This window comes from Nerophis lumbriciformis, linkage group LG09, assembly GCF_033978685.3.
Source record: "Nerophis lumbriciformis linkage group LG09, RoL_Nlum_v2.1, whole genome shotgun sequence".
Taxonomy (NCBI): domain Eukaryota; kingdom Metazoa; phylum Chordata; class Actinopteri; order Syngnathiformes; family Syngnathidae; genus Nerophis; species Nerophis lumbriciformis.
The window spans coordinates 30,187,975-30,260,063 of record NC_084556.2 but is presented as its reverse complement, the minus strand read 5'-3'; the positions used below and the strand labels follow the sequence as shown (position 1 = coordinate 30,260,063).

The following is a 72,089-nucleotide window of genomic DNA, read 5'->3' as shown; positions in this document are numbered from 1 at the left end:
AAAAAGCACAGGTTTGGCATATTTTATCAGCCTTGGTTCAATATAAGAGTCATTCTATTTATCAAGAGCGTATTCTATTTAGTAAGTGTTTGAACATACTGTAATTTTACTATCTGCGTTTCCCTCCCTTTGCACACAGGTTTTGGCTAATTACAAATAAATGACTCAAAGGAGCTTTCCTTTTTTGCTCTAAACACAGTAGCTGTGATAACCGAACACTGAGATGTCTTTTTCATTCTATCTATCTTTGCGTTTTGTTTAGGAAATCCCCTCTATGACTTCTTTATTGGACGGGAGCTCAACCCACGTATTGGTCATTTTGACCTGAAGTTTTTCTGTGAGCTCAGACCAGGACTGATTGGCTGGGTGAGTTGACCAAGTTGTCATTGTTTTTCTATCAGAAGAAGTAGTACACTACAAGAAAGAGCTGACAAAATATAAGATAAAAAGACCAGAATTAAGGAAACAAATACTAAAAACTAGTGAAATTATCTGTCCATGCAGCTAGTTAATTTTACTTGATAAGACATCCTAAATTAAAATTTGTACATCTAGAAATTAGCAGGACTTAAAAGATAGACACACATATTTTATTCCGAAAACAAGCATTATTCAACTTTCAATTCTTAAATTTAAGCATCCTCGAGATGTTGCAGGATTTTTAAACAAGATTTTATATGTGGGGAAAACCAAAATATCTTATTTGAATAGTTACTTTCTCTGCTTTAACATTTTTAAACTAGGATAGACAAAATATAAAATATTTATGCTAAAATTTGGTTTATGATGTAAACTAGGAACATTAAAATATTGCCAAGTGGCAAATAATTTGCAGTGTATAATAATCTTGTGAGGTGTGGAGATGATAACCCAATACTTCCAGAAGGTGGCAATATTATCCTACTAAGACATTACAGTATTTTATTTCTTTGACCTTTGAGTCAGAAAATGTTTTCCCGTTGAACTGACTTAAGCTATTTAATAAAGGACATACCTGTAGCTACAATTTATCATCTGTGTGTGTGTTTTTGAGACTCATTACAGTGTTTAAAGGTACAGATTTCACACTGAGTTACAAAAAGTCCGGTAATAAATCAGCATACGGTATGTATTGGTTTGAACACAAAACAGTTGTTGTGTAACTCCAAACAAAATTAATCTGTTATCAGGTGAACATCAATCTTCATCATCATCTTACAGCAAAAACATCTGATAGTTTTAAAGCCAAGTGTGGAGGCGAGGACACAAAAACCTCCCACTAACTGTGTGTGGGAGATTGTGGTTGCATTTTTGACAGCATCTCCGAATTGCTTGAATATCTGACTATGTTTTACAGACTATATAATATACTCACCTCAAAACTATCTGCAGCATATACAGTTTGTGAGTAATCATCCAATGTTGTCATAATGTAAACTTTCTAACAAATAACGCTTAAATATGTGGCTCCTCATCTTGGAACTCTGATCTAAAGTTAATTTTCAATGCAGGAAGGATTTATTTTTAAGTGCAGTCACACGGTTGAGTCCTCTGTCGAAGTCTGTTTGGCATGTGACGCAAACAAAAGCGTGACATGGAACAGATGGAACATCAATATATGATATTGTTTTGTCCAGGATGCAGTTCATGTAAGAATCACTGGGTGGGTAAACTCAGTTCAATGTAGATCAGTGTTATGATTAAGCTGATGAGGAAGATCAACAATAATGATACTTTATACCAAATCAATGCAATGACTGTCCCACTTTAATGAACGCTTAGTCCTTTTTTCCATCTCGTCTCGAAAGGAATCAAGGACATAAAGAAGAGATGCAACATTCTCATGAGGTCTTTCTTGGTTCTCATGCCATCAGTATATTCAAGCTGAACATGAGCAATGTAGAAGGATGTAAAATAACAGATTTTAATTCAGAATATGGATGAATAAATGATAAAGCATACACTTTTTGTCTTCATGCAACTTAACCAGTCTTTCTGTGGCCCAAAATGATTTCACTCTTTATATAACTTGCAGTAAATCATCAAAAATAATGCTTTGACAGTAATCAATAGACTGAGATAAGTATTCTGAAGCAAGTACCTAAACACTGCTATACTAGAACAACCATATACAGTCAAGTTATTTTTGTGTTAGCTAACAGCATTTAGTGCATCGTAAGTAATGTGTAACTTTGTTCTGTTGGCAAATTATTTTGCTTATTTTAAGAAGTGCAGTAAAATAATAGATATCTATTTTTTTAAATTTACAAACTTTCATAAAATGGCCAAAAAAAACCCCAACTAATACGTGTATGAAATTTCATGTGTTGAGCTATTGAATTTGTTTATTTGGTTTGTTGTATTACAGTAAGTTCATAAATAGAATTTACAATGAGGATTAAAAAAATAAGTGCAACTGTATACTTCAGAATTTAGTACATACAGTATAATCTAAAGAAGATCTGTGTTGATTATAATTTCCATTTTACACACTCCCTTTCGATCTAGATCAGTGATTGTCAAACTTCCTTCACCAAGCACCACCTCAGAAAACACATAGCTCTCCAAGTGCGACCATGATGACCAACATTAAAATACAGTAGCGTAGTAGGCCTAAGTATTCATTAAAAACAAAGCAGAGGTTTTAACTAACAAACATATTTAATATTTTTCGCCACTGTAACATTAAACACACTTTGAACAGTAAGACTGTGTTTGAATATAGGAAAATAAAACCTTGTACTTTAATCAAGTGATTATTTGGCCTACCACTAGATGGAGCTTGCGTACAACTAGTAGTACACGTACCACAATTTAAGAATCACTGTTGTAGAGTGGATATGCTTTGATGTAAATATTGCTCTACAGGGACATTGTTGACCACCTTAATGACTAAACAGTTTGTTTTGGATGCAATGGAACCCCTCCACGCCCCGCCCCTTTCAACTTACTGACTTTGCTTCTCTTCCTTGTGGTTCTTCAACACGACCAAAGAGTAATGTCAGAATGGTGTCGTCCTTCAACAGCAGTTCAGAGGCTAATCCAACTTCGTACTTGCCCATGTTGACACAAAATAATATGTAAAATATTGTTGACAAATAAACACGGAAGTGTTTTTTGTTGAGCGAGAACAAGCAATTCTCTCTATTTCTGCTTGATACTTTCATTTTATGAAAGTAAAACACTAACTTTTAGGTGAGTAAAAAAAAAAACGATTTTCAGATTAATCGCGATTGTTATTTGTAGCGATTCTTAATCGATTAAAAAAAAAAAAATAGCTGAGATAGGCTCCAGCGACCCCAAAGGGAATAAGCGGTAGAAAATAGATGGATGGAAATAGTTTAAAAAAAAAAAAAAAATTTTTTTAATTTTTTTATTTTTTAAATCTGTCCTGTCCATCCACTCAAACAAATCATGCCCATATCTGCTGTACAGATTTACTTTAGAAAAGAGAAGTGTTGGATACTTCTCTTGTTAAATTCTTATTAAATGTGTGTGAAGAATTTTATTAAACAAAACCAGTATAGTTTTAAGTTATACAGAAATTGATCATACCTGTTTATCTATTTTATGGAAGAATGTAGTTACGGTAATCATAGAACTGCCGTCCAATGTTATTAAAAAAAGTATAGATTTTGAATCAAGAATTGTTTCTGAATCAAATCGTTAATCCCATGAATCAAATCTAATCAAATCGTTTGGTGCTCAATTTAAGATTCACAGCTCTACTAACTCTAACTTCCCCTCACACCCGAACAACTATTTTTCTGGAGCCATTGAACGCGCTACTACTGAAGTAGCAAACAGCAGAGCAACGTACAGCTTGAAGCAGAGAGGAAGATGGGGCTGGTCGAGGGCTTGCATTCCCATATAAGTACGTACATTGACTCAGTGTGATGCTGTAGTAAAAAAAAAAAAAAGGAAATCACAGATTTCAGAGGCATCCAAAACTTCTTGCAGGCTCACATCCAAATGTTTGAACCTTATTTGTTGTTTACCATGTATCCGATATTGTAACAACATTTATAAGTCAGAAAAGTGGAAAATTGTATTAGGTACCCTTTAAACACATTGCTAGGATTGGTAAGAAAAAAATATTATTGCTCAATACTGGTTTTCGTAACGATATCCAATATGCTGATACTGTCCAGCACTTAAATTTCAATATCGATATAAACCGAAATTGATATATGCAACAGCTCTCCCCTTAAGCTAACACCAGGTCTTATATCGCGTAATGAATGAACTGCAATATTGCAACTGCAATACACTAAACACCGTTTCTGCAAAATAGGACCATTACTGCAGTCTAAGTTACCGTACAGAAAAAGTGCCATATTTTGGTCATTAAATACAGTAGTAATTCAAAACATTATAAGCAATAGAAAACTAAAATACCATGTTCTCCTAATATCAACAAGTAAAATAGATTAGTCTTTGGAATAAATCCGATTTAAATAAACCTGACAACAACTATGAAATTTTAAGTTGTCAATTTTTATGTGGCACAAACAACCTTATCAAAACAAAGTAAAATGCAAAGTAAGAAACTCTGGAGTAACACAGTCTGTCAAATTACAAACTGGTAGGTACCACCGTTCCCTTCTTAATATTTTGCTGCATAAATGCTGTGTGTGGCTCAAAGTGGTTCTTCCTGGGACCTGATATTCGATTAGAGTGCTAAGAAAGGTGCCATGGCGAGACATGCTTGAGCTTGCTGCATGACCCCGGGATGCAGAGACAGAAGTCATTGTGCAGGTACAAATATTTAGTGATGAAAAATCAGGTTGCACCAGCTTGGACAAAGCAGTGGCCCACGGGTGAGTCACAATGCCAACTTGGCAAACATGTAAATCAGTAACCAGAGCATAGGCAAAAACTTACTGGCATGTAGCAGTGTGGAGCAAAGCATATGCAGGGTGTAAAAACAGTGCTCTCTAACCGACGACGCTGGCTTATGAACACACCTGATTGCCAATCAGGACCAGGTGAGGAACCAGCGCTCTGAGCAAAGATACAGTAAAGATGCAGCCTGATATGACAAACAGAAAGAGGAACTTCATAAAATAAGAGCGCTGCAAAGGAAATGGAAACCAAAACACAAGTCCACCTGTCATGTGGAACATCAAAAAAGGAGATGCCTTACTTCCCTACTGCATAACCAAATCTTACAGTCAGTGTAAATTGCAAATTACAATCCGATGACAAAACTTAGAAGTATTTCACACCGAGGACATACTGAGCTTGCAAGCTTGTTGCTCTGTAGATAACAGCACATTTTGATGGGGTTATCACTCACGCACCAACATTCATGCAATATCTTGTCCGATATCATTATCGCAGAAAAATTAATACTGATATGATACCCGGTATCTAATTTTTATGCCGATAACATTCTAATTGTTAGTAAAAATTAATACTTTTGAACTTGATTTTATAGATTGTATCTGGCTTCGCTTTCAGTTTTGTGCAGTACCTATATTTTAAATAGGGTATCAAATTGCTAATTTGTGCAATTGTGGTGCCTCATTTATGGCTGGCCTCAAATGGCTATGGTAGTGTTCACACAAAAACAATTAGAATGATGATCACATAATGAAAAAGCACAAAGAGATGGATCTGTCAGTCAAAGGCAGGCAGGCAGGTCCACCAAGCTATTCCAATAAAGTCGGTGATCTGAAACGGAAATGTTTTATTTGTTACAAGCGAGACGACGTTAGAAGATTAGAGTTTTGATGATAAAATGTGTTTTTTTTAGTTCTTATTATTAGGGATGGGTATCATTGACGTTTCAACGGATACTAGTGTAAAATCGATACTTAAAAACAGTTTTGTTGCTTAAACGGTACATGAAAAATTTAAAACATGCTAATTTTTGTAAAGAAAAAATATATATACGGTGTATATATATATTTTTAGAACATTTTGTGACATTCAAGTTAAACACAGTATCCATCCATCCATCCATCTTCTTCCGCTTATCTGAGGTCGGATCAGGTCAGTAGTAATTTAAAAACTTCAATTATATAAGTTAAACCAGGTAATTAATTCAAAAATAAGAAATAAAATCTGCAACAAATTGCCATAATCATTGCAGCAATACAGTACATGCATGGAGAATGGGACTTCCTTGAGTTGTAATGTTTGATGCTCATAATTCTAGGTGTTCCTGAATGCAACTTCATTTGCAGGAAACGTCATTGGTGCATATACAAATCAAACCAAACTTTATTTGTATCGCACTTTTCATACATATTAAATGTAGCCCAAAATGTGTTACATTTATAAACATTTTAGAAACAGTGCCTCCCGCCCTTCATTATGAAGAAGTGCTGTGTTGTTTTTGTGGCTACCGGCTATCGCTGCGGCGCTAACGGTGTCATGAGGTCTACTGTTGGTGTGTTAAAGTCAACAATGAAGTTTAAAGAGAGCGTCAGACTGTGTGCTTCTGTTGGGTTTCTCACAAGACGTTACTTGTACATTAGTGCCGCTTGTTGCAGGTGGCTGAGTCTACATTTCTTTTGCACTGACATGAGGCACAGATAGCGTCTTCTTTTTTTGGTCTGGTTGCTATGGTTTAAGTTGGTAGCAGTGCTTTTATGGAATCGGGTTTCAGTGGCAATCCTAGACTTATATGACACAATGTCTCCTTAAAACTGAAAAAAGTTTGACCTTTCTCTGTCAAGTGACGGTAAAAAGATGAAAAGGGTGATTGACAGTATTCAGTCTTCACTTCTGTTGCATTCTCTCAGGTGGTCATAAACCTCGGCATGCTGATGAAAGAAGTGGAACTTCAGGGTTCCCCCTCGCTTGCCATGATTCTCGTCAATAGTTTTCAGCTGCTGTATGTGGCTGACGCTCTGTGGAATGAGGTAAGACGTCCGTAAAGATGACTTGCAGCTTCAGCCCGTTTTCAGCATTATGAGTTGTGATTGTTCACAGGAAGCTGTTCTGACTACGATGGACATTGTGCATGACGGTTTCGGCTTCATGCTGGTCTTTGGTGACCTGGCCTGGGTACCCTTCACATACGGCTTGCAGGCGGCCTTTTTGGTCCTACATCCTCAGGTTTTAAGTCCCCTAGGAGCAGCAGCAATAATAACGCTGAATGGTAACCACACACTGTAAATTGTCCTATTAAATGTTAGTTTCCATAGTTAAAAATACAATTAATCTCCTTGTTTTTTAGGTATTGGATATTATATATTCAGGAAATCCAACTCACAGAAGAATCAGTTTAGAAGAAATCCTGCACATCCAAGTGTTGCGAGTTAGTCATCACATTTTTCTTGAGATGATAATTAGTTGAAGTGATTGCAAGATTCTTCTCTGTTATCCACGGCTCCTCGTAGGGCTGGAGACCATCGCCACAGCAACCGGGAAGCGTTTGCTGGTGTCTGGCTGGTGGGGGCTTGTTCGCCATCCTAATTACTTGGGTGATCTCCTCATGGCCTTGGCATGGTCTCTGCCTTGTGGTAAGAGCACACAATGCTACATGCTTACATTTTATACAATCCTTAAGTTATTCAGTGAGATGATGAAGCCCTTTAAAATAATTGGGTCCATTATGCAACAATTTAACGATGTAAGATTGTATGTACCGGACTGGATTGCATTGATAGTATGTACTGTATGTATTGTATTGATAGTAAGTGTATGAAACCTCCAAAGTTAAACACACTTTTACACTTTGGAATTTATGAAATAATACAAACCATATATTTCCTGGCTGAAAAGTACAATATGGCAAAAATTACAGTATGTTGTAATGTACACAGGGAAATGGTGCCGAGATAAACCCCACCTCTTCATCAAAGGATACTATTAACAGTGTTAACTTATTTTTCTCTATTTATTCCACTACAATATTACAACGTGTTACTTGTCAGTTTCAATAATTTCCTTTGGGGGAAAAAAATAATTCTCAATCCAAACAAATCGTTTGTCCCCCTGATAAAGGCCGGATGTCTGATACGCATTGGGGCTGATTTAAAGGTCCATTTATAAATTATAAAGTCATTTTAACTGAAGAAGAAAGTGCCTTGTTTTTTTGTTTTTTTTGCAGTTTTGTTGAATTTATGTCCCAAAGAGCACCTCTTTTTTGATGACCTTTCAATTGTTTAAGGACCCAGCAGCTTCAACCTTTTTTGACATCGTACTGTAAGTCCAGGAAGTTGACCTGAGAGGTTCCATGTTGTTCGCCCACCTAGCTGTGTTAAACTTTCTTACCTTCACCAGGAGGTTATGTATTCGCCATGTCTGCTTGTTTGTTATTTTGTGTGTATATTTTTTTGTTATTTAGCCAGATAAGTCAAAAATGTATTGATTTTGATGAAACTTTTAGGAAATGACCCGCAACATTTGTACTAGTACTTCTTTGTGTGTGTAGGCTAGTGGGCCCGCCTACACCCACAAAGACAAATACAACGGATGACCAACAAGAGGGTTCACTCTGATTATTTCCTTCTGCTATAAAACAAACGCACCCGAGTGCTGAGACCGATACAAAGAGTGGACCCTCTTGCAGCATGTTGGGAAGCGAGACATGAAGAAAACAAACACGCACAGACTTATACATTTGGATTAAAGAGGCTGTTTGCAACCTTTACGCAGATGCCGAGAGGGCGCTAACTTTCCAATATATTTCAAGCATTATATCCAACCCACTCACAGCTTTTAGGACGTGTCATTTTTATTCAGTATAATAACTTTGAAAATGTGAAAAATATAACATTTAAAAATATATATATGTTCTGTTAAACCGCTAATGGTAACACAAGCTAGCCAGTGGTGCTCTTGTTATATTTATTGGTTTAAAACAATTAACCGGAGCAAGTTGCAGGCAGCCCCTTTAATTACTCCTGCCAGGAGGTTTTGTATTCGTTGGGGTTTGTTTGTATGTTTGTTAGTTAGCAACATAGCTCAAAAGTTTAGGTAGAATTTTGATGACATTTTCAGGACATGTCAAAAGTGAAAATTAAAAAAAGTGGATACAGGATTTTTTTAAGGGATTATTTACTAATAGATATAGGGCTTTGCTGAGTGTTTTTGTAATTTAGGATTTTTTTATACCAAGAGTTTTTAAGAAGCAATTTATCGTAATTTTGGAACTATAGAGGGCACTTGTATACTGGCCGCACCCACTTAATTTTTGGACAAATTTGATAATGCACATACTGTATATTGCTTGCACATGTCTATTAACGGAACATTGAATTATGAAATACCACACTTCCTTGTGGTGTACATTACATATAATGGTGGTTCTTTGGTCATAGATTGCATAGATTTTTTTTTTTTATAGACCATCTTCAAGCTGCTTTCTAACTGTCTCTTCAGAATGCAACGTTTTGTGGGCGGTCTTATTTACCTTCTCAAAATCCTCCTCCTGGCATCTGCACCCCGTTAGCCATGTTGTATTTTATATCAAGTCTACTGACAAATATAAGTAAGAACTATATGCTACATTGTATTAGAAATAGCAACAGTGGAAGATGCATGTCCATGTATGAGTTAGTCTGTCCCACAACAAGAGGATAAAGAGAAATTTATAACTTGACTACAACTGTATTAAAATGGCGGACTAAACCTAAACCTCTACCATGTATGGAGATGTCTGCTTCCGCAACTAAAGCAACATCGACACTAAGGTCTAAAATTTCAAACGGCTCGTTTGGAGCATGTTTGGAAGAAGGAAATTATGTTTTAGAAAATTATGGGGATCCCAGATACACCAAAATAGGCACCAACAGGTAAGAAAAGTTAGTTTAGCATAATAGGGCCCTTTTAACACATAACACAACCTCGTTGATATGAACCTTAGATGGAACAATACAAAATATTGGACAATTGTTGATAATACTTCATACCCATTATTGATAACTAAAGTGTTGCATTTCGATTATCACAAAAACCAAAATCTACATTAAGAACACCTACTCCAAGTTTTAGTGATGGATTATTTTTTTAAAGAAATCATTTGCAAACCACAGCCGCTGCCATTCTTTCATTATTCGATAACGCGTTTGTCTGCGCGACGCAGCGACGGTCTGGTCTCATTGTTCCTGTCTAGCATGCATTTTTCAAAATTGATGCTGTCAGTCCTTTGTTACCACTGATGCATACCGCTCCATCTATTGTGACTCATTATTTGGCTGCTTTTGTAACTGAGAAGTACAAAGGTTTCATAAAAAAAGAAATCTGGAAACACACAATTAGGAAGCCCCCTGACCAAACTAACTCAAAGCGGTGTTCGATGTAGGACACAGAAAATAAAACCCCTTATTTAGTCAAAGCTGGGAATGATCACACCCACCCACCATATAGCGAGAACATGCACAGGTTGAATATAGCTATTTAGAAAAATAAAGATCCCCCTTCCCTCCCTCATCTTTACCATCTGCTTCTCTTCAATAGGTTTCTCACATCTTCTGCCTTACTTCTACATGATATATTTCACCGTCTTGCTGATCCACCGCGAGGCCCGTGACGAGAGACATTGTCGAGCCAAATATGGACTTGCATGGGAGACATACTGTCGACATGTCCCCTACAGGATCCTCCCTTATATTTACTAAAAGGTAAAGAAGCCTGCAAGGGGACAGAACTGTCCAATGGGGACTTTGTAAGTTTTTCAGTTCACATTCACACCTTTACAGAAAATTGCTGTCCAGTCACAGTAGGATTTTCTATCCAGACATAACTGATTCTTTTGTCATCTTTGTTATTTTGAAGGCCAAAAAGATAGAAATATTAACTGCTTTTGAAATGCTCCTTGCTTTTAATAGACAATATAAGAACTCTCAAATTATTTTTTTAAAAATCAGATTAATCACACTATTTTAATTTGGATAATTATGATTAATCACAGGTTATTACTCACTTGCATTATTTCAATTAACCTAAAAGAAATAAAACATGATTTTAAAAAAGCAATAATGATAAAATAAAAAAAACATTTTTTTCATTGAACAAACAAAAATAAATAAATAAATACAATTACAAAAAAAAAAATATGGACACAAATGCATTTTTATTGTCAGAATGTCATCCAGGAACATTTTCAAAAATGTTTTACTTGAATACATGTCATTTATTTGCTAAAAACTTTGTAACTGTTTTATCTGAAGTCCACTCAGGGTTTATTTTGAAGTAAAATTTGCCATTGAGCACACAATTAGTCCGAGTCTCCTCACTCATCTTTGCATGTGTGCATTGACCTGTACAACAACCTTTCAGGTAAAATCTGCGGTTAAGGTAAAGGAGCGCGTTCAGTAAAAATGAATTGCGGGATCAATCTGCATATACACGTGATTAATGTGATAATTGTTTTGTGATTAATCACATGAGTTATAGTGTAATTTTTGACAGCCCTAGAAAACATGTCTAGTTTTGATGCAACTGTTTCTTTTGCAACATCCATGCTAATCTCATTGTATCACTTAGGTCAGGTTTAAAACATTTTTTTGACTGACCATTTTGAGACCAATTTGATGTTGTATTCAATTTTACTACAGTCCTGTATAAATATTTGTACATTTTGAGTACCTCGAAGATAGGAAAACATAATATGAGTAAAGCCTATTTATCATTTGATAGCGGCAGTCCTTATGTTGTTGAAAATTATTATCTTTGTAAGGTACTTGACTCAAAATAACCCCTAAAAAAATAAAAGTTCATGTTTAATTTGTTAACCGTGACCGGACATTTGTTTGATTTACAGCCGTGTTTTATTCACTGACATTTGCATTGGATTGAAGAAAAAGAAAAAATGCATTTGATTTCCCCTTGCTGAGTGCAAACCACATTGTTCTTGAACTGTAAACATTATTTCTGTCACATGCAACAAGTTGTGCATATAGAGGTGAGAGTGTACCCTGTTGATGGACACTCTCATTTGTCACCTTCATGCACCCACTTAAGTACTCATTGCCTCTGGCTTCGCCCACGCCGCACTCAAGCTATTTTGTGCTGTTTTTCATATGCAGTGTGCTAATGACAAACGGGCTGGGATGCCATGCCTACGTTGTGTCTGTAAAATAACTTGAAAGATACATTAGCGTCATACATGGGCATGTGCAGATAAGGACACACATGCAGAATATATTATTCTGATCTTTTTGGACAGCCTATTGTGGCATTATGATTATACTGTTAATCATAACGGGAGTGGAATTTATACTGTTGTATTATTAGGATGTGGAAAAGAAGCACAAATCATTTTAATTACAGTCAGTATAATGTGTGGGTTATAGTGTAACGTAAGTAAAAAACAAGAATCTGAACTATGAGCAAAAGTATCATATTGTATTTCATCCAGTGCTCTACTGCAATGTCAATATGGCCGCCAAACAAGTATTTTTTCCCCTTTTATCAGATGTATTAATTATGTACATTTATATTTAATTACCATTTTAGCTGTCAAATGGGATATATTGGTCAAGTTAACACTTATGATATAATGAAGAGTGCACCCTTGTGCTTTCACATCTGCACAAGTAAAAAAATTATAATAATAATATGCAACAACCTACACTGTCTTGTGTAATAATGAATTAGCTATTCAGTCTGTGTGCACTGATGTGTATGCCAATCTTACCGTTTCCAGCCCTGCAGTTGTAGCCAGTTTCCATGGCAACGTGTCTGTGAGAGCGCAGACGTGGGAAGAGAGGGGAAAGGAGTTGAGACAATTATGGCGGCACGGAGGGCGAAGAAAAAGGAAGAGCCCAGGCTGATGAGTGTGAAGCAGTGCGAGTAGTGGGAGAAAAAAAATGCATTATGTTTGTTTGTGTATCCGGGGATGAACCTACGTTAGTATATTATACATAAAAACATGTTTCTCATTGCAACGTGCATGCCTGTGCAAGCACAGATGTTCAGTCCTCTGAGCATGTATGTAATGTGTAAAGAAATGCTGCAAGGCATTTGACATTGTAGATGAACAAGATTTTTTTCCGTTTTGAGTGAGAGCCTCTGAGTGAGTCAACAGGAATGTCGATTCCAATTGTGTTTCCATGGTGACAGTGGAGAATGATATGTCGTTTTTCACAAAGAGAAAAAATATCGCCTGGGTGCCTTGTTGCTGCTTTGTTACCTGTGTAATCACTGAGTCGTTGATTTTCTGGCCTGCACTTCAGATTGGACAAAACGTAATGCAGGAATTGTCGGAAAAAATATTTTGTTTTAGTAGTATAGAAATTAAAGAACAACTAAACATGTGAGACTTGCTCAGATTAGTTTTTTTGATGTGAAAGACAACAGGTGTTAGGCACATTTTGACCTTAACCCTGTTCAGGACACTATTGTAATACAGTGGAACCTCCAAAGTGAAACCAACTTAAATTTTACCACAATTGTCAGGGAAAGCCTGCCTCTAAAGCAGCACAAAACAAGTGTCAAACCAGCATAGGCATCGTAATTTATGGCACTAATCTAATGTGTTTTGCTTTTTCAATGGCATTTTTTTTAATACGACCTCAGAAACATAGAGGAGAAATATGATGTGCAATAGACCATAGAACCTGAAAAGGGCACATTTGTTTCTTAAATTCCACTTATTAACTTTTTATATATGTTTTCTTAACAGCACGGTGGTAGAGTTGTTAGTGCGTCTGCCTCACAATACGAAGGTCCTGAGTAGTCCTGGGTTCAATCCCGGGCTCGGGATCTTTCTGTGTGGAGTTTGCATGTTCTCCCCGTGACTGCGTGGGTTCCCTTCGGGTACTCCGGCTTCCTCCTCCAGCGCCCCCCGCGACTCCGAAGGGAATAAGCGGTAGAAGATGGATGGATGGATATGTATTCTTAAAGGGGACCTATGATTATTGTAATCCATCCATCTATCTGTTTTCTACCGCTTGTCCCTTATGGGGCCGCGAGGGGCTGGAGCCTATCCCAGCTGCACTCTAGCGGAAGGCAGGGTACAATCTACTTTCAAAACACTTGCTTGTGGTTTAGATAATATGTATTGGGTATGCTTTGATGTAAATGTTGCTCCACCTTTATATCCCCTTTTTTGGAGGCAATCCCAGATTGCGAATGAAACCACGACCCACCCTCTCTCAAAGTATCTGTATTTATCTCTTTTTTAATTCTTTTTTTTTTTTTTTTTTTTAAGGGGAACTATACTTTTTTGGAATTTTATGTGAGACAAGAACTACTGAGGAGCATCAATATCACTGCATGTTGCACATTGGCAGTATTATGCGCATGCCAAGATTAGATGAAAATAATACTTTTTCCTAGCTTTTTGCATGTTTCCTCACAGCCCCTGGCTAAGCACTTTACTAAATTACCGTATTTTCCGCACTATAAGGCGCACCTAAAAACCACAAATTTTCTCAAAAGCTGACAGTGCGCCTTATAACCCGGTGCGCTTTATATATGGATTAATATTAAGATTCATTTTCATAAAGTTTCGGTCTCGCAACTTCGGTAAACAGCCGCCATCTTTTTTCCCGGTAGAACAGGAAGCGCTTCTTCTTCTACGCAAGCAACCGCCAAGGTAAGCACCCGCCCCCATAGAACAGGAAGCGCTTCTTCTTCTACTGTAAGCAACCACCCGCCCGCGTAGAAGAAGAAAAAGCGCGCGGATATTACCGTACGTTTCATTTCCTTTGTGTGTTTACATCTGTAAAGACCACAAAATGGCTCCTACTAAGCGACAGGGGTCCGGTTCATGAAAATACGCAATCTCTCCATCCGCACACGGATTACTATTTCACAGCAACTGATATTCCTGTGAACCGCACTGTGGATACAACGGGAGCACGTACGGTGAATATTCGCACCACAGGGAATGAGAAGTCATCCTTCACTGTGGTTCTAGCTTGCCATGCTAATGGCCAGAAACTTCCACCCATGGTGATATTCAAAAGGAAGACCTTGCCAAAAGAGACCTTTCCAGCCGGCGTCATCATAAAAGCTAACTTGAAGGGATGGATGAAGAAAAGATGAGCGAGTGGTTAAGGTAAGTTTAAGTTTACGCGAAGAGGCCGGGTGGCTTTTTTCACGCAGCTCTGTCCATGTTGATATACGATTCCATGAGCGCCCACATCACGCTGGTTTTAATATATTATTAAAGTTTGACTGACCTATCTGACTGTTTTTTTGACATTCCTTTAGCGCAGTTAGATGCGGCTTACAACACGGGGCGGCTTATAGGTGGACAAAGTTTTGAAATATGCCGTTCATTGAAGGCGCGGCTTATAACCCAGGGCGCCTTATGGTGCGGAAAATACGGTACCTCGTCCACCTCACTGGGACGTCACGACGTACCCAGTCTGCAAAACCGCACAAACGGATCCATCCACAACTGTGCGCAAGCTCACGCCAAAATGCATGAAACTTATGATCCGATGCTTTGGCCTTGCTTAACACGAGGATGCCACATTTTAACAACATTTCTAGCTCAGGAAATACGGAAATCATCATAGGTCCCCTTTAATAACAGTCTTCATAATTGTTTGTGCGCATTTCAATGTATGATGACAGAGGAAAATAACTACTTTAGTGCCTTTTCATTGATTCTACGATTATTTATACATATGTATGTATATGTGTGTGTGTGTGTGTGTGTGTGTATGTATACTTATGTATGTGTACATATGTATGTATGTATGTATATATATGTATGTATGTATATATGCATATGTGTATATATATGTGTGTATACAGTACAGCCCAAAAGTTTGGACACACCTTCTCATTTCAATGCGTTTTCTTTATTTTCATGACTATTAATTATATAGATTGTCACTGAAAGCATCACAACTATGACACCTTTCAGGTGACTACCTCTTGAGGCTCGAGAGAATTGCAAGAGTGTGCATAAAAGTAATCCGAGCAAAGGGTGGCTATTTTGAAGAAACTAGAATATAAAACATGTTTTCAGTTATTTCACCTTTTTTTGTTAAGTACATAACTCCACGTGTGTTTATTCATAGTGTTGATGCCTTCAGTGACAATCTACAATGTAAATAGTCATGAAAATAAACAAAACCCATTGAATGAGAAGGTGTGTCCAAACTTTTGGCCTGTAATGTATATGTATAGATAAATGTGTATGTGTATGTATTGCAAACTTTGAAGCATTATGTGCTGAGGGACGACTGTATATGCACATTTTACTGGTTTAACGGCATTAGTTTGATGCATACTGTATTTTGATGTCCATATTGCTTTAAAGTGTAGGGTAGATTTGATGGCACTGTTCAAGCAGTTGTTAGTGACATAGCAGGAAAGTGCCGTACTAGTAAGCAGCAGTAGCGCCTTGTGACTCATTAATTTTAGTCACATTTTACTAGCTATTTCTGATTGGCACAGTAATAAGAGACAAAGTATGTCTCCTATTAACTCAATGTTCTAAAAACCTACTGATGCCTCTAAATATTAGCAACATCTTCCAATGTGGTTTCATGTCTTCTGATTCCAAATAAGTTATATTCCCATCCTCTGGTGCGTGCATCTTTGCTTTTGACCCAGTTTCAACTTTGCAAAAGGCAGCACACGTGGACAAAGACATGCAATAAAAAACATGCATTTTTTGGAAGTTTTTTTTATTAGAATACATAATTAATTGCTTTATATGAACTGTACATCATTAGTGTAACCTGATATCTAGAGTTGTCCACTAAACTGTCTAAAGCGTACAATGATGAGAAATGTACAAAAGACAATTACAAATAGATATGCTTGAAGTTACGACTTTGTCAAATGTTTGATTAAAGAGTACACACATTAAGACATTGAACCAAAATCTGGCGTTCTGTTTGTGCTTAGTGGTGATTGTCCTGACTCAGCATTTTTAGGACTAAAGTGACATGTCCACGCTCTGGCACAACATTACGTAAAGAAGTGAAAATAAATATCCTTATTATGGCTCTTGTTTTGGATCTCAAAGGTGTCTAATATTGTAGTTGCTTCATCGGTTTGTTTGTTTTGATGAGGACAGTGATATATTTTGTTGTGCTCTTATGAAAATCAGGGGAATTTAGGTGAAGTCATGCAAAACAAACATATACAATTATAATAATGGACATATCGTTTTTGTTGTGCACACAATGGCTACATTTGCATGAACGTCAATACATCAGTACCTCTACTTACGAGCTTAATTACTTCTATGATGGCGCTCTTAGGGCAGCACGGTGGAAGAGGGGTTAGTGCGTCTGCCTCACAATACGAAGGTCCTGAGTAGTCGTGAGTTCAATCCCGGCCTCGGGATCTTTCTGTGTGGAGTTTTGCATGTTCTCCCCGTGACTGCGTGGGTTCCCTCCAGGTACTCCGGCTTCCTCCCACCTCCAAAGACATGCACCTGGGGATAGGTTGATTGGCAACACTAAATTGGCCCTAGTGTGTGAATGTGAGTGTGAATGTTGTCTGTCTATCTGTGTTGGCCCTGTGATGAGGTGGCGACTTGTCCAGGGTGTACCCCGCCTTCCGCCCGATTGTAGCTGAGATAGGCTCCAGCGCCCCCCGCGACCCCGAAGGGAATAAGCGGTAGAAAATGGATGGATGGCGCTCTTAACTAAAAACACTTGTATTTCAAGTCAGCATCGCCCATTGAAAGGTATTCAAATCAATTGTGCTTGCCCCCAACCCAAAACAGCACAATTTTAACATGTAACATGCCCTTTAAAAAGAAAAACTTTTAGATGAGAAATAGCTTATAAAACCAATAAACATAGGATGTAGTGTACATTAGTTTTATGAAGTAATGTAGTAATAATAATGTACAGCATTTACCTTAGAGAGTGGACTTCTTTGATACGTCCTGTTTCTGCATCAAACACATCGACAGCTTTTCCATATCGTCATGGGTAAATGTTTAGATATTAAAGGGGAACTTCACGTTTTTTGGAGTTTTGCCTATCGTTCATAGTCATTATGAGAGACATGACGATTGATGTTTTTTTTTTTTTTTAATGCATTCTCAATATTAAATAACTGTGAGCAAAAGTCAACTTACAATGGAGTCTATGATAGCCGCTTTATTCTCCCTATAGAGCCCTTAAAAGAAACATCCAAACACCTCCATTGAGGTTGTATATACAGTACATAATGTAAGTATATATGTAATGTCGTAACGAGTACATTTATAATAACATTTAATATTTATGTATTTAGATCATTTCAAGCAAAAGCGGCACACTAATTTCATCACTGATTACGACTCATTGCAGACTTTATGAGAGCCAACAAACATAATAAAACATAATTTACTGTACAATGTCTGCTGTCATTAGGATGCTGACTGCTAAGATGTTCATATATTCCCGTTTAGAAGAAGAACGTCTCATAATCCTCTTTCTTGTCGTTCTCGCCATCCAACGTGTCGGAGCCATCTACTTTCTAGGTGAGAGGCATGATTTATGATCTACAATAAACTTCCAGGGAGCAAGGAAGTGAGGAAACACCTCGCCAGTGAATCATGTCGAAATTGTACACAACTATTTATAGCGCCGCTATAAATAGTTTGTCAGCGTTAGCGCTTATAATAACAAAATCACTAATACTTGGTTAATATTCAAGTCACCAAATGTAAATTGAGTATTGTTGAATGGTGATTTTTATTGGATTTTATGGGCAGAATAGAGGACCTCCCATTGACTCCGTTGTATGTGAACTTTTATTTACGTTTAATATTTAGAATGCTTAAAAAAAATCAATGTGTCATGTGTTTCATAATGATTGTGAACGATAGGCAAAATTCCAAAAATTACAGTTCCCCTTTAACATTATTGGCTAGTATAACACTCATTCTGCTATGGTGCAAACTAGCAGTGATACGCTCGAATTGCTTCACCAAATTGGCACAACACTGTCATGTTTTTGATTTTTTAAATTTCAATAAATAACTTCCACTTCCTCTCAGCACTCATGTTCTTCTTTCCCATGGTTGTAAAACAAAGTTTTTTAGACAACTACCAGTAAGCTAATGCTAGCGAGTAAGATCAGATGTTTTTGGCGGCTCTTACGAGATTTACTGTGACTTTTGCTACACCAATTTTTGCCTGTAACTTGAAGCATAACAATTCACAGAGAAACGTCTATTATTTCAAAACCCGCTTGTGTTGGGGCACTCTTTTTTTAAAATTTTGCCTATTGTTCACAATCATTATGAAAGACATGACAACGGATGGATTTTTTTTTTTTAATGCGTTCTAAATATTAAATACATTCCATCAAAAGTCCACTTACAATGGAGCCTATGGCAGCGGTTCAATTCTGCCTATAAAGCCCCTTAAAAAACATCCAAACTCCTCCATTAGGGTTTTATATACATGATGTAAGTATATATGTAATGTAGTACTAATAATATTTAATATTTCTACTCACTGCAGACTTTATGAGAGCCAACAAAACATCACTAACTGTACAATGTCTGCTGTCATTAGGATGCCAACTTCCGGGATGTTCATATATTCCCGTTTAGATAAAGAATGACTCATAATCTTCGCAGAGAAATGGGAGGAAATAAGCGCTTTTTGTGTCGTTCTCGCTAGTTCCAGGTCCTAAAGGACCTCGCTGCTATAAATAGTTTGTCTGCGTTAGCGCTTATAATAACAATATCACGAATACTTGGTCAATGTTGAAGTCACGAAATGTAAATGGATTGTCAGAATTATAGAGTTATTATTTGATTTTATGGGCGGAATAGTGGAGCTTCCATTGGCTGCGCAATGAGTAGACTTTTATTTATGTTTATTTAATATTTAGAATGCATTTAAAAAGAAATCCATCCGTCGTCATGTCTTTCGTAATGATTGTGAACGATAGGCAAAATTCCAAAAATAGTGCAGTTCCTCTTTAAGTTGAGGTACCACTGTATTCCAATATTTAACAATAAGAAGGAATTGTCAGAAAAGGACTTGGACACACATCTGCTGTATCACGTAAACTGATTTAAAGTCAAACATTTCATGCGAACACCACAATTCCAACAGTGTTTTCATTTAGAAAAAGAGGATTATTGTTCATGTAAACATAGCCATTGTTGATTTGCATTTTTTCTTATTCCAGTCCTTATTCCTGGTATTACTGTCTATTAAAACATGACTTTCATACACTTCATTTTACAATAAATATTTGATTCAGATACACTTTTGTCTGAACCACATTATAATCAGGCCCCTGAATCTCTGTATTTCTTCTGCTGTTCAAATCACAATAGAGCAACAGTAGCAGTATATCTACAAATAGTTCCAACTAATAAACAAGAGCAATTGAGCAAAGGCTTGGTCTTTAAGCAACAACTACTGCATGTCTGATCGCACTATCCAGACTAGTGAAATTACTCTTTACAGATATAATGAGCATGGAACAAATTGTCAAATGTATTTTTGCTGAGCGCCCGGTGCCACCCCATACTGCTCACGAGTGGATAAAACCAAAACAATGAGAGACGTCACAAATGAGATGATCGTCACAAATCGACATCTCTGTCAATGGAAACCAAGAAGTGAGGAAGTAGGTGCACGATGCAGAGATTTAAATTTGAATCTGCACAACCTCACAAAATCCTGTAATTTTGAAGTTTACTTCGCACGACGCGCATTTGATGTATTTTCAGTAGTTATGTTGCTGTTGTCGTTTCGCACTGAGGAAGTTAAAGTGGACCTATGATGATATTAATCTACAATTTTAAACACTTCCTTGTGGTCTAGACCAGTGTTTTTCAACCACTGTGCCGCGGCACTAAGGGCCGTGACATACAGTCTGGTGTGCCGTGGGAGATGATCTAATTTCAACTATTTGGGTTAAAAATATTTTTTGCAAACCAGTAATTATAGTCTGAAAATTATGTGTTGTTGTTGAGTGGTCGGTGCTGTCGAGTGCTCGGCAGAGTAACCGTGTAATACTCTTCCATATCAGTAGGTGGCAGCAGGTAGCTAATTGCTTTGTAGATGTCGGAAACAGCGGGAGGCAGTGTACAGGTAAAAAGTGTCTAATGCTTAAGCCAAAAATAAACAAAAGGTGAGTGCCCCTAAGAGAAGGCATTGAAGCTTAGGGAAGGCTATGCAGAATAAAACTGAACTGGCTACAAAGTAAACAAAAACAGAATGCTGGACGACAGCACGACTTACTGTGGAGCAGAGACGGCGTCCACAATGTACATCTCTGAACATGACATGACAATCAACAATGTCTCCACAAAGGATAAAAAAACTGAAATATTCTTGATTTCTAAAATAAAGTAAATGTGGGAAATATCGCTCAAAGGAAGACATAAAAACTGCTACAGGAAAATACCAAAAAAAGAGAAAAAGTCACCAAAATAGGAGCGCAAGACAAGAACTAAAACACTACACACAGGAAAACAGCAAAAAAACTCCAAATAAGTCACGGCGTGATGTGACACGTGGTGACAGTACACCTACTTTGAGACAAGAGCTATATTGATTGGTTATGCTTTAAAGTCATATCCAGCAATTGCGACAACGACTTTTTACTATCAACGAAGTTTCGTTTCTTAATGATTTCTGCTGGTGGTGTGCCTCCGCATTTTTTCAACGCAAAAAATGTGCCTTAGCTCAAAAAATGTTGAAAAACACTGGTGTAGACCATGTGTATTGAATATGCTTTGGTGTGAATTTTGCGTACATTTTGCTCCACAGTCACTTTTATAACCCTTTGTTTAAGTCTGTCTGCAAGATCTTCATTTGTGGAAGCGTTCCCCGATTGCAAATGAAACCACACCCCACCCTCTCTGCGAGTATCATAATTGATCATTTTAAAATGTACACTGTTCGATGCACATCATGAAGTCTTCACCGCTTTTGTTTTACAGACATAGTCAAAAATCAACCTTACAGACACAACGTTAGGTACAGCTGGCTGAGAGCTTGACTTAATGTCCAAATAAACATGTCCACCTTGCCAGACTGACAAACCCCGCTAACGGAGGCGTCCAAAACTGCGTGCAAGCTCACGCCCAAATGCATGAATTTTATGATTTGCCATTTTAGCACTGTTTAACACGAATATCCAACAATGTAAGAACATTTATAAGTCAAAAAAGATTAAATGTATCATAGGTCCGCTCTAACAATACTATACCACACGTTGACACAAACAGACTGGATTTTCATAGAAATGACCCTTTGGGTCTCAGATTTTACGCCGACAAAAGCAGCCAATGTCGACATAAGCGGGCACTTTTTAGTCATAAAAATAACACGGTGGACCGGGACTTGATGATTTGGTTGACATAGACGGCTTGTTGACATAAACCAACCTAACTGTTTTTACACAGACACATTATCAAACCTACTACATTGCAAGAGTGACGTTTTAAATTGCTTCTCATACATAAGAGCTCTATGCCTTATTACGGATCTGAGCAATGTCGCTGTGCTAAAATGGCTAGCATCGATGCTAATGATTAAACATCACCGGAAATAAGGCTTTTTCTGCACACAAAAAATACAGAACATAATTAATTTTGTTTCTTCTATCTTCTTGTTTTCCTTTAAGAAAACCATTGCACCAATGTTGGAAAACGTCTTGAAGAAAGTGAAAACCCAGACAAAGCCTGCTGCCATTTTTCAAAGCTCATTGTTTTTGTTTTCACTTGCTTCATGCTCTTTGGCACAATGCTTTTCAGGTACAAACATTTGGCAGTAAATCTATGAACAAAACACTCTCTTCTAGCTATAATTACCACACAAAATGTCCTTACGGCTAAAAACACACTTAAGAATGTCAGCATGGAGACTTCAACATTATTATTATTATTATTATTATTATTATTATTATTATTATTATTATTACAATGTAAATATGATCATGATGAACCTGATGGTCAAAGCTTTTTTTCCGTCTTGGTTGAAAGTGTCTGTGCACGCACCAATCTGTTATATTCCTGTCTGTGTTTTTAGTGGGGGGTTTTAACATCCCATCCTCCTTACACTCATGTACCTGAAACTCTACAGAAAAACAGTGGTTGAATATTAGAGGTGTCTATTTTTTGAAAATATACACAATAATAGCAAATAGCTTGCCATATGCAGCTTTTCAAAGTCAAACATTACAGACTTATAGTTTTGTGTTCCAGCCCATGTTAAGTGTTTGGAGAATCACAGTGAGTTGAGAGACTGGATCAGTAAGAGCAGCATGGCATTACTCCAGCCCTTCAGAGAGTTTTGTAATCAGGCGTCAAAAGGCAGCACGCACCTCTCCCATTCTTCATTCATACCTTTTGTCCATCTGTGTCACAGCAGTGTTTGACATGAAGCAATATAAACACCTTTTACATTCACAATGGCACTCAGAGTGGGTTTTTTCTTGTTTTTGTTTTGTATTCCAAAATAAGACCTTGGAAAACCCAAGCCACTGGTGGGAAGGTTCTTTCCTTTCGGATGTTGTACCTCGGTCTCAGCATGAGCTTGTTAGAAGCTCACCAGGGCATAGACCATGCTGTATCAGCAAAAGAAGAATGGACACAAATAGATGTTTAATTTACTCTACCACAATAATGAAACTGGATTAAGGCTGCATTTACACTGCATGGTTCAAGTCACTCAATACAGATATCTTTCTGGTGGCTTTGCGTGCGTTTATTTAGTCAACTATTTGACTACTCCATAGACATAGTCCACTTTCAACAGTACTTATTTAGCTTTTGGACAGGGTGTTCTCTAATGATGTCTGTAAAGAAGAAAAATGACTACTGTCTTGATAATAAGTGGGATATACTATTAGATAATAAACTAATTTGCTTCATTACCTGTTGCACAAAGCTAGAATGTGGACGTTTTGTTCAAATACACCCCACACCCTACTTTTTGTATTATTCAATTTTCGTCAAAAAATTCGGCATTTTGATTACCGTACGGCTAAAAACTGCAAATAATAAACTGGAGAAGCACTCGGACTGACAGACCTCTGCCAGGCCCCATCTCTAAATAGCAAAGAATAGTTTAAAAAAACAATCTTGAATTCAAATGGTGATCCGGATTACTCCCAAAATCTAGTCACTTGTTACTTATCCAATGTCTAACATTTTCTAAAAGTCTCTTGCCGGGAATAGAGTCTGACCGGCAGGCTTGGAGAGACCTACATGCCCGAACAAGTGTCAAGGGGGCCGTAAGGATGTTGCCTTTGAGCGATCGCCCGCTGCCTTAGTCTTTAATTGACATCACGGCAACAGCGGTGGCTGCAATATCTTCCTCAAAGTGTAGTCTTGTGGGATGAGATTTTATGATAAAATACTGCTCAAATTAGATTTACAGCCCCAAAATCTTGTTATTGTTTTCATTTCGATGCCCCGCCCTTCACTGTTTGATCAATTAGAAAATCAGTGAGTGTCACATCCAGGTTGCCAGTCACGCACCGCTCTCTTCGTCTGGCTACTGCCACTGGTAAAGTTACTAAACATGTCAGACCTTAGTAAATCTAAAAGTCCTCGTTACGATTCTCAACTTATTCATGACAAAGCCAGGAACAAAACAAGAATTTGTATCGGGGATGCCTTTGAAAGATAGAGACGATTGAAGGCGGAGGATTTTTTCATCTGATGCCAAACTTGCTAATTTCCTCGTAGATAGGTGAGTAAGGCATTTACGATTTTTTATTACTTGTAATAAATGGAAATGGACATTTAGTGTGTAAACTATATTGTCCAATACAGTCTATGACCTTGTCTAACAAAGCTAGTATGTTCGTGCAACGAATGCTTAGCATGCTAGCCTGGTCAATGAGACATCGACATATAGGGGGAAATATATGCCCGTTATCCTGTATGTTGATATGTCTTGGCTTGCCATCAAAGTAGGCCTATGCGATATATAATATATATTATTGTATATAATATATTTCGATGGTGGTCCGTGCGGTCAAACTAGACATTTTAGCAGGGTAATGCCAACAATCTGCTCCGACTCCAGACTAAAATATTGCTGCGTAACTTTACAAATACATTTGGCCAATCTACATCAGTAAAATGTGGCATAATTACTTAGTAAACCATCTTGCAAGAAGCATAAACAAGATAAACCTACAGCGTAAGACTCGTCGATTTCCATTTGAAGTTCCTTGGAGTAGGATTCAGATTCTGCTGCGTATCTGGCAGCCTGAGTCATAGAGAGTGGAAGGGGACTACATAATTTTGACCGTGATTGCAGTACCATTTCTGGCCACATTACTACATATGGCACCTTTAATGGAAAAACCTACAACTTTGTCGAAATTGTAGAAATATCGCTTTATTTTGTGAAAACTTGCAATGGAAACGCTGCTACGGACAGATAAAATGTCACAAAATGTAATTATATTTATAAAACTCAGGCTCTGATGTACTAAAAGTGTGTTAAAAGACATGTAGACTTGATAGCACAGGCAAAGCTGATCTAATACGCTTGATAGCTGAGGATCGGGTCTTTTAAGTGAGTAAAAATAAGGAGTGCTATCAATTTAACGTGTTTGTCTTCATGAATATGTAAAGTATATGCTGATCATCAGAACGCCCACATTACTGGGTGGAGAAAATACAAGAATAATTATTTTGCACAAGCAGTGTGATTTATCAAGGCAAAACTGTTTCACGGCCACTGTTTTGCATCTGTGAGAAAGAGTTTATTGCGCTGCAGCTGCGTATGCTTGTCCACATATATGGAATGTCAAAAATAAAAATATTAGATATATAGTCTATTCAGGAATATCATTTTATAATTCTGTAGCTGCCGGATGACTTAAGGAACTGATTAAAATAAATTAAATGGATGTGTTTTTTTTTTTTTATGTTGTTTTTTTCATATATATGAGAAAAACATTTCTTGTGTCTGAAACATTCTAGTGCACGCTCGCAGTTAGTGCCAGGGTCTTCCTTCAGCACGGTAAAAAAGTGGGTTCCGTGGTAGATGCAATGCGGAACTGCTTCTAAAATGTGGCATGTTATAAAACTGGACTGTCTGCCACATACAACACTGTCTTTTCAACCATTCCTAAAAGACTGCAATTTAGCCTCCAACTAATAACAGGACCAGAATGCCATTTTTTTTTTACAACTGAATGGAATCCTAAAGTGGGGGATTCCGACTATTTTAGACGGGTAGTAGTCGATCCACAGCGATCGTTCTGCCACATAATACCTCAATGCTAACAAGGGGAAATTACACTTCGACTCACGTTGGCTTTGACAGTGGGATTGCTCGTTTGCATCAAAAAAGTAGTTTTTCTCACTATGATAGGGCGAAACCATCCTTGCCCAGGCACTGGTTTTGGAGTATAAATGTTTGGGGTTTTGGCACCAGACGCTAGACTAGATCTGACCAATCTAAGTCTATAAGCATGAACTGATGAAGCCTACTCGGATGAGAGGCGAAACGTCTTCTTAGACAAACCAAAACAGTCCAGTTGCGATCGATTGAATGCCCTGAGATTACAATGACCTGTGAATGGGATCATTCATAACCATGTTTCAAAACACAGCAAAACTTCACATGAATGTGCAGTAAATCAGTGTCTCCATTGTGAAAGGCGTGTAGTACGTGCAAAAATACCTCATTTAAATAGGGCGGTCTGTACCAGTTATCAATTGCACTAGCAGTCTTAGTAGATCACACGCAACATGCCCAACAATAGTTCCGTATTTTCCACACTATAAGGCGCACCGGATTCTAAGGCGCACCTTCAATGAATGGCCTATTTTAAAACTTTGTTCATATATAAGGCGCACCGCATTATAAGGCGCACTGTCAGCTTTTGAGAAAATTGGAGGTTTTTAGGTGCCCCTTATAGTGCGGAAAATACGGTACATGCAATTTTATACTTTGTACATGCTGTTTAGAGCGTTGTACTTGGATCTTAGTAGCTCAGGCCCATGTTGTATAGATATAAAAGGACAATGGATGCTATTTTGCTTTTGTGCTAATTCCGGCATATTTATGTTTAAGTTGTTTTAATATGTACTGTCCTAATTCAAATACATAAATAAAAAACAAAACAATACAAAGTATTATTAGCTCCAGCCCTTCTTTTCAACAATGTATACTATGGTCATATCTACACACACTGCATGAATTTAGAGATGGAATCTATCATTTCTCGGTGTCTCTGGGACTGCTTTTGGACAACAACTCTATTAGACTCATTTGGTGTGTTTTTTGTCCTATCACATCAAGGTTTTGAGGTAACGTTAGTATTTTATTGAATTTAACACTATCTCTGTACTGTTTAGTAAATAAAAGTTCAGTAAAATGCAATATACAGTCGTGGTCAAAAGTTTACATACACCTGTAAAGAACATAATGTCATGGCTGTCTTGAGTTTCTGATAATATCTACAACTCTTATTTTTTTGTGATAGAGTGATTGGAGCACATACTTGTTGGTCACAAAAAACATTCATGAAGTTTGGTTCTTTTATGAATTTATAATGGCTTTACTGAAAATGTGACCAAATCTGCTGGGTCAAAAGTATACATACAGCAATGTTAATATTTGGTTATATGTCCCTTGGCAAGTTTCACTGCAATAAGGTGCTTTTAGTAGCCATCCACAAGCTTCTGGCAAGCTTGTGGATGGCTACGAAAAGCGATGGGTATTGTGGCTAAATAGCTAAATTTTTTGTTTCATCTGACCACAGAACTTTCCTCCAGAAGGTCTTATCTTTGTCCATGTGATGTCAGATGAAACAAAAATTGAGCTGTTTGGCCACAATACCCAGCAATATGTTTGGAGGAGAAAAGGTGAGGCCTTTAATCCCAGGAACATCCATCCTACCGTCAAGCATGGTGGTGGTAGTATTATGCTCTGGGCCTGTTTTGCTGCCAATGGAACTGGTGCTTTACAGAGAGTAAATGGGACAATGAAAAAGGAGGATTAACTCCAAATTCTTCAGGACAACCTAAAATTATCAGCCCGGAGGTTGGGTCTTGGGTGCAGTTGGGTGTTCCAACTGGACAATGACCCCAAACACACGTCAAAAGTGGTAAAGGAATGGCTAAATCAGGCTAGAATTAAGGTTTTAGAATGGCCTTCCCAAAGTCCTGACTTAAACGTGTGGACAACGCTGAAGAAACAAGTCCATGTCAGAAAACCAACAAATTTAGCTGAACTGCATCAATTTTGTCAAGAGGAGTGGTCAAAAATTCAACCAGAAACTTCCCAGAAGCTTGTGGATGGCTACCAAAAGCTCCTTATTGCAGTGAAACCTGCCACGGGACTTGTAACCAAATATTAACATTGCTGTATGTAAACTTTTGACCCAGCAGATTTGGTCACATTTTCAGTAGACCCACAATAAATTCATAAAATAACCAAACTTCATGAATGTTTTTTGTGACCAACAAGTATGTGCTCCAATCACTCCATCACAAAAAAATAGGAGTTGTAGAAACTATCGGAAACTCAAGACAGCCATGACATTATGTTCTTTACAAGTGTATGTAAACTTTTGACCACGACTGTAGGTCCTGACAGCATACACAATCGGGTATAAACACTATTTGGAACCGGGCACAAGACCTGCAGTGTAAATGCAGCCTCCAAGATTGTACAGTTAAACATACCTGTAGAGATAATAGAAGAAAGAGAGCAGATAAAAGCCCAGCTTACACCAGGACTCCTTCTGGCAGTAGTTGAGGATGTCGGCGTTCATCACACTTACAGGATCGTACATGACCTCTGACCCATCCGCCGGTCGATGGAAAAACCTAAAGAGACATAAATAGAATAGCCATGAAAATAACTTTTTAAGACATCTGTTTGGGGAGCGTGTTGAACCGTACCTCCACAGATGGTAGAAGAGGAGCGGGATATTTAGGCCAAGTGTGACCCACTCTCCAGCACACATGAACATCAGGCAAAAGAGCCCATGGATTGAATACTCTGGCACCACCAACTAAACACAACACACAGACATGCATTCAAAATGTTTAAGCCTTTAAATCACAACTTTATTTTTTTTTTTTATTGAATAGTACAGAGAATATGAACAATAGCATTGTCGTGGCGAGACACCAATTTTGTTGTTGCATTCTGATCAACATGTAAGAACACTTCATGGATTGTTGCTTGCTATTGCGCCATTCATAATCAAATTAAACAATGTAAACATGGGAACAGAGTAGGATTGAGGCACAATATTGCTAGCTTGCATGGATGGTATCGCCTTTTGTGTTTGGAGTACTTACTGTATTTATACTGCATTGTCTGCTATTTTGAGTCTGCCTGTTATGGAGAGACATTTATTAAATAAGGTTTGAAATAGTTGATATTTGGTGCATAATTCATTTTCCTTTCAGCACTGACCAGTTGACTTTACATAAAGTGATTTAAAACACACTTTGTTCAGATTTGGCACAATTTAAGTGTTTTGTCTGGATGCTGACTTTTTCTTTTGTTCGTCTGCGTTGGCCAGGTGGTGTTCTGTCAGCTTTTTATAGACTATTTTTTTTGCTCTAAACAGCCGCCGCTGTTGAAAATGCCAACACAATAGTTAATAGTTCTACACTAAGTGGAGCCGTTGGTTTATTTCTGATTTTATTTCTCTCTTATCCTAAAAGTTGCAAATACAGAAGTCAGCAAATGTAACTATTACTCTAATAAAACAATGAGCATGTCCTGACTCTCCGTGACAGTTTTGGACTTATGTAGAGTTTCCTGTGCTTGGGGTTATTTCCGTTCGAGCGCTCTTATGGTCTTGTTTTTACTTCCTGTGTGTTTTAATTTCCTGGCTATCTCACCTGACCGTGATTGTAATCAGATTGCTTTTTTGCCTGTGGGCTGGATCATTGTTTTATGGCTACGCTACTTTGTTACCTGCCCTCTCCTGTCTCTGCATCCTGGGGTCACGTCAGCTCATGACAGAGCACTCATAGTGTGTAGTGTTGCAAATGCAACATTCAACAAATGATTTACTGTATATTTTCAAAAATTATTTTTAGTATTATTTTAATACTCTATGTATTATATTTCAAACAACTGTCCCTAATTTACTTGTTTATGTACACATACATGCAGAACATATTTTGCTTGTTGGAAAAGGACTTTAAATACACTTTCCTTGCCAAAGACTCAAAGTGGCCTCCTCTGTGCGGGACAGATGTTAGACATATTTTATAGGATCACAATATGAGCACGTCCAAGTTGTAATTTAGCGTGCGGGCGGGCTGCATGCGGTGAAAGTGGCCTGTGGTGATGTCTCTGAGTGAAGTGGTGTGCGACATGGCTCTCCCAATAGAGGTAGAGACACAATGAAGCCCCCCTGGTGTCGGTATCGAGCAACTGCAGGGGAAAAGCAGACATTACTCACTCTGCGGAGAAGGTTGCAGATTCGCTCGATATTGAGAATCCTTTCCCTCTGCAGATTGGACACAAAGACAGCATTTTTTTAGATTCCTTTACAACATAACGTGATGGCTCTTTTTAGGGTTAGAAACATTCCAACGCATATAGATGCAAATATTAGAAACTCTTCTCAGTATGATGTAACTTTATATTTGTATTGGTAGACTTTTTGTACTGTGTTACATCGTATTGGGCAGGTAGTCCCAAAATGTCCAATGTGAGGAATTTCCTACATCCACTTGGATGTAATAATAGATGATAAAATGAATTGGAAATCTCATATCAAAAATATACAACATAAAGTAGCAAGAAACACGTCAATAATGAATAAAGCAAAACATGTTCTAGACCAAAAATCACTTCATATTCTCTACTACTCGCTAGTGTTACCATATCTGAGTTATTGTGTAGAAATATGGGGGAAATAAGTACAAATGTGTGCTTCATTCACTAACAGTGTTACAAAAAAGATCAGTTAGAATAATACATAATGTTGGACATAGAGAACATACAAACCCTTTATTTATTCAATCAAAAATATTGAAATTCAACGATTTGGTGAATTTGCAAACAGCAAAAATGATGTATAAAGCAAACTATAACCTGCTGCCCAAGAATGTACAACAATTCTTCTCAACAAAAGAGGAGAAATCTAACCTTAGAGGGAAATCTAATTTAAAACATTTGGTAACACTTTAGTATGGGGAACATATGAACCATTAATTAGTAGCTTATTAACATAGGGTTAGGGTCAGGGTTGGGGTTGGGGTTAGGGTTAGGGAAGACTCTGAGTTAATGAATTACTGGTTGTATAATAAGGCCATGCAGAATAAGGCATTAAGTGCTTAATAAGTACTTAATAATGAGTAATTAACAGCCGATATGTTACTAATTCGCATAATAAGCAACTAATTAATGGTTCATATGTTCCCCATACTAAAGTGTTACCAAACATTTGTATGCTCGTACAACACTTAAAACCTTTAGCATATCTGTATGTGGAATTAAATTATGGAGTGGATTAAGTAAAGAAATCAAACAAAGCACCAATATGATTCCGTTTAAAAGACTGTTCAAACTACAAGTGTTCACAAAGTATAATTATGATGAACATCTTGAACCCTTTTTTTTAATTTTTTTTATTGAGACAAAGATTATTTATGTATTTAATATTTGTTTGCTTACTATGGTATGTTATTTATTTATTATTTATTTGTTCACTGTTCTGTTACAGAGAACAAGAAAATTGGATACAATTGCTATGGTATGAAAAGGGGGACTATTAAATAAGCTCTGCTTCTTCCTACTCCTTTTAGGACGTGCTGTAATGAAACGACTGGAATTGTGTGATGCATTATATTGTATCGTATGCATGTTCAAAATAAACTGGAACTGAACTGTTGAGCAGTTGGTGGTCAGGGTGTCAGTTGATTATACGGCAAATTAGAGATGTTCTTTACATTTAATGCAATTATTTTTTTGTCACCAGGATGTTAGAAGGCAAACTAAAGTATTTCTAAGTGATTAGTATTTTTGTATGTATTTTATGAACCAAAACAAACATTAGGTGCAGTACTGTGCAAAAGTATTATTGTTTTAGCTTGGGGTGTCCTGATCCGATTCTGATTACAGATATTGGTCCGATATCCGCAAAAAAAATAATAAGCAAACTTCAATATAATCTGTCCAGCTCAACAGCCAGGTAACATCTAAATGTGCTACATTAAGCACACAAGGTTGATGATCTATTCTTGTATTTTAGTGAAGTCATTTACAAAAGGCAAACAAGGTAGGATATAGGCTACTCGGAGCTAACAGCTAAGGACACAATATCACACAGTCTAAACATGCATAATAATTGCCTTTCATTGAACAATACTGCAGTGTAAAACATGATTTTTGTCAATAAAAACACATATCACATACTATCAAAGACTCCAAGGCAGAAGCCTATGAGAAAGTATTCAGTAACAAATGTGTCCACATCATTCATACAGTATGTGTCATGAGCTTCACTCAATGAACTGTTGTGGCCACTTGGTGTCACAAAAAAAAATACCACTGCACTTCAACTTAAAGACAGCAAATGTCCATTCCAGACAGTTAAAAATAAATAGGTTAGATGTTTTGTTATACCTACCATTGTTCCATTCTAACAAACCACACTGCAAAAAGATACAAGTATCGGATCAATATCGGTATTGGCCAATACTCTAGGCTACAATATTGGTATGAACAAGTTGTAGTGGGACTAGGGATGTCCCGATCCAGGTTTTTGCACTTCCGATCCGATACCGATATTGTTTTAGCACTTCCGATCCGATACCGATACTGACCGATACTGATACTGGCCTATCCGAGCATGTATTAAAGTTTAAAGTTATTTAGCCTACTTAGTTGTCAGAATCATGTTGAAAAGGGTTTTAGTACTCTTGATAACAACTAGCCAGCTAAATTAGGGGAGTTTGAATAATACACAATGGTTGGTAACAAGAAACTGACCTGTTTATTCAAGGATAAACACAAAATAGACAAAATTATACATGACAAACAGAAATGGCATCATTGAAACTAGGGCTGGGCGATATGGCCTTTTTTTAATATTGCGATATTTTAAGGCAATATTGCGATACACGATATATATCTCGATATTTTGCCTTAGCCTTGAATGAACACTTGATGCATATAATCACATCAGTATGATGATTCTATGTGTTTTGATTGATTGATTGAGACTTGTATTAGTAGGTTGCACAGTGAAGTACATATTCCGTACAATTGACCACTAAATGGTAACACCCGAATAAGTTTTTCAACTTGTTTAAGTCGGGGTCCAGATACAGATATATACTATCAGATATATACTATCATCATAATACAGTCATCACACAAGATAATCACATTGAATTATTTACATTATTTATAATCCAGGGTGTGGAGGGGGGCGCCGGATGTAAGTGTCAAAAAGACAGCCAAAAGAGTTTGATATGAGAATAAATCTAAAGTTAAAATATAGGGTAGAAATGCACCCATTTGCAGGAAATGTAGTCTTGATTTAAAAAATGTTCTTTCAAGACTAGCATGTCTACATTAAAACATTCTTCTTCATACTGCATTAATATATGCTACTTTTAAACTTTCATGCAGAGAAGGAAATCACAACTAAAAAAAATCACTAATTTTTTCATACGGTGTTGATCTGTAAATTTTTGCCTCTGCATTTTGATGGTGTGGACGTGTGGCACCGAATGGAGATAAGCGGCTCGACAGACGGTACAATATTTGAACAATGATGACGAAAACTGTTTTCTCTGTCGTGTCCGTGTGTCGAAAATTGTTATGCGCTTATTTTTTTATTTGATTTTGTGCGTGGCATATAATTGCTATGCGCAGAGGACGTTTGAGCAGTGCGCAATTGCACAAGCGCACACCTTAGAGGGAGCGTTGGTCACACGGCTGCGCTAGCATCACAGCTAACGTTAGCCTTGCTGCTACCTCTCTGCTGGGAGAGGACGTATACGTATGTGACGTATAACGTGACAGTATGTGACGTATGACGTGACAGTATGTGTCAAGTCAAAGTACAGATCAGCACAAACACCACTTATTTGTAGAGCACACTCCAGGCCTGAAGGGGCAACAGTGAGAGCTGAACATCTCCACCTGCTTCCAACAGATTGGTTTGATTGAGTTCACCTGTTCACCTGTTCACCTGCTCAGAGCACATGCTCAAAATGTTTGAGCTTCAGTCAGTCACCCCTTTGACATGCTGCTAAGAGAAAGGAAGACAGCTCCTGTTTGGACTCAGAAGACGCAACTGGTGAGGTAGTGATGGGTTGATGAGGCGTCATGAAGCGTTTTGACACATTGCAAAACTGTATTGATACTGTGTCGATACTGTGTCACTAAATACTGACATCTGCTGGACATTAAAAATCCCTACAGGCAACCTATGGACCGACTCAACTGACACTGATTTTATGCCCTAGTACAGGGGTCACCAACCTTTTTGAAACCAAAAACTACTTCTTGGGTACTGATTAATGCGAAGGTCTACCAGTTTGATACACTCTTAAATAAATATATTGTCATTTGTAAGTTACACGTAAGTGTGATTTAAACAAGAATAGCTAAATAAATACATTTATATATATAAAAAAAATGGGTATTTCTGTCCGTCATTCCGTCATACTGTCAAGACTTGGTCTTTGGAGTTTGCTTTTCCGGGATGCAACGGAAAGTTGGCACGGGCGAGACGGGAATGAAGGTACATTTTTTTATTGAAACACTAGAACTAACTATAAATACAAAAAAAAGGATCAAACAAAAAGCGCGCACAGTGGCGGAGAATAAACTATGAACAATTAAACAAAAACATTAACTGTGGCTTGATAAACAAAAACTTACTTGGCATGGAACCGGCATGAAAAAAGAGCAGCAAGGATCATAAGGGTGTGCAGAAGCATATATGGGGTGTGAGGTCGTCAGAAAGGCAAACTGAAAAACACTGAACTTAAATACTACAGACATGATTAACGAAAACAGGTGCGTGACTCAAGACGTGAAACAGGTGCGTGACGTGACAGGTGAAAACTAATGGGTAACTATGGTGACAAGACAAGGGAGTGAAAAGCCAGAAACTAAACAAAACATGACTTAAAACAAAACATGATGATTACACAGACATGACAGAGCCCCTCCCTTAAGGACAGATACCAGATGTCCATAAAAAAAATAACAAGAGTCATGGGAGGGCGGGAGGGGGACATGGCAGTGGGTCGCCAGACCACGTGTCCCCGTATCCACCGGGGCAGAGTTAGGTGGCGACGGCGAGTGGAACGCCGCTGCAGCAGGCGAGGCGGGCGCCCAGGGAATGGCCACATTCGTGGCCGACTGGGAGGTGGGCGCACTTGGCGTGGCGGGCGACCAGGTAGCGGCCATATCCGTGGTCGACGAGGAGGGAGGCGCGTCGTCATCGTGGCAGACGTGGCTTGGCGTGGTGAGTCAGGTGGCAAAGCTCGGTGTGGCGCGTCAAGCGGCGAAGCTCGACGTGGCGCGTCAAGCGGCGAAGCTCGACGTGGGTCTTGGTCTTGGCGTGGGTCTTGGTCTTGGTATAGCGGGTCTTGGTCTTGGCATGGCGGGTCTTGGTCTTGGCATGGCGGGTCTTGGTCTTGGTCTAGGTCTTGGCATGGCGGGTCTTGGTCTTGGTCTTGGCCTGGCGGGTCTTGGTCTTGGCATGGCGGGTCTTGGTCTTGGCATGGCGGGTCTTGGTCTTGGCATGGCGGGTCTTGGTCTTGGTCTTGGCGGGTCTTGGTCTTGGCATGGCGGGTCTTGGTCTTGGTCTTGGCATGGCGGGTCTTGGTCTTGGCATGGCGGGTCTTGGTCTTGGCATGGCGGGTCTTGGCATCGTGAAGCTGCGACTGGCGGCACTTGGCGTCGTGAAGCTGCGACTGGCGGCACTTGGCGTCGTGAAGCTGCGACTGGCGGCACTTGGCGTCGTGAAGCTGCGACTGGCGGCACTTGGCGTCGTGAAGCTGCGACTGGCGGCACTTGGCGTCGTGAAGCTGCGACTGGCGGCACTTGGCGTCGTGAAGCTGCGACTGGCGGCATTTGGCGTCGTGAAGCTGCGACTGGCGGCACTTGGCGTCGTGATGCTGCGACTGGCGGCACTTGGCGTCGTGATGCTGCGACTGGCGGCACTTGGCGTCGTGAAGCTGCGACTGGCGGCACTTGGCGTGGAGAGTCTTGGTCTTGGGCTTGGCGTGGAGGGTCTTGGTCTTGGGCTTGGCGTGGAGGGTCTTGGTCTTGGGCTTGGCGTGGAGGGTCTTGGTCTTGGGCTTGGCGTGGAGGGTCTTGGTCTTGGCGTGGAGGATCTTGGTCTTGGACTTGGCGTGGAGGGTCTTGGTCTTGGCTAGGCAGTGCTTGGCGGCGTGGAGCTGGTACCGGAGCTTGGCATGATGCGGCTAGTCGTGGTGCGGGTACTGGAGTCTGCCGTGGAACTTGGCGTGGTGGAGTTGGTGCGGCAACAGGTGCAGCGACTGGTGCTAGCCGTGAAGCAACGACAGGTGCTAGCCGTGGCTCTGGTGCTAGCCTTGGAGCAGGTGGAGGTGGCCTAGCTGGGGGTTGCGGCTTGGCAGGTCGGAAGACTGGTGAGGGCGGTCGTGCTGGAGGCTGTGGCTTGACGGGTCGGTAGACTGGTGAGGGCGGTCGTGCTGGAGGCTGTGGCTTGACAGGTCGGTAGACTGGTGGTAGCGGCCGTGAGGGAGGCTGTGGCTTGGCATGGTGATGCCGAGCCACCCCACCAACACAGCTCCCGACCCCAGCCCCCCCCTCAAGGGGCGGATACTAGACGCGCTCCCTGCGGTCTGGAACTCTCTGTAGGGGTGGGCGGAGGAGGGCAGAAACTTCCCCATTAAATTGTCCAAATTGTCTTTCTTGTATCTGGGATTGAGTGGGTGAAAAAAAATTTTTTTGTGTCTTGGGTGTGGCTTGAGTCCTGGGGAGCGGGGAATCAAAAGAAAAAGAATTCAGAAAAAAAAAATCCTGGTTTTTGACGTCATCAGGGCGAAGCCGGGCTGGCTGCTGCTTGCTTCCGCCCGGAGGGGGAGGGGCATGTAGGAGCGGCGTGTCCTGCAGGCTCGCGGAAGTTCTTCCTGACGTCCTTCGTCTTTGGCGGCACTTCCGTGGCTGAGATGACGCTGTGTCGTCCTGGGACCAAATGAAGTCTCTATACTCCATGGAGGAGTAGCGCCGCGTTTCCTCCTCCATCGCGCACAGGACCGCCCAAGAAGCCTCGTCGAAAATGTCCAACTCAGGGGCGGAAAAGCGGGTCTGCTGACGACCTACTGTCAAGACTTGGTCTTTGGAGTTTGCTTTTCCGGGATGCAACGGAAAGTTGGCACGGGCGAGATGGGAATGAAGGTAAATTTTTTTATTGAAACACTAGAACTAACTATAAATACAAAAAAAAGGATCAAACAAAAAGCGTGCACAGTGGCGGAGAATAAACTATGAACAATTAAACAAAAACATTAACTGTGGCTTGATAAACAAAAACTTACTTGGCATGGAACCGGCATGAAAAAAGAGCAGCAAGGATCATAAGGGTGTGCAGAAGCATATATGGGGTGTGAGGTCGTCAGAAAGGCAAACTGAAAAACACTGAACTTAAATACTACAGACATGATTAACGAAAACAGGTGCGTGACTCAAGACGTGAAACAGGTGCGTGACGTGACAGGTGAAAACTAATGGGTAACTATGGTGACAAGACAAGGGAGTGAAAAGCCAGAAACTAAACAAAACATGACTTAAAACAAAACATGATGATTACACAGACATGACACATACATTTGTTTTCCTTTTACAGAAGGTTTTTTTGTAGAGAATAAATGATGAAAAAAACACTTAATTGAACGGTTTAAAAGAGGAGGAAACACGAAAAAAATTAAAATAAAATTTTGAAACATAGTGTATCTTCAATTTCGACTCTTTAAAATTCAAAATTCAACCAACAAAAAGAAGAGAAAAACTAGCTAATTTGAATCTTTTTGAAAAAATTAAAAAAAGAATTTATGAACATCATTAGTAATTTTTCCTGATTAAGATACATTTTAGAATTTTGATGACATGTTTTAAATTGGTTAAAATCCAATCTGCACTTTGTTAGAATATTTAACAAATTGGACCAAGCTATATTTCTAACAAAGACAAATCAGTATTTCTTATAGATTTTCCAGAACAAAAATTTTAAAAGAAATTCAAAATACTTTGAAATAAGATTTAAATTTGATTCTACAGATTTTCTAGATTTGCCAGAATAATTGTTTTGAATTTTAATCATAGTAAGTTTGAAGAAATATTTCACAAATATTCTTCGTCGAAAAACCAGAAGCTAAAATATTTATTATTCTTTACAATAATAATAAAAAATTGTTTTACTTGAACATTGATTTAAATTGTCAGGAAAGAAGAGGAAGAAATTTAAAAGGTAAAAAGGTATATTTGTTTAAAAATCCTAAAATCATTTTTAAGGTTGTATTTTTTCTCTAAAATTGTATTTCTAAAAGTAATAAGAAGCAAAGTAAAAAATAAATGAATTTATTTAAACAAGTGAAGACCCATCCATCCATCCATTTTCTACCGCTTATTCCAAGTGAAGACCAAGTCTTTAAAATATTTTCTTGGATTTTCAAATTCTATTTGAGTTTTGTCTCTTTTAGAATTAAAAATGTCGAGCAAAGCGAAACCAGCTTGCTAGTAAATAAATACAATTTAAAAAATAGAGGCAGCTCACTGGTAAGTGCTGCTCTTTGAGCTATTTTTAGAACAGGCCAGTTGGCGACTCATCTGGTCCTTACGGGCTACCTGGTGCCCGCGGGCACCGCGTTGGTGACCCCTGCCCTAGTATATACAATAATAATATAAACCAAGTCATTGTATTTCATTTAGGATTATTTCATATCTTCATTTAAATAAAAATATATTTTTATCTTTTTTAGATACAGTCAATAAATAATGTGAACATGTATCATAACATGGAAATCGAAGAGAACGTGTTGTGGATGATTGTGGACTGGGAATTTATTTAATTTAATTTTTTTACACATTTTTATTTAAAAAAAAAAAAAAAGTTTTTCCGACGTATTACATTTTAGACGATTTCTCTTAGTTATTATTTCTCCGGCTGTAGAAAAGACCCGCTCACAGGGCACAGAGGAGGCGTCAGTGCGACACAGTTCGCGTATCGGTCACGTGACCAAAACAGCTCATGATTGGTCACGTGACTTTCTAAAAGCGGTACGCGCACCGACACAGGGTTTTGCTCTATGAGCTCGACGCATGCGCCGATGCATCGGTGTTGCCGGACCCATCACTATGGTGAGGAAACCAAGGGAGAGAAGATAATTTCACTGGGGAGTATCTTTAAAGAAGATAATTCCACTGATGTTTACACAATTGTTTCAGTTGACTGAAAGTAAATTTAAAAAAGTATCTGTGATGTTTAAGTTTATTCTTATAATTAGGATGGATTGTTTACATTTAATTTCATTCATATTGTTGGAAATGTTTAAATTTATTCTTAAACCTAGACCCTATCAGTGGAAATTAATTTGTTTGGATTGATTTAAAGGAAAGCAAAGCATGTATTATGATGTATGTTTATGAAACACTAATGTGTTTTTTTTTTTTTTTTTTTTTTGTTTGGTTAAGGTTATCAACCTATTCTACTATCACCTAATCTACTATTCAACCCCCACTATTCTACTATCACCTATTCTGCTATTCACCTATTCACCTATTCAGCTAATCTACTATTCAGCTATCCCAAGCTATTCAACTATTCCACTATTCGACTATTCAGTCTGTTCATCCATTCATCTACACCGATAACCCACTTTATTTTATTGCTTCAAATCAAACATCAATAAATCGCAAGGAAAAAGGATTAAGTTGTCCCTTTGAGTCCTTCCTGAGTCCAACTGGCCCTTTCAAGTTTGGGCACGGCTGTGAAAAAACCTGGAGAACTTGACAGTATGTGACGTATGACATGACATATGTAAGAAGGTGCGCTTGCTGTCTGTGAGAGGGAGACACAGGAAAGAGTGGGAAGAGCCTGTCGTGTAATGCCAGCAGCTAAAAGCAACTGCGTGAGAATCCACAGACCTGTGGATGTGTTGAAGGTGTGCTGGAAAATGAGGAACGGAAATTAGGGAGCAGCAGAAAAGTGGAATGTATTATTTAAATAGGTGCGTTGGAAAACACGGAGCGGAGTTTTTTTTTTAACTGGATCTGGATCGGCATTTTTACCATGCCTTGCCGATACACATTTTTTGGCAAATATCGGCGGCCGATCCGATCCAAATATCGGATCGGGACATCCCTAAGTGGGACACCCCTAACTATAATATCACTTCCAACCAGGCTAAATTGTTTTAAAAATATATGGAATGTATTTGTGTTTATATGTCCATCTGTACTTCATGGATGATGATAAACAGACAGACTGCTATTATGATTAATTTAATTCAAACTAATACTGAGGCCCATTTGTCCAAATCTTCACCAACATGTTATGGATTCTTGCTGGGTCCATAATTGTTGTGATGCGGCAAAATGATTACTGGGAACAGGCCGGTAAAAGAACACATTTGTGGACACCCCAGACTTTTGCACTTTACTGTAAATTATGATTATTGACATGCATCAAGTCTAAACCTGTGATTCTCTTTTTTCAAAAAAATGTTTTAGGTAGTATGGCCGAATGCACAGCTGAGATAGGCTCCAGCAACCCCGAAAGGGACAAGCGGTAGAAAATGGATATTATATATTCATAGCTCTTTATATATTCTCCATGCTCCCTATTAGCCACATGTTGGACCATTTTTGTAAATGTGACAGCACCATTCAAATTCCCCTGGTGAACCTAAAGTGGACTTTGTCCTGATTCCTCATTCCAAACTTGACCATCCCCCAGCACTTGGCTTGGGGTATAAATAATTTCTGTACTATAGTTTGCATTGCATGACTATTAAACACTGCACACATGGTGCCTTGATGTTGCAGTTTGTACAGTATTCAGCTAAATGTAATCACATCCACTTTAAGAACTGCCAATAATTAATAATACGCATTTACAAATATAATTACGCTCAGCATGACAGATAGCAATACAGTATGGTGCTGAACTACTAAGATCCAAATACCACGTGCTAAACAAGTGAAAACTATGAAATTGTGTGTACTACTAGTGGGTGTGTTGCATTTGATCTACTAAGACAATTCAATTCAAGACAATTCAATTCAATAAGGTGGTCCAGACCACCTTATTGAATTAGGTTTTTGCATGTACTAAGCAGCTTTCACTATGGAGACACTCATGGACTGCACATTCATCTTATGTGTTTTGCTGTGTTTCGAAACTTCCATCCATCCATCCATTTGCTACCGCTTATTCCCTTCGGGGTCGCGGGGGCCGCTGGAGCCTATCTCAGCTACAATCGGGTGGAAGGCAGTGTACACCCTGGACAAGTCGCCACCTCATCGCATGTTTCGAAACTTGCAGCAGACATTTACCACTTTTATGGGCATTTTAGAAGCATTCCGGTAGTGTATCTACAACAGAACCCACTTTTTGTCTTTTGAATGTTCCAGGCGAAAGAAAATTCATATTGCAAAAAATAGTTTTTGTCAGTCTTAAAGAGGAACTGCACTTTTTTTGGAAATTTTGCCTATAGTTCAAGACGTTCTAGACATACTAAATAAAGACGCTAAAAAGCTACGGCAGTACAAGTTTAGTCTTGATGAATCACACTAGGTATGCTAAATAATTAGATTTGCGATTTCTCCACCCAGTAGTGATGATCGGCATATATTCTGCATATTTATGAAGACAGACATGCTAAATGGATTGCGATCCTTATTTTACTCACTTAAGAGACGCATTCCTTTCTGCACAAGTTTAGTACATCAGCTTTGCGAGTGCTATCAAGTTTGCACATGGTTTAGTACCAGTGACGTGCAGTCAGGGGAGGCAGGTGAGGCGGGGCCTCACGTGCCATCATGGAAAGAAAAAAAATGTAAAAAGAAAAAAATAATAATTAAATTGTTATACTATAAAATTATTTTCCATTTAACTTCACCAGTTTTAGATTATTTTTATTCAAAATCGCTGAATTTTCACATTTGCCGTTCAAATACTGAGAAGAGACTTGCGGTGAGTCAGCAGCCAGTTGAGGCACGTCACTCAATTGTGCCTCACCATGGATTGCCCAATGACTTGACTAACTACTGGCCTGCTGTGCAGTGAGACCGTTTTGCTATATGAATTATATTATACATTTCCATAGTTTAGTTAGCTGAGGTATATAATGTACAGTGTATTTTGTCAACAACTGTATGTGTAACGTATTTCTTGTGCTGAGCAATCATAAAACTGCTGCGAAGACGCACTGTGTGAGGCTCGCAGTAATCCCACCTCCTGGTGGTAGAGGGCGGTAGTGATCCCAGAGATCATTCTTGCGACTATTGGGCTGCAGAAGAAGTGACAACAAGCAGCAACAATTAGCAGCAATAGTTTATTTTTTTCTCTTGCCTGGACTATTAACATGGAGGATTACATATCTAAAATAAAACAGTTTTCTAAACTGGACTTTCAATCGAAGCAGGAGGTAATACTTAAAGGAAGATCTCCATCGAGACAGAGAGACTTTTAAAACTGAAGAAAGATAAAGAAGACTTCTATAAACAAGTTATCGATGCTTTTGTTCAGAAGGAGCAGCGCATGGACTTCAGTTATAAGTAAAGGTAAGACCATAATAACGTTTTTTTTTATTAAATGTGCTTTTTTGTGTGCTACAGTTTGTATGTGTAAAGTTAAAGTTAAGTTAAAGTACCAATGATTGTCACACACACACTAGGTGTGGTGAAATTTGTTCTCTGCATTTGACCCATCCCTTGATCACCCCCTGGGAGGTGAGGGGAGCAGTGAGCAGCAGCGGCGCCGTGCCCGGGAATCATTTTTGCTGATTTAACCCCCAATTCCAACCCTTGATGCTGAGTGCCAAGCAGGGAAGAATGCTGGTATGAGCTTTTAAACATAACCCGTTAACTGCTGCCAATCAAATGGTGAATAAGATGCTCTTTAGGGTTCATATGTTTGTAAATCTGACTGTGATGAAGTCAGTGCCTCACCAGTCATCAACCTCACCGCACGTCACTGTTTAGTACACACAACCTTTAGTATATCAGGCCTTATGTATATTGTTGTGGTTGCAGTTTGCAGTGGTGTCAAAATAAACATATATTCTTATGAATTGATGTAACTTATCATGGCTGGGGTGTTTAAAGTACCAGTAGAGTGGAAAAACAAGTTGACTTGATATGCTTAATTGTGTTTCATTGTATCCATTAAACCATATCCAATTGTATTTACAATTCGCAAAGTATGTGAAAATACCGTCTAAACGTCACAAAATGGCATCACAAATTCAGTCAGCCATTTTGAGTATTCCTGACGTCACTGGAGGAACGCTTCTGTACTACCATGTTATCAGATCAGTCATACTGGAAATACGCACAAATTAGAAAAGCATGTAGAAAGAGTTGTGCTTTCTATCATTTGCAATCCCTATATAAGACATGTACACATATGTTTTCTTGTTTTTTAATTCAAATAAGTAAGTAAATAAAGAGTCCGCTATCAATCATGGAGTCAATGGGGGCTCGGGCTGGGCGATTATATGATTGTGATCGTTGATCGCGATTGATTTGAGTTCGATAACGATGATCAGCTGTTAGCATATTTCCTCGATCAAACATGGCGTGCATTTCTGTTAGAAGTTACCGCAGTAGTAAACAGTAGGGGAAGCAACGATGCTTGGTGTCAGAATACCTTTGTCATTGTATGGAACCAACAAAATTGGACAACAATCCAGCTCAGTGCTTTTAAAACAACCTACATAAAATAGTCTTAAGACAACAAACAATAATAGAACAATTACATTTTTTAAAAACATGATAAAATGTTAACATATTGCACAGTAGATCTCTATCAGAGGTAAGCAAGTTCATAAAATGGCGAGTGTTCAGGTACGTGCAGAGTTTAGGGCATGGGTGTCAAACTCTGGCCCGCCGGCCAAATTTGGCCCGCCGTGTAATTTCCCTTGGCCCTTGAGGCGATATCAAATTAACACTAAAGCTGGCCCGCCGATCCTCCCGGGAGTCTTCCAAACGCCAGCCAGCCAGTCAGCCAGCCCAACGAGTGCTGGCCCAGTCACATAACATGTGCGGCTTCTGCACGCACACATTTTAGAATGCAACGCATACTTCATCAACAGCGATACAGGTTACACAGAGGGTAGCCGAATAAAAAACTTTAACACTGTTAGAAATATACGCCACACTGTGGATCCACACCAAACCAGAACCCTTTGCAGCACTAACTCTTCCGGGACGCTACAAGGTGTGTGTGTGGGGGGGTTTGGTGGTAGCGGGGGTGTATTTTGTAGCGTCCCGGAAGAGTTAATGCTGCAAAGGATTCTGGGTATTTGTGCTGTTGTGTTTATGTTGTGTTACGGTGCGGATGTTCTCCCGAAATGTGTTTGTCATTCTTGTTTGGTGTGGATTCACAGTGTGGCGTATATTTCTAACAGTGTTAAAGTTTTTTATACTGGCACCCTCAGTGTAACTTGTATCGCTGTTGATGAAGTATGCGTTGCATTTGCTCGTGTGTGCGTACAGAAGCCGCACATATCTTGTGACTGGGTCTGAACGATGTTAGAATGGATGAAAAGCGGACGTGACGATAGCTCGTAGAGTATGTTAAAGGTTAATTTGTTCAACCTTGGCCCGCGGCTTTGTTCAGTTTTAAATTTTGGCCCACTCTGTATTTGAGTTTGACACCCCTGGTTTAGGGCAATAACATTGTAGGATAGAAACAGTTTTTCTATTTGTCCTTGCTTTGATGGTCTTATAGCGCCTCCTTGAGGGCAAGAGTTCAAGGCAGTGGTGTCCTGGGTGCGATGAGTTCCTGAGGATGCTGTTTGCTCTCCTGTTGCAGTGTCTCTTATACAGCTCCTCTAGAGATGTAAGAGGACATGCAGAGATCCTCTGGGCCACGTTTATGACCCCCTATAATCTCTTTGTCTCTGCCACCGTGCAGCTAGAAAACCACACGTAGATGCCGTAGGTCAGTATTGACTCAACAGAGCAGTGATAGAAGGACAGGAGCAGGTTATCAGCCAGATCTATTTTTCTCAGCCTTCTCAGAAAATACAGTCTTTGCTGACCTTTTTTCTGGAGTGCAGTGGTGTTGCTTTTCCAGGTCATGTTGCTTGAGATGTTCACGCCCAGAAACTTGCACTCTGAGACCCTTTCTACCTCCTCTCCCATGATGTAGATGGGCTGGATGGGCTCAGGGATTTTTTTCCTGAAATCAACAATCAACTCCTTGGTCTTTGTGGGCTTGAGAATGAGGTTGTTTTTGGCGTAGTGGTCTGACAATGCCTTCACCTCTTCTCTATAGGCAGTCTCGTCCCCTTCTGTGATGAGCCCCACCACTGTAGTATCATCCGCAAATTTGATGATGGAATTGCTAGGATGGATGGGAATACAGTCATGGATGTAAACACTGAAAAGCAAGGGGATCAAAACACAGCCCTGTGGCGCATCGGTGCTGACACTGAGGTATTATCCTGCACGGAACAATCCACCTTTATTGACCGTGATCCTGTGTGTGTCGGTGTATGTGTGTGTGTTTGTGTACGTTTCCGCGTGTTTTTGTGAAAATGTTTGTGTCGGTGTTTGCGGGACCATCTCGTTCCACCGTCGTGAAAGCCAGGCTCGTCATGACGTAATTGACGTTCAATCAGCATTGTGCCTCTTCCCTCTTACACAGCTGGAAGTGCAGCCCAGAAGAACAAGATAAAGAAATATGACTAACACTAGCATAGAAGTACAAACATTTAAAGGAATCAGCGGCTTTAGTGACACACTTTACTTTCACTATCTGTTGCAGCTCACCAGTAATACTGCCTTGAATGTGGACTTGCAGGCACTCAGAAAGTCTATGTGACTGGGAGAATCAACACACCCACTAATTTAATCAGAAAAGGCATTTTCATATCCAAATATTTTAAATTAGACTTTTTGTTTATGTGTCTGCAAAGATTCAACTCTGCTATATAATGTACTAAGAGAAATATCTGCAGAAATACACTTTGTGTTCTTTTTGTTTGTGGACAAAATAAAACATGTTGTTTCTGACATAATCGTTAAACTTGTCTTAGGTGTTGGTACACATTATTTTACAGTACTTCCATTTCAAACTGCACTTTAATGTATTTTCATTTAATATAACAATGTGGGGGCAGCACGGTGGAACAGGGGTTAGTGCAAGTGCCTCCCTCACAATACGAAGTTCAATCCCGGGCTCGGGGTTTTTCTGTATGGAGTTTGCATGTTCTCCCCCGTCCTCTCACCTCCAAAGACATGCACCTGGGGATAGGTTGATTGGCAACACTAAATTGGCCCTAGTGTGTGAATGTGAGTGTGAATGTTGTCTGTCTATCTGTGTTGGCCCTGCGATAAGGTGGCGACTTGTCCAGGGTGTACCCCGCCTTCCGCCCGAATGCAGCTGAGATAGGCTCCAGCGACCCCAAAAGGGACAAGCGGTAGAAAATGGATGGATGGATGGATGGATAACAATGTGGGTCACCACTTGTTTGCCAAACCACTGGTGAGAAGCACTGATGTATACAAGTGATTAAATAATACAAATAATAATTTACCATTTGAAAGTGTTTAGTAAATGTTTACTTGAAATAAAAGTATTATAGTATTTACTACACCAATTATACTTTGTTTTCTGCAGTATGTTTGTGATGACAAGCAAAAACACAAAATAACTTTGAGGGGAAACAAAGTTTTTTTTCTTTATCTCCACAAAACGTACCGAAAAAGACGCAAAGCCGTGGACCCAAAACCAGGTACGGACTGTAGCGTGGGTTACCTGTTCTGTTACACCTCTAGTAAACACAATTATATACATGAACAAAATGACAGTTTTCAGCTGTTAGCATACATTACCTCCATCAAACATGGTGGAAATGTTTGTTACAAGATAATGCAGTAGTAAACAGTAAGAACCCGGTACCCAATAGAATCCTACCTGGCCTAACCACTTTAATTAAAAAAATAATAATTGTGTTTAGAGATGTCCGATAATGGCTTTTTTGCTGATATCCGATATTCCGATATTGTCCAATTCTTAATTACCGATTACGATATCAACCGATACCGATATATACAGTCGTGGAATTAACACATTATTATGCCTAATTTTGTTGTGATGCCCCGCTGGATGCATTAAACAATGTAACAAGGTTTTCCAAAAATAAATCCACTCAAGTTATGGAAAAAAGTGCCAACATGGCACTGCCATATTTATTATTGAAGTCACAAAGTGCTTTTTTTTTTAAACATGCCTCAAAACAGCAGCTTGGAATTTGGGACATGCTCTCCTTGAGATAATCCTGATACTCACTACAGCTATGGGAAATACTATACTTTGACTTACACAAAATGCATTATTTTTTTATTTTTTTTTAAACATGCCTCAAAACAACAGCTACAAAAACAATGAAGGCACACAGCTTCAGTCCAGAGTATACTAGAGTAATAAAGTAAACAATAACATAGTCCTCCTTTAGTGCAAGACTGCCTGGTATACTGTGTAACAGGAAATTATAAACTAGGCTCAATCTGCCCTGCTCTAACGTATTTGTATGAGTAACACAAATGTGCTGCAAGCTAGTAGTGAGTGCTTGAAGTGGCCTAGCAGTCAGCCAGAGCTTCTAAAATGCTGCATTGAGACAGGTCACCTCCGTTCACTGCAAGCTGCAAAGTGTGCGCCATGCAGGACAGACTATCCACACCAAACTCCATCGTAGCTTTTGCCATACTGCGTGCGTTGTCCCTGACCACAACGTGAGCTTTCGCTTTGGTGTGGTTTTTGTTGTATTTTTGTTTTTTTTCTCGGCGGAGTCTTTAAGCGATAACTGTGTGATACTACTTTTTTTCGCGGTTTGCTTTTCATCCATCTTCCGCTTGTATTCATCGTGTATCTCCTTATGATTCTTGAAAAGGTGGGAGATCTAATTGCTCGTATTAAAGGAAGACGTCTTAGTTCCTCCTCGCATAACCAACTTTTTGCAGTCATTGCAAATTGCCAGTTTTTTATCCGTCAGACACACTTTAAGACAATCCCAAACCATAGACATGGTTTCATTAGTCAGTCACCGAGCGAGCTCGCTTGTTAGCCACGGCTACAGCACCGGCAACAACACACTCTTGTTGTTGTTATGCTGCGCTCACGGCGGTTTGATGACGCTTGATGACCTCATCACATTACTGTAAAATATCAAATAATATTATTTAGCTCATTTTCGTAAGAGACTAGACGTATAAGATTTCATCGCATTTAGCGATTAGGAGTGACAGATTGTTTGGTAAACGTATAGCATGTTCTATATGTTATAGTTATTTGAATGACTCTTACCATAATATGTTACGTTAACATACCAGGCACGTTCTCAGTTGGTTATTTATGCGTCATATAACGTACACTTATTCAGCCTGTTGTTCACTATTCTTTATTTATTTTAAATTGCCTTTCAAATATCTATTCTTGGTGTTGGGTTTTATCAAATACATTTCCCCCAAAAATGCGACTTATACTCCAGTGCGACTTATATATGTTTTTTTTTCTTCTTTATTGTGCATTTTCGGCCGGTGCGACTTATACTCCGGAGCGACTTATAGTCCGAAAAATACGGTGTGTATATATATATATATATATATATATATATATATATATATATATACACACAGTATATATATGTGTGTGTGTGTGAGTATATATATATATATGTGTATATGTATATATACATATTTGTATATATATATATATATATATATATATATATATATATATATATATATATATATGTATGTGTATATATATATGTATGTGTATATGTGTGTGTGTGTGTGTGTGTGTATATATATATATGTGCATATGTATATATACATATGTGTGTATATATATATATATATATATATATATATATATATATATATATATATATATATATATATATACACATATATGTGTGTGTATATATATATATATATATATATATATATATTGTAGCTGAGATAGGCTCCAGCGCCCCCCGCGACCCCAAAGGGAATAAGCGGTAGAAAATGGATGGATGGATGGATATATATATATATACACAATAAGTTGTTTTCAGATAATAAATGTTTTATTAATACCAATTCTATGTGAAAAAAACTAACATCATAAAAAAAAATACTATAGTAAAGATATGTCTAATACTTTTTATTTCTGGCGGTACAAAATGTTGCACACATGTAGGACAGAAGATCAACCATCGTCTGTGCAGTGGGAGCACTGATCCTGCAGCTGTGTGTGGAAATGTCAATTTGCACGACCTTTTGACACGTGTTAAATACAACGCAAAATAGTGTAATCAGTTTTGATTAAGGATGTATGTCGTTAAGATTTTATCAATACAATACCCTTATTGATATCGGTACTATATGTATGCTTTCTTTTTATTAGCACAAAAGGACACACCTCCACAACATGATGTAACATCTGACAGCAGGGAAGTCTTTTATCAACACTTGCTTTTTAAGTCTTAAACATGTCAGCTATGTTTGTTAATGCAGTTGTTATGTCATCATCTAGTAAGGAACACACATATCATTATTGTATTACTTCAATTGTTTATACTTATTTGAGTGTATTTTTATTAGCCTTTGGCTTGATGGATCGCTATGAGGACAGTTGATGAAGCACGGTAGTGGCGGTCGTGAGTAAAGTAAAAAAATAACTTAAAAGTGTGTAACTCTTTTTAGCATGCGTGACTTTGAGGGACTTTTGAGGTTGAATTGTGGTGTTACAATTTTTTGTGTGGTGTTGCTTTCTATTTGTAATTATTACAAGCTGATTTGTTATGTGTATGTAGCAGCAGCTAAACCGAATGTGACAGTGTGTCATAATTACCATGGTCAACTGCGATGAAAAAAAAAAAAAACAGATTGTAGTACCATTAGTCCAGAATCTTCAGGGTCCAGGAGGACCGATCCAAATAGGACCCGGTATGAGAAAAATACGGGTTCTTGATATATGTCCCTAGTTTTGATAAATCACATTGCGTGTGCTAAATAATTATATTTGCATCTTCTCCTCCCAGGGTGTTTTGATGATCAGCATATATTTTGCATATAAATATCGATGGAGACCCAAAATGATTCCATGCCTTTTTCTGCTCACTTAACAGACATAATCCACTTTGCACACATTTAGTGGATCAGCTTTGAATGTGCTATTAACTTTAAACGTGTTTTAGTACATGCAAACCTTTAGTAAATCAGGCCCTTAGAGTTGCGGTTCATTTGTTTCAAACATGCTTATCAAGTTACACTGAGGACCTTCGCATGTTTACACTTGCACAAAATAAACATGTTGGAAAAAGAGTTGGAAGAAACAGAGCTGATTTAATCCTAACCCTTCTTCATATCTCATGATTTACTGCCAACCAATGTGCTCACTTACTGTGCTTTATGTTACTGGAAGAGAACAACATGAAGAATGGGTAACGCCAGGTAAAAAAATGTTTATTACATAATTCAAATAATAATGAATAAAAAATAAACAAATACAAAAACAACCATGATAATATCAATGGCATGTTTAATTTAATGTTTTATGTTCTATGTAATGTTGTCAGAGTAAACATAATGCAATAATACGAGTTGTTTGTGTGTCTGTAAAAAGAGTGTTTATGTTCATTTTGTGTTTTTCATAAAGCAAACAAATTGTACAGTTTCATGTTGATGGTGTTAAAAATAAGAAAATTATCTGTCTCCCCTTTTAAAGATTAAAAAAATTCCATTTGCGATTATCGCGATTGACAACGGACAACATTTGATTAATCATGATTAAATATTGTATTTGTTTTTAGCCGTAGTTTAATTATTTTGTTAAATTTGTATCACATTTAGTTTTATCAGCACATATAAACTATTTTTTAACTTCTATTTGCTCATTTATGTTTTATTTTTCCCAACACCTTTCTCACAGGATATGAGCACAATTGAACTGACAAAATATTAGCAAACCGAATTCAGTATGATTTTGTATAGATGTGCAGATTATGGTGGATTATGTTATTATCAGTCCTAAATTTAAAAAACTGCTTCTTCTGACTCCTTTTCGAACATATTGGGTTGTACAAATGCATCCATGTGATGTCTCTTAATGTAACTTGTAAACATGTCTAAAATAAAATGTAAATTGTAATCCGTGACCATTTTTAGTGGACATTTCTACTATATATGGGTTTTAAGTGTGTGTGTGCGTGTGTGTGTGCGTGCGTGGAAGTGTGTGTATGTGGCTGGCACACCTCCACAGTCCTACTGTCTGATTTCACAGTTTCCTCTCCCACTCCTCGTCACTCTCGCTTTGCAGCTTCACACGCTTGCTGGAACATTAGCTGAAGGCTCACAGCTGGTGTCAACTTGCTAAATGCATAATTGTAGTCACCTCTTTTGTGCCTTGTCAGGAGAAATGCACGCATATTGTATGCATCAACATGTTGCCATATTTTTCGTCTTACAGTGTCTTCACTCAGTCGGGTGAAATCCTCAAATGTTCCTTTTATAGTTGGATGAAACATGTTGTCATCAGTGTCTTTAATTCAGCCAGCCAACGAGCCGGCATTTTCTCAAAGGTTGATTAGTCAAATCTGCATACAAATGAGCAATCAAGGCAAATGTTTGTGCTGCAGGTGCAATCACCTGGAAACCTGGATTAGCACAACAACAATTTGCTTAAATTCACAAGCCTCAATTTGTCCTGTGTGTTTATGTATGTAATGTTTGTGTAACCTCTAAATGTTCTTAAAGGTAGACATGCAACACAAGAAGTGTCTCATCGCTTACCGCTCTGGTGGGATTGCTCTGATCGATGGGGTTTTTGAAGTCCGTGCGCAGCTCATCAAACGCAATAATCTGCAAAAACCACACGCGAGAGAGATTGTATTTATTCACACCGACTTGTAAAATATACCACTGATCAGTGATCACATTTGCTGTGATTCAGTTTGTGTTCATGCAGAAGTCTGAATTGAGTTGAGAATGTCTCCCAAACTACATTCCATGAATTTGAATTGCGGTTGTAAACAGGAAGTAGAATTGCAATTACAATGAATAATTTTGATGTATTCCAGAATATTGCTTTAGTGCAGTGTTTTCCAACCACTGTGTGCCGTGAGATACAGTCTGGTGTGCCGTGGGAGATTCTGTAATTTCACCTAATTGGGTTAAAAATATTTTTGGCAAACCAGTAATTATAATCTGCAAATGTCTATTTTCTATTTCCTGCTGGATCTACTCTCTATTTTATGCTGCTGCTGTCACATATACTGTATATACTGTAATATTGTACATGTGTTGTATATTGTATATATGTTATAGACATAATATAATATATCTGTATATATATTATTCTATACACATATTATGTACATATTCGTATATATGTTAGATTTTTCATTGCTATATTAATCTATTTATACCTGCATTGTCCTTTCCATCCTTACACTTTCCATCATTGTAACTGAGCTACTGTGTTGAACAATTTCCCTTGTGGATCATTAAAGTTTGTCTAAGTCTAAGTCTAAGTCTAAATAATGGGCCGTTGTTGATTGTCTGTAATGTCGAGAGCTCGGCAGAGTAACCTTGTAATTCTCTTTCATATCAGTAGGTGGCAGCAGGTAGCTAGATGTCGGGAACGACGTCGATGGTCTGTCGTGATCACAATATGCAGACGGCAGTGTGCAGGTAAAAAGGTGTCTAATGCTTAAACCAAAAATAAACAAAAGGCGAGTGCCGCTAAGAAAAGGCATTAAAGCTTAGGGATGGCTATGCAAAACGAAACTAAAACTGAACTGGCGGCAAAGTAAACAAAAACAGAATACTGGACAACAGCAAAGACTTACAGCGTGTGGAGCAGACGGCGTCCACAAAGTACATTTAACAATTAACAACAAAATAGGAGCGCAAGACAAGAATTAAAACACTGCACACAGGAAAACAGCAAAAAAACTCAAAATAAGTCAGGGCGTGATGTGACAGGTCGTGACAGTACACCTACTTTGACACAGGAGCTATATTGATGCATGGTTGGTTATGGTTTAAAGTCATATCCAACAATTGCGAGAACAACTTTTTACTGTCAATAACGGCTGCTGAGTTTAATTGTTTCAATGTTTTCTGCTGGTGGTGTGCCTCCGGATTTTTGCAATGAAAAAAATGTGCCCTGGCTCAGAAAATTTTGAAAAACACTGCCTTAGTGTACAGTATATTCCTTAGTTTTACATATTTCTTCAAAAATATTGTTACTATAAACCAGTGGTTCTCAAACTTTTTTCACCAAATATCACCTCACAACACTTGGCTCTGCAAGCACCATCATAATGACCAACATTAAAATACAGTAGAGTAGTAGGCCTTAACATCCATTAAAAACAAAACAGAATGAATATTTAACAAGCATCTTGTACATCCTGTAATGTTACACACAATTTGAACAGTAATACTGTGTTTGAATATTTAATTTATTCTTTGGCGTACTACAGAGTGAGAATCATTGCTATAAACCATATGTACACATAGGAATGTAAGGATATAAACATTTCATATCACTGTTTTTGTGACCAAAAATGGGCGGCGTGGCTCAGATGATAAAGCGACCGTCCAGGAACTAGAGGGTTCCCGGTACGAACCCAGCCTCCGCCATCCTAGTCATTGCCTTTGTGCCCTTGGGCAAGACACTTTGCCCACCTTGCTCCCAGTGCCGCTCACACTGGTGTAAGAATTTTATCAGTCTACCACTAGTTAACTTAGGCTACAAATGTAGGTCATCACTACCAATGTCTGAATGTGGAGTGAATGAAAGATGGCTTCTCAGTTCTCAGTGTAAAGCGCTTTGAGTGTCTAAAAAAATGCTATACATGTAAATCCAATCCATTATAATCATTATTATTAAAAGTATCACGGTTATTATTATTATCGCATTGTTGTTGAATGTGCTCAAAAAATGCACTGAAATCTTTTAACCAAGTTTTATTTGAAAAAATACACACAATATAATCTCATGGCAAAAGAAACGTTAAATATTGTTCTGACTTTTTAAGAGCCCAATATTTTTTATTTGAGGCAATTTGTCTATCTTATTCCATTGTAATTTTAGTTTGTTTTTTTAATATAAAGACTTTGTGGTTTGTGTTATATTATTCTGAGTATAGAACAATCACTCTCCACCTACAACAATCTGCACAATTGAATTGCTTAGTTGTTCGCGCAGCAATATGTTTATATAAGTTTAGATTGCGGTATGTTGTTTTTTTAATGGGGAAAGACGTTAATGTATTTTGTATTCATGTTAGCATTTAAGCTGACTAGTGAGCTCGCACTAGTTGGTCAGTGTGTCATCAACGTGCGGAAATCAATCACAGTTTTTCAATCATTATAATTTTAAAAGGCAATACTGTCTGAAGTTTTACAATGGTTGTCATTAATATTGTTTATTGTTACAATACAATGTACACATTATACTTTATTTTAACTACAGTAAAGGTTTTTCATCGAAAATCATAGAGGATGCTTACAGTTAGCATTTTAGCCAGTTTTGTAGGTATAAAACTAAAAGCCAGGGATATTGTTACTTGCAACTAATTCGTTAACATCTTAACCGTTGCCATGTGAGCAATTTCTACCGAAAATGCTTTCTTTAGTTTTACGCATAATGACTTTCAAACTACGGAAAATAATGAAAAAAATACTTCATAGAATTTTTGAATTTATCCATTTGTTAAAAATGAAGGGACATACTGTAAAGGCCTGATCGACTGAAGTAGACGCGGGCAATTATTTTGACTCAGGGGCCACATTGGAGTGTATATGTGTCTTGGGGCCTGGTGTGTATATATATATATATATATATATATATATATATATATATATATATATATATATATATATATATATATATGTATATATATATGTATGTATATGTATATCATACTGTGACGTGCGGTGAGGTTCATGACTGGTGAGGCACTGACTTCATCACAGTCAGATTTACAAACATATGAACCCTAAAGAGTATCTTATTCACCATTTGATTGGCAGCAGTTAACGGGTTATGTTTAAAAGCTCATACCAGCATTTTTCCCTGCTTGGCACTCAGCATCAAGGGTTGGAATTGGGGGTTAAATCACCAAAAATTATTCCCGGGTGCGGCGCCGCTGCTGCCCACTGCTCCCCTCACCTCCCAGGGGGTGATCAAGGGGATGGGTCAAATGCAGAAGACAAATTTCTTTACACCTAGTGTGTGTGTGACAATCATTGGTACTTTAACTTAACTTTAACTTTACACATACAAACTGTAGCACACAAAAAAGCACATTTATTTAAAAAAAACATTATTATGGTCTTACCTTTACTTATAAATGAAGTCCATGCACCGCTGTTGTGCTGGATTAATGCACCCCCTGACGGTAGTGTTATATCAACTAAAGCCCTCACTTAAACTTTCCACGTGCAAGATTGAATCTATTTAAAAAAGTGTAACCGAGGGTTTATAAATGTCGCCTATACTGTATGAAACTACAAAATAACAAACACGAAGGCTCCAGTTTATACGAGGACCAATTTATTTAACTTCTTTCAAAAACCTCCGCTCCACTCCAACGTGTCATCACTTCCGCTCTTAGCGCCTTCAAAATAAGAGCTCAAGGCATATACTGTATAACAGCGCATAACCGGAACTTAACATCACAAAGAGGAAAGCCCATAAAATAGGTTACAAAAGTTATTTAATAAGAATCCAAAAAGTGCAAAAACAATAATGTTCGTGTTGGAGGAGTTGTGAATGACTGCAGGGCCACAACATTAGGTACACCTGCAGACTGCAGGTGTACCTATATCACAACTCCTCCAACACGAACATTATTGTCACTGATATATATATATATATATATATATATATATATATATATATATATATATATATATATATATGTGTGTGTGTGTGTGTGTGTGTGTGTGTGTGTGTGTGTGTGTGTGTGTGTGTGTGTGTGTGTGTGTGTGTGTTAAAGTACCAATAAAGTACCAATGATTGTCAGTCACACACACACTAGGTGTGGCGAAATTATTCTCTGCATTTGACCCATCACCCGTGGTGTGTGTGTGTGTGTGTGTATATATATATATATATATATATATATATGTATATGTGTGTGTGTATTGTGTATAAATACATATACATATATATGTGTATGTATATAAATGAGTATGTGTATATATATATATATATATATATATATATATATATATATATATATGTATATATACACAGTCCACACACAAACTGTATGTATGTATGTATATATATACACACAAATACTATATGTATATATATATAGACACACAGGTATGTAGGCACACAAACACTGTATATATGTATATATGTATGTATGTATATATATATATATATATATGTATATATATATATATATATATATATATATATACAGACATACTGTATATATGTATATTAACATATATATGTGTATATACAGTACATACATTTATATGTATATATATATACATATATATATATGTGTGTGTGTGTGTGTGTGTGTGTGTGTGTGTGTGTGTGTGTGTGTGTGTGTGTGTGTGTGTTAAAGTACCAATAAAGTACCAATGATTGTCAGTCACACACACTAGGTGTGGCGAAATTATTCTCTGCATTTGACCCATCACCCTTGGTGTGTGTTTATATATATATATATATATATATATATATATATATATATATATATATATATATATATATATATATATATGTGTGTGTATACATACATATACATATATATGTGTATGTATATAAATGAGTATGTATATATATATATATATATATATATATATATATATATATATATATATATATATATATATATACATACACAGTCCACACACAAACTGTATGTATGTATGTATGTATGTATGTATATACACAATATACACACAAATACTATATGTATATATATATATATATAGACACACATGTATGTAGGCACACAGACACTGTATATATGTATATGTATATGTATATATATATATATATATATATATATATATACACACAGTAGACACACATACTGTATATATGTATATTAACATATATATGTGTGTATATACAGTACATACATGTATGTGTATTTATATGTATATATACATATATATTTATATGTATGTATACACAGTACACACAAACTGTATATATGTATATACACACAGTATACACACAAATACTGTGTATGTATATATATATATATATATGCACCGTATTTTTCGGAGTATAAGTCGCACCGGAGTATAAGTCGCACCTGCCGAAAATGCATAATAAAAAAGGAAAAAAACATATAAGTCGCACTGGAGCCCGGCCAAACTATGAAAAAAACTGCGACTTATAGTCCGAAAAATACGGTACACATATAAACGTATATGTATGTATACACAGTACACACACAGACACACAATGATTTGGAGACGTCCGCCATTTAACGGGCCACATACGGCTGTAATTTGCCCATGTGTGTACTAAATGCGTGTCTTACAACATGTACAAACTTGATAGCAACCACAAAGCTGATCTACAAAGCTTGTGAGCAGAAGATTGCATCTCTTAAATGAGCAAAAAAAGGAGCGAAGTCCATTTAGCATGTCTGTCTTCATGAATATGCAGAATATATGCTGATCATAAGAACGCCAAAAATATTGGCAGAAGAAAAGGTAAAAATAATCACTCAGCACGTATAATTTGATTCTTCAATGCTGAAACTGTTTTGTGTCTTTATTTAATACGTCTGAAATCTGTGCCCAAACTGTCACAGTTAGCAGAAGGTGGAACAGAATGTAAGAAACAACAATAAACTAAGGAAACACAAGAATATGGTCAGACCCTGCATGACAGGTGGTGACAGTCTTAGTAGATCACCTTCAACACGCCCACTTATAGTACATGCAATTTTTACTTTGCACACACGGTTTAGCACTTGTTTTATGGAACTTCTTTGTAATGCAATAAATGTCATTCTAATTTCAATTCAACATCCTTCGGGGTGGACCCAGTTCAAAATAAATTCTTCAGATGAATTGAATTACAGATTAATTAAATACCAAATTGAGAATTTTGCACAAGCCTGGTATGCCCTCTATGGAGTATTTTCCCGCTGAGAATATGCAAACGTGTTTATGAATAATGATCCACTTATAAGGTTATTTCTGTTCATCATGAGTGACAGTGTGATGTTACCGCAGTAATTAAAAACAAATAATGCCAAATAAATGAAGTGAGGTTTGAAGTCATGTTTAATCAATTCATGTTTTACAGCATTTTTTGAAGAAGAAAAATATTGACACTCATGATTCTTTCTTTGAGTGATAGCTTTTTTTTCTGTGCTGAACAAATCTTTATAGCAGATGTCTCCTGCCGTGCTTTTCATCTGCTTTCAAGCGCGGAAGTTTGCCTTTTGTGACTCACGGGGAATCATTAAACGCGGTGGTTTGTGGAGATGAGTGGGTACAGTATACGCTAGTGAGCCATGACGACACGTGAAGTGGACGCTTCTAACCGCGCTCGGGGGTTATTTCCTGCGTGTCCACATGACTCTCCTCGTCGTTTTTCACACTTGTAAACAGATACAGTTCCCATAGCAACATGGCAAACCCCTCACTGGGCACCATGGTTACTATAGCAGTGAACAAGGGATCTTATTGGCTGACAGCCGAGGAGAATGGGGACTCTCTAGCAGTGGGTGGAGGCATATTGAAGTGGGGAGGCGGGGGGGATTTTGTGGCTGGATCATAGTTTGATAAGCCGTTCAATCACATGGTTGAACGGCAAGCCAGACATCCTCTACATCCCCCCGGCCCCCCACCATTTGTCACACAGACAAGCTGACTGACTCATATGTGGTCTCACCCACTTCAGTCAGTCGTAACGTTAGCCCTTTCAAGTCTAATATTTGTGGGTTTTTCATATTATTGTGTCCTGGCGAGGAGAAGATTGTTTGTCAAGTTCCAGCAAAAGCGCCTCTGGTGAATATTGTGCAAATTTCACAGAAAAATGCTGCAGAATCGCAGCGGTCGAGCCGCCCGCCTTATTCAGTTATGTACAGTTTTGTGTGGTCTGAGCACCGTGTTTGATGAGCAGGGTGATTGTCAACATTCTCTCTCTGGTGCTGTAATAAACGAAACACATTTTTTTTTACAAAAAAGCATCCTTCCAACTTTTCGTGTCAGCGTCAACAGTGCTCAAAATAAGTAAACAAATTGTTTTGAAAATGCCTCATAAATTTCAAGTTGTCAGCATAAATGACCGTCAGCAGTTTTATTTTGGGTTGACGTGTTTTCTTTAATGGTACATTAACATTAGGGCTGAAGCTATCCATTTCTTTTAGTAATTGAGTAATCTATCAATTAAAGGCCTACTGAAACCCACTACTACCGACCACGCAGTCTGATAGTTTATATATCAATGATGAAATCTTAACATTGCAACACATGCCAATACGGCCGGGTTAGTTTACTAAAGCACAATTTTGAATTTTGCGCGAAATATCCTGCTGAAAACGTCTCGGTATGATGACGTCTGCGCGTGACGTCACGGATTGTAGAGGACATTTTGGGACAGTATGGTGGCCAGCTATTAAGTCGTCTGTTTTCATCGCAAAATTCCACAGTATTGTGGACATCTGTGTTGGTGAATCTTTTGCAATTTGTTCAATGAACAATGGAGACAGCAAAGAAGAAAGCTGTACGTGGGAAGTGGTGTATTGCGGCAGGTGTTTTGCCGGATAACGCACCCCCGCCGTAGAATGCACCCCCTGACTGGTGTGCCGGATAACACCGCCGGTGTTTCATTGTTTACATTCCCGAAAGATTACAGTCAAGCTTTACCATTGGCCTGTGGAGAACTGGGACAACAGAGACTCTTACCAGGAGGAGTTTGAGTTGGATACGCAGACGCGGTACCGTGAGTACGCATGCAGCTGCGGCTTCCAAACATTTGATCGCTTGCCCGTACGTGCGTGCCGCTATGTGCATGTCACGTACGTAACTTAGGGGACTTTGGGGAAATATATGTGCTGTATGAACTTTGGGGAGGTGAACGATACTTTGGGCAGTGGGATTGAGTTTGTTGTGCAGGTGTTTGAGTTGTATTGGCGGGTTATATGGACGGGAGGGGGGAGGTGTTTGTTATGCGGGATTAATTTGTGGCATATTAAATATAAGCCTGGTTGTGTTGTGGCTAATAGAGTATATATATGTCTTGTGTTTATTTACTGTTTTAGTCATTCCCAGCTGAATATCAGGTCCCACGCGCCTCTCACAGCATCTTCCCTATCTGAATCGCTCCCACTGCCCTCAATCCTTCACTCTCACTTTCCTCATCCACAAATCTTTCATCCTCGCTCAAATTAATGGGGAAATCATCGCTTTCTCGGTCCGAATCGTCTCGCTGCTGGTGGCCATGATTGTAAACAATGTGCAGATGTGAGGAGCTCCACAACCTGTGACGTCACGCTACTCGTCTGCTACTTCCGGTACAGGCAAGGCTTTTTTTTATCAGAGACCAAAAGTTGTGAACTTTATGGTCGATGTTCTCTACTAAATCCTTTCAGCAAAAATATGGCAATATCGGGAAATGATCAAGTATGACACATAGAATGGACCTGCTATCCCGTTTAAATAAGAAAATCGCATTTCAGTAGGCCTTTAAAGTTCAAGTTAAAGTTCCAATGATAGTCACACGCACACACTAGGTGTGGTGAAATGTGTCCTCTGCATTTGACCCATCCCCATCTTCACCCCCTGGGAGGTGAGGGGAGCAGTGAGCAGCGCTCGAGAATCATTTTGGTGATTTAACCCCCAATTCCCACCCTTGATGCTGAGTGCCAAGCATGGAGGTAATGGGTCTCATTTTTATAGTCTTTGGCATGACTCGGCAAGGTTTTGAACTAACAACGTCCCAGTCTCAAGGCGGACACTCTAACCACAAGGCCAGTTTCTTTGATCAATCAAGTAATCGGATAAAACTCTTGAAAGCCTTAAAGCATATTTTAGGGAAATTAGCTAAAATGGTCCCTAGTGTGTGAATGTGCGTGTGAATGTTGTCTGTCTATCTGTGTTGGCCCTGTGATGAGGTGGCGACTTGTCCAGGGTGTACCCCGCCTTCCGCCCGATTGTAGCTGAGATAGGCTCCAGTGCCCCCCGCGACCCCGAAGGGAATAAGCGGTAGAAAATGGACGGATGGATAGTTGAAATAAACAAATATGTTTCTGCTTGCTATTTTTCTCTTAAAGTGAAATGTTCCTATTTTTTTTTTTACAAGTGTGCATAAAAAAAAAAAATCCGCTGTTTGCCGCCACACAGATCACAGCACTGCTGTCATGTGCCTTTTATTGCAGCGGCCGTGCGGAAACATCCATCCATCCATTTTCTACTGATTGTCCCTTTCGGGGTAGCGGGGAGTGCTGGAGCCTATCAATGTCTACATATTGCAAAGTTCCGGGCAATCCAAGCTTTTGGGATTTTATCAATCCCTAATTTTTACACTCAAATGATTATTCGACGCAACAGAATACAGATTAAAGTTTTTTTATAAGCAAATTATTTGTTGTAGCCCTAATGCAATCTTTCACAGGATCTTAAAGGATCCTGGTAGCTTTTCGACATAATGTGCAGTATTTTACTAGACTGTGCTGTACTGGACTATACAATTGAAACATATGCAGTGGTACCTCGACTTAAGAGTGTTTTGAAATAAGAGCCGTCTCTCGGCTTATTGTTACGCTTTAAGTTGCAAACAAAAATTTCAGTTACAAGCATCTGTGCTGGTGTAGCAAATGTCACGGTGAAACCCGTAAGATACACCCAAACATTTGGTCTTACTCGCGAGATTGATCGATATAGCTTTGTTTTCCAACCATGAGTGTGAAGGACAGTGCTGAGAAAAAGAAGTGGATAATATTCATTGAATTAGAGTATGAAATCATTAAAAACATGATGGAGCGTGTAGCTAGCTAACTTGGCAAAGCAGTTGAAGCATAGCGCTGCTCTAAATATGTATATTAATATGGATATGTACATATGTATATATACAGTATATATATATATACATATATAAGCATTAGGGCTGTCAATATCAATGCGTTAACGCATGTGATTATTAAAAATAAATTATCGCGGTATTAAATATGAATAAAGATTAATCACTTCTGGGTTAAGGCTTAACCTGGAAGTCTTAACGAACCACATACTTAAGGATGATGCCGCAGGCATGAATGCTAGCGGCTGTCGGTTTACCTGCATCAATGTTGTCTGCAAAAGTACCACGAATAAGTTAAACAAAGCCTTTACTAAACAGACAGCCACCACATGTTGGACATCTAACATCTGTGTGAAGACCAAGTCCTGCAATAACTTGACATTCACATCACCACAGCGGAATTTTGAAGAGGCACAATTCCAGCAAGGATAAACCAAGCGTACTACACAAACAAGAGCATCAAGTTGCAACTACAGACTGATTGTTAATTTATTTTGCTTCCTGGAGAACATTGGACATTTGTAAGTAATCACAACAAGCTGGGGTCACATTGTACCTAAACAGGAGATCAACATTGTCATCTGAAAAAGGCAAATAAGCGTGTTTGTTTCAACAACTGTTTAAACTAAAGAAGAGTAAATGGTGCACTTTGTTAAGTTGTGTATGAGTGTGTTCACTACATTACCGATTAGTAACTGTATCTTGTTTGCAAGATTATTCCAAAGACTTTCAAAATGTGCTCTTAATTCTTACTGTACTTACTGTCACCAAGTTTTGAGAAAATCAATGACTTGCAGGTCGGTAAAACATGTAAAAATGTTTCTCTGTGACATTCTGACTACCAAATTGCATGTGTACCCAAATATTGGGGTATTTTCTTAAGCAATTTTTTTTAATGCAAGCAAATAATAACCAATATTTATATATATATATATATATATATATATATATGCATATGTATATATATATATATGTATATATATATATAAATATATATATATATATATATATGTATATATATATATATATATATATATATATGTGTAAACATGTATATGTTTTTCAACCTTTCCACATCAAACACACACACACACACACACACGCATATGCCTACATATATATATATATATATATATATATATATATATATATACAGAGGTGGGTAGTAACGCGCTACATTTACTCCGTTACATCTACTTGAGTAACTTTTGGGATAAATTGTACTTCTAAGAGTAGTTTTAATGCAACATACTTTTACTTTTACTTAAGTATATTTATAGAGAAGGAACGCTACTTTTACTCCGCTACTTTTACTCCGCTACTTTTACTCCGCTACTTTTATCTACATTCAGCTCGCTACTCGCTACTAATTTTTATCGATCTGTTAATGCACGCTTTGTTTGTTTTGGTCTGTCAGACAGATCTTCAAAGTGCCTGCCTTACTGGTGACGTTTCACTTCGTTCCACCAATCAGATGTAGTCACTGGTGACGTTGGACCAATCAAACAGAGCCAGGTGATCACATGACCTGACTTAAACAAGTGTAAAAACTTATTGGGGTGTTACCATTTAGTGGTCAATTGTACGGAATATGTACTGTACTGTGCAATCTACTAATAAAAGTTCCAATCAATCAATCAAAAGTGTGAAGGAAAAAAGATACCGTTTTATTTCAACCGTACATCCCGTCAAAAGCCTAAAGACTGACTGCACAGTTCCTGTCTTCACAATAAAAGTGCCGCTCCATCGCGCCTGCGCTTTCAAAACAAGAGTCTCCGAAAGCCAGCGCAAACAAGCTAGCAAGCTAAGGAGTTTGACGCCAATATATTTCTTGTAAAGTGTATAAAAACGAATATGGAAGCTGTACAAATAAGATGCCAAAAACCCACCACTTTCATGTGGTATTAGACAGAAAGGAGGAACTTTTCTTCTCCTCCATTTGAAAACGTGGAGGTTATCATCACTACTGTTTGATTACAATCAACGCAAGTCATCAGAATCAGGTAATACACCAACGTATATTCTTGTCTTCATGAAAGAAAGGAATCTATATGTTAAACATGCATGTATATTCATTAAAACATCTTTAACATGTAAACAAAAACAGCAAAATAAATACATATAAATTATATACTGTATATATCAATGTATATGTATGTATATATATATATATATATATATATATATATATATATATATATATATGTATATGTGTGTGTGTGTGTATGTTACTCATCAGTTACTCAGTACTTGAGTAGTTTTTTCACAACATACTTTTTACTTTTACTCAAGTAAATATTTGGGTGACTACTCCTTACTTTTACTTGAGTAATACATCTCTAAAGTAACAGTACTCTTACTTGAGTACAATTTATGGCTACTCTACCCACCTCTGTGTATATATATATATATATATATATATATATATATATATAATTTTTTTTAAATGTTTCTGTATATATGTATGGATATGTATTTATATATATATATATATATATATATATATATATATATATATATATATATATTTCTGTATATATATATATATTTCTGTATATATGTGTATGTATATATATGTATACATATATTTATATTTATGTGTATATATATATATGTGTATATATATATATATATACAAAACCCAAAACCAGTGAAGTTGGCAAGTTGTGTATATCGTAAATAAAAAAATAATTCAATTTGCAAATCCTTTTCAACTTATATTCAATTGAATACACTGTAAATACAAGATATTTAATGTTCAAACTAAAAAACTTAATTTTCTTTTGCAAATAATCATTAACTTAGAATTTAATGCTCACTGCTCCCCTGTGCAGAGGATAATTTCACCGCACCTAGTGTGTGTGTGACAATCATTGGCACTTTAACTTAACTTTTTTTAATGGCAACAACACATTGCAAAAAAGTTGGCACAAGGGCATTTTTACCACTGTGTTACATGGCCTTTCCTTTTAACAACACTCAGTAAACGTTTGGGAACTGATGAGACCAATTTTTGAAACTTTTCAGGTGGAATTATTTCCCATTCTTGCTTGATGTACAGCTTAAGTTGTTCAACAGTCCGGGGTCTTCGTTGTGGTAATTTAGGCTTCATATTGCACCACACATTTTCAATGGGAGACAGGTCTGGACTACAGGCATCCATCCATCCATCCATTTGCTACCGCTTATTCCCTTCGGGGTCGCGGGGGGCGCTGGAGCCTATCTCAGCTACAATCGGGCGGAAGGCGGGGTACACCCTGGACAAGTCGCCACCTCATCGCAGGGACTACAGGCAGGCTCGTCCAATGTTGGTTTTCAGTCTTTCCACTTACGGTCAGTGATTTCTCAAGATTCTCTGAACCTTTTGATGATATTACGGACCGTAAATGGTGAAATCCCTAAATTCCTTGCATAACTCGTTGAAAAATGTTGTTCTTAAATTGTTCGACAATTTGCTCACCTATTTGTTCACAAAGTGGTGATCGTCGCCCCATCTTTTTTTGTGAATGACTGAGCATTTCATGGAAGCTGCTTTTATACCTAATCATGGCACCCACCTGTTACCAATTAGCCTGTTCACCTGTGGGATGTTCCAAATAAGTGTTTGGAACATCCAGCTTTTTTGAAACATGTTGCAGGCATCAAATTCCAAATGAGCTAATATTTGCAAAAAATAACAACGTTTTCCAGTTTGAACGTTAAGTATCTTGTCTCTGCAGTGTATTCAATTGAATATAGGTTGAAAAGGATTTGCAAATCATTGTATTCTGTTTTTATTTACGATTTACACAATGTGCAAACTTCACTGATTTTGGGTTTTGTGTATGTATACATATGTGTAAATATGTATACATGTATACATATGTGTATATATAGATAGATATATAGATAGATAGTACTTTGATTCCTTCAGGAGAGTTCCCTCAGGAAAATTAAAATTCCAGCAGCAGTGTACAGAGTTGAGATCGAATTTAAAAAAGTAAAAAGTAAATAATGGGGGTATAAATGGAAACAAAATAGAAAAATATTACAATAAGAATAAAAATAAAAAGCAACAATGAGAATAACAATATAACAGTAAAATAAGAATATTACAAGAGAAACTAGACAGTAGTGACCATGTTATGAAAAAATATTGCACTGTTATTGTTTTGCATCCCCTGTCATCCTAGTACCCCCCCCCCCTCGAGTTTTTGAGTCTATTAGTCTATATGTATGTATACGTGTGTGTGTGTGTGTGTGTGTGTGTGTGTGTGTGTGGTTGAAGAACAGTGATCGCTCTCTATATATACCGTATGTATGTACTGTATACTGTATATGTACTGTACATATTTATATACTGTATATACATGTATATATGTGTGTGTGTATGTTTATATACATATACGTATATATATGTGTGTGTGTGTGTGTGTGTGTATATATATATATATCTATATATCTATGCATATATATATTATGTACAGTATATGTGTGTATGTATGTAATGTATATACACACACACACACACACACACATATATATATATATATATATATATATATATATTATATATATTAGTGTATATATGTGTGTATGTATGTAATGCATATACATTAGGCCCTCAGGTAACCATCGACAGTTAAGGTAAGGGAGCATGTATGGTCAAAATAAATTGCATGATTAATCTGCTAATAAAGATGATTAATTTGAGGAATTTTTTTTGCCTTTATTTACCCAGGAATATCCCATTGGGATTAAGAATCTCTTTTACACGGGAGTCCTGCCACCATACTTGCCAAGCCCAAAGGGGGGGGGGGGGAGGCTTGAGGTGGGCGGGGTTGGGTTGGCGGGGTTTGGTGGTAGCGGGAGTGTATATTGTAGCGTCCCGGAAGAGTTAGTGCTGCAAGGGATTCTGGGTATTTTTTCTGTTGTGTTCATGTTGTGTTACGGTGCAGATGTTCTCCCGAAATGTGTTAGTCATTCTTGTTTGGTGTGGGTTCACAGTGTGGCGCATATTTGTAACAGTGTTAAAGTTGTTTATACGGCCACCCTCAGTGTGACCTGTATGGCTGTTGATCAAGTATGACTTGCATTCGCTTGCGAGTGTGTAAAAGCCGCATATATTATGTGACAGGGCCAGCACGTTGTTTGTATGGAGTAAAAGCAGGCGTGACGACAGGTTGTAGAGGACGCTAAAGGCAGTGCCTTTAAGGCACGCCCCCAATGTTGTTGTCCGGGTGGAAATCGGGAGAAATTCGGGAGAATGGTTGCCCCGGTAGATTTTCGGGAGGGGCACTGAAATTCGGGAGACTCCCGGGAAAATCGGTAGGGTTGGCAAGTATGCCTGCCACACACATTCAGGTGGGTGGCACTTAGAGCAAGGTGGGTGAAACGTCTTGCCCAAGGACACAAAGGCAGTGAACACCAGATGCCAGAAGGTAAATTTGTACCAGGAACCCTCAAGTGTCTGAAGGACCACCCTCCCAAATGTGCAGCATTTTACCGGACTGTACAATTGTAACATATATTCATGTACTAGGACATGGACATTTTGTCAAAATATGAATAAAAACTGTATATTTTTTCCCAGTTGATATTGACATGAGTCTTTTACCACTTATTGAAGCTAAAATATACTCATTCCCAGTCAAGATTCGGCATGAATTCATTATTTATGAATACATGTTATACAATATATTCAAATGATAACAAAAATGTTTTTATTGCATGTCTGAATCGTGTTTTTATAAGACTCCTGCTGAATGACTGCGAGATCCCTCACACCCAAGTTTAAAGTCCAATCTTCTCTTTCACTTCCCAATAGACTCTGTGTGGTGTCACATGATGTGTCTTGAAGCACCTGACAGCGACATGTATGTGCAATTGTTGTGAACCTGTCTTGATTGGGCACGTTGTACTCACCTGCCAGATGACAAAGAAGATGAGGGCGGCGCACAGCACCAAGGTCAGCATGTAGCAGAAGGCCGCAAAGGTGAATGCCATGGCGGGGCCTGCCAGCCTGGCGACGAGACGGGTGGAGAGAGAGAAAGGGAAGACCCCCTCCTCCCTTTACCTCTCTGGTGCTGGGACTCCCTCACTCTCCTCCTTTTAGTCTGTCGTCCGCCCGTCGACCTCCTTGATGTTTCTCTGTGTCATCCAGGTCCAATCAAACACTCCGCTATAATCAATAATAGAAAGTTCTAGCTTCCTACGGCTGCACTCGTGCGCAGGAAGCACTCGTGCATGAATGAATGTCTTGGAGTGGAATCACATGCCACCGCAGCGGAATTATTGTCAAAGACGGGTATTACTACGCCGGATTAGTGCTTATGGCTTTCAGTCCAACTGTTGCTTCCCGGCGAGGACATTGTCGAAGAGTCACTCCAGCACACGCGGGTTAGAAAAAGTCTGAAGAATACAGAGCCAACATCACACATAAGTCAAGGATGGATGAATAATATGGAGAATACCTGCGTCTGCCCCGGAAAAGTCAGCTCTGTCCCGTCTTGGTTTAAGGTGAGTCGCCAACATGGCACAACTGTCCGCCTGGCATCTTTTTCTCAGGGTTCAATTAGTAAGGGAAGCAGTAATTACAACATGACTGTGTCTATGTCCTGGCTCTATCACAGCAGCAGGTCTTTCCTGACTCTACTCTCCCTCTGGAAGAGAAATGTTTTGATCACGCTTGATATTGGAAGCGTCAGCCAATAGCGTCACCCCGTCTCTTATTTGCTCTCTCTCTCTCTCTCTCTCTCTCTCTCTCTCTCTCTCTCTCTCTCTCTCTCTCTCTCTCCCTTTCTCTCTCTCTCTCTCTCCCTCTCTCTTTCTCTCTCTCTCTCTCTCGCTCTCACATCGCTTCTCTCCCACCTCCCCCCTCTCTTCCTCTCTCGCCCATTTATACATTTCCATAATCACCCGGTCCCCACAGACTGGTGAGGCGGCAGGGAAGCCGGAAAATTATGATTTTACTTCCCCCTTTTGTCTGCATCTTTGTGCTACCATTGACTCCAAGCATTCATTGCTCACCTCAGTCTTTTTGCACACACTTGTCACCTGGAATCTCGCTTTTTAGACGAGAGGTCTTGTTGTTAAAATCCCATTAGTGCCTCATTAAATCTGCTCCACTGCCTCATTATGAGCGTTTCCTGCTGTGATATGATGTAAAGCATGGAGATAGAGGAAGGCTGGAAAAGGTCCAGCACAGTGCAGCCTCCCGTGGAGGCAACTTTGTTAGCCAACCAGCTGCTGACACTCGTCTTTTCTATAAGAATCTCCTTTTATTGCGCTTGTATTGTACATATCCAACACTTGTAGTCACTGATCCCCTAAACCAGCGGTCCCCAACCTTTTTGTAGCTGCGGACCGGTCAGCTTGAAAATTTGTCCCACGGACCGGGGGGTGATGGTATTTTTTTATTTTATCCATCCATCCATCTTCTTCCGCTTATCCGAGGTCGGGTCGCGGGGGCAGCAGCCTAAGCAGGGAAGCCCAGACTTCCCTCTCCCCAGCCACTTCGTCCAGCTCCTCCCGGGGGATCCCGAGGCGTTCCCAGGCCAGCCGGGAGACATAGTCTTCCCAACGTGTCCTGGGTCTTCCTCGTGGCCTCCTACCGGTCGGACATACCCTAAACACCTCCTTAGGGAGGCGCTCGGGTGGCATCCTGACCAGATGCCCGAACCACCTCATCTGGCTCCTCTCGATGTGGAGGAGCAGCGGCTTTACTTTAAGCTCCCCCCGGATGACAGAGCTTCTCACCCTATCTCTAAGGGAGAGCCCCGCCACCCGGCGAAGGAAACTCATTTCGGCCGCTTGTACCCGTGATCTTGTCCTTTCGGTCATAACCCAAAGCTCATGACCATAGGTGAGGATGGGAACGTAGATCGACCGGCAAATTGAGAGCTTTGCCTTCCGGCTCAGCTCCTTCTTCACCACAACGGATCGATACAGCGTCCGCATTACTGAAGACGCCGCACCGATCCGCCTGTCGATCTCACGATCCACTCTTCCCTCACTCGTGAACAAGACTCCGAGGTACTTGAACTCCTCCACTTGGGGCAAGATCTCCTCCCCAACCCGGAGATGGCACTCCACCCTTTTCCGGGCGAGAACCATGGACTCGGACTTGGAGGTGCTGATTCTCATCCCAGTCGCTTCACACTCAGCTGCGAACCGATCCCAGTGAGAGCTGAAGATCCTGGCCAGATGAAGCCATCAGGACCAAATCATCTGCAAAAAGCAGAGACCTAATCCTGCAGCCACCAAACCGGATCCCCTCAACGCCTTGACTGCGCCTAGAAATTCTGTCCATAAAAGTTATGAACAGAATCGGTGACAAAGGGCAGCCTTGGCGGAGTCCAACCCTCACCGGAAACGTGTCCGACTTACTGCCGGCAATGCGAACCAAGCTCTGACACTGATCATACAGGGAGCGGACCGCCACAATCAGACAGTCCAAAACCCCATACTCTCTGAGCACTCCCCACAGGACTTCCCAAGGGACACGGTCGAATGCCTTCTCCAAGTCCACAAAGCACATGTAGACTGGTTGGGCAAACTCCCATGCACCCTCAAGGACCCTGCCGAGAGTATAGAGCTGGTCCACAGTTCCACGACCAGGACGAAAACCACACTGTTCCTCCTGAATCCGAGGTTCGACTATCCGGCGTAGCCTCCTCTCCAGTACACCTGAATAGACCTTACCGGGAAGGCTGAGAAGTGTGATCCCACGATAGTTAGAACACACCCTCCGGTTCCTCTTCTTAAAGAGAGGAACCACCACCCCGGTCTGCCAATCCAGTGGTACCGCCCCCGATGTCCACGCGATGCTGCAGAGTCTTGTCAACCAAGATAGCCCCACAGCATCCAGAGCCTTAAGGAACTCCGGGCGGGTCTCATCCACCCCGGGGCCTTGCCACCGAGGAGCTTTTTAACTACCTCAGCAACCTCAGCCCCAGAAATAGGAGAGCCCACCACAGACTCCCCAGGCACTGCTTCCTCATAGGAAGACGTGTTGGTGGGATTGAGGAGGTCCTCGAAGTATTCCCTCCACCGATCCACAACATCCGCAGTCGAGGTCAGCAGAACACCATCCTCGCCATACACGGTGTTGATAGTGCACTGCTTCCCCTTCCTGAGGCGGCGGATGGTGGTCCAGAATTGCTTCGAAGCCGTCCGGAAGTCGTTTTCCATGGCCTCACCGAACTCTTCCCATGTCCGAGTTTTTGCCTCTGCGACCGCTGAAGCCGCACACCGCTTGGCCTGTCGGTACCTGTCCGCTGCCTCAGGAGTCCTATGAGCCAAAAGAACCCGATAGGACTCCTTCTTCAGCTTGACGGCATCCCTCACCGCCGGTGTCCACCAACGGGTTCTAGGATTACCGCCACGACAGGCACCAACTACCTTGCGGCCACAGCTCCAATCAGCCGCCTCGACAATAGAGGCGCGGAACATGGTCCATTCGGACTCAATGTCCAGCACCTCCCTCGTGACATGTTCAAAGTTCTTCCGGAGGTGGGAATTGAAACTCTCTCTGACAGGAGACTCTGCCAGACGCTCCCAGCAAACCCTCACAATGCGTTTGGGCCTGCCAGGTCTGTCCGGCATCCTCCCCCACCATTGCAGCCAACTCACCACCAGGTGGTGATCGGTAGAAAGCTCCGCCCCTCTCTTCACCCGAGTGTCCAAAACATGAGGCCGCAAATCCGATGACACAACTACAAAGTCGATCATGAAACTGCGGCCTAGGGTGTCCTGGTGCCAAGTGCACATATGTACACGCTTATGTTTGAACATGGTGTTCGTTATGGACAATCTGTGACGGGCACAAAAGTCCAATAACAAAACACCGCTCGGGTTCAGATCCGGGCAGCCATTCTTCCCAATCACGCCTCTCCAGGTTTCACTGTCGCAGCCAACATGAGCATTGAAGTCCCCCAGTAGAACGAGGGAATCACCCGGGGGAGCACTCTCAAGTACTCCCTCGAGTGAATCCAAAAAGGGTGGGTACTCTGAGCTGCGGTTTGGCGCGTAAGCGCAAACCACAGTCAGGACCCGTTCCCCCACCCGAA

General features: G+C 38.9%; 2 protein-coding genes across 3 annotated transcripts in view; one reads left to right on the top strand and one right to left on the bottom strand.

The window, feature by feature from the left end:
* tm7sf2 (transmembrane 7 superfamily member 2) overlaps window positions 1-13,709 on the top strand; it is a 21,240-nt gene extending 7,531 nt beyond the window's left edge. For both annotated transcript variants that reach the window (XM_061963375.1, XM_061963376.2), the window contains 6 exons: window positions 263-366; window positions 6,732-6,851; window positions 6,922-7,090; window positions 7,169-7,249; window positions 7,332-7,454; window positions 10,396-13,709. In XM_061963375.1, the coding sequence (XP_061819359.1) occupies window positions 263-366; window positions 6,732-6,851; window positions 6,922-7,090; window positions 7,169-7,249; window positions 7,332-7,454; window positions 10,396-10,556 (758 nt within the window). In that variant the 3' untranslated portion in view covers window positions 10,557-13,709. The remainder of the gene's footprint in view (window positions 1-262; window positions 367-6,731; window positions 6,852-6,921; window positions 7,091-7,168; window positions 7,250-7,331; window positions 7,455-10,395) is intronic.
* A 6,389-nt stretch (window positions 13,710-20,098) lies between these two features.
* cnih2 (cornichon family AMPA receptor auxiliary protein 2) lies at window positions 20,099-68,668 on the bottom strand. The gene is made up of 7 exons (XM_061962019.2): window positions 68,493-68,668; window positions 67,945-68,430; window positions 51,801-51,869; window positions 30,232-30,279; window positions 28,706-28,818; window positions 28,487-28,630; window positions 20,099-23,394 (listed from the first exon to the last, which is right to left on the bottom strand). Exons 2-7 carry the CDS (start codon window positions 68,023-68,025, stop codon window positions 23,367-23,369), a joined length of 483 nt encoding a protein of 160 aa, XP_061818003.1. The 5' UTR covers window positions 68,026-68,430; window positions 68,493-68,668; the 3' UTR covers window positions 20,099-23,366.
* Between the last annotated feature and the right edge of the window lie 3,421 nt (window positions 68,669-72,089).

What these genes read in the sequence shown, in the direction of transcription:
- cnih2 (XM_061962019.2), bottom strand. Translation starts at nt 68,025, where the DNA reads ATGGCATTCACCTTTGCGGCCTTCTGCTACATGCTGACCTTGGTGCTG. An exon ending in CTCTTCTACCATCTGTGGAG is followed by an intron (nt 28,631 to 28,705) that starts GTACGGTTCAAC and finishes ATGTCTCTTTAG; the next exon opens with GTTTTTCCATCGACCGGCGG. An exon ending in TTCTTCTATTATCTCTACAG is followed by an intron (nt 23,395 to 28,486) that starts GTATGTTTAACT and finishes TTGCTGATACAG; the next exon opens with CATGGTCTATGCCCTGGTGA.